This window comes from Cygnus atratus, chromosome Z (assembly GCF_013377495.2).
Source record: "Cygnus atratus isolate AKBS03 ecotype Queensland, Australia chromosome Z, CAtr_DNAZoo_HiC_assembly, whole genome shotgun sequence".
In the NCBI taxonomy this organism is placed as follows: Eukaryota; Metazoa; Chordata; class Aves; order Anseriformes; family Anatidae; genus Cygnus; species Cygnus atratus.
In genome coordinates, this window is record NC_066396.1 from 47,119,529 (window position 1) to 47,191,617 (window position 72,089).

General features: G+C 39.1%; 1 protein-coding gene across 1 annotated transcript; it reads right to left on the reverse strand.

The window, feature by feature from the left end:
* Window positions 1-9,784: 9,784 nt before the first annotated feature.
* On the reverse strand, window positions 9,785-48,080 carry MFSD14B (major facilitator superfamily domain containing 14B). The gene is made up of 12 exons (XM_035569214.2): window positions 47,811-48,080; window positions 35,760-35,855; window positions 32,371-32,433; window positions 29,836-29,963; window positions 28,843-28,957; window positions 26,889-27,107; window positions 25,327-25,440; window positions 24,703-24,774; window positions 22,554-22,666; window positions 20,564-20,661; window positions 11,681-11,838; window positions 9,785-11,389 (listed from the first exon to the last, which is right to left on the reverse strand). Exons 1-12 carry the CDS (start codon window positions 47,946-47,948, stop codon window positions 11,186-11,188), a joined length of 1,518 nt encoding a protein of 505 aa, XP_035425107.1. The 5' UTR covers window positions 47,949-48,080; the 3' UTR covers window positions 9,785-11,185.
* Between the last annotated feature and the right edge of the window lie 24,009 nt (window positions 48,081-72,089).

The following is a 72,089-nucleotide window of genomic DNA, read 5'->3' on the forward strand; positions in this document are numbered from 1 at the left end:
CTTGGGTCAGACGTGGTGGTCTCAGTCTTCCTGTGACCTATCTGTATGCCTCATGTTAAATTCTTTCCCCACTTTGACTTATACAAACTTGATGTTTTTCTTTGCTTGTTACGAGATGCTACTATTTTGTTTGTTTGTTTGTATTTCCATAACCCAAAAATCTAAAGACAAGTTTATGATATCAAAGTTGATCTCTTCAAGATTTATTTTGTCTTGGACTGCTTTAGTCCTTTGCTTTTCCAGCTTCAGAATTAGTACGAAAGTTTAGAATGCTTTTAGTACTTTTTACCCTGGCATGACTGATGTATGCCTTTTACTCCCATGCCTAATCTGTCCACTGGGAGTCACTGTAGGTCTCAAGTGTCTAATTTATCTAGCTACAAGCAGCTTTAGGAAGAGTGCTTACAGGCTGACAGTCACACCTTGCCAGACGCAATGCAGTCCACGACTTTGCAAATAGCAGCACATCTGTCACATCTTGAATCACATTGTGCTGTGCCAGCACTCGTCAATTTGTTAATGTTTTGTGTAATCCCCTCCAGTCCTCACTCTCTACAGCATAAAAACTTGTGTGACAGATGCACATTGATTTCAACTTCCAGTTTTCTCTGTCCCAAGTGCTTTAAAACCTGGTCAGAGACTTGCTTCTCTCCTTCCATCAGTAAGGATAATCAATACACAAATGTTTGTTTACCTTCTCTTTGTGCAATTAAAGCTTTCCTTGATGTAGGCTTTGCTTCAGCACAGAGAGCAGGATTCCTAAATTTTCTATAGATCAGTTGCACAGTTAGCTCATTTGACTGAGATAATGGAAAGGCACTAAAACCAAATAGAAACCGTAGAAACCACCATAGAAATTATCCTCTGACAGTCTACCTACTTGGTGGCACCACTTGCGTTTATGGACATGCAGCAAAGCACTCTCCAGTCACCACCCACTCTACTAAAATGTTGTCAGACACAGGAGAGCTTTGAACTCATTCCTCAATTTGTGGGAAGTTAGAGTAGCAAAATTCAATGCAAGATATTACAGAAGATGAAGGTGATTTTATTTATCAAAATTATCTCAGATACAACGCATATGCAGTTGCATGCTAACAAGTACATCACTGCAACTGAGCAGTCTAGCCAGCATCATTTGGGCAGAACGTGAAGGAAAAACAGCACTGTCTACCCAGCTCTCACCCACCCTGATTTGGTTTTGGTGATTGTAACATACTGGCTAGGGGACGTTCTTTTTATAATCCTTCAGTGTGTGCAGTGCTTGGGATCCTTAACCACTGTGACTTGTCTAACCCCTTGTAAATCTTATGCAAAATGCCTGAGTCATGGTTCTTTGGTTTTCCTATGTGGACACTTCATGGCTGCAGGCTTTGACATCTTATCACGAAGATTTCAATTTTTATTATTATTTTTAATTTTTGCTATCATGTCATCAGAATGAAAATATCTGCAATGTTCTGCAGCAGTTAACACATACCATACCCTTGTCTAACTGTTTTTAAGTCTTTAGCACACTGTTCTAATGACATTTCAAAAATATAAAACTTGATGGTTTGCATACAAATATCTGAATATTCTTTCAGATGAATTCTTAGTTGGTTCCAATTGTTGCTCAGTAACATTTTTCTCTCAGTAACCATATTCAGCCAGAGAGGTGCAGCTCCTCCTGTGTCTGACTGTTTTCAATCACAAGTTCATTGAACACAACAGCTGACTCTTGTCAAAGGTATCCTATTGTTTCCTATGTTTATGCTTTCTATTTTCCATCATCTGCTCTGGCAAATGCATTCATACCACAGAGACATTAATAATTTTCAAGAGTTGTGTGTTTTTTTTTTCACCTCCAGTTTGGTGAAATCCAGACTAGTATATATGCAAATAGGCAGCAGATAAATGACTCCAACTTACGAAAACTTCATACCAAAATTTGCATGGTTGATAGTGAAGCGAATATTGCAAAGGCTCATTTGTTTCATGCATTTTGGTTTTCAGGGTGATGTACCTTTTACTTACAAATGTGAGTGTATTTGCAGCGTACATCAGAAGATGGGAACATGTCCATCAACAAATTCCTTTGTAGTTTACTTATGGTTAATATATTACAGCAAATTAAAATTAAATACACTCCTGTCTGATAAGAGGTATGAACAACAGTGACTATACTGCATTGTGCATCAGTGAGGACTTTTATTCCAGCCTCAGAATGTGTTAGTGAAACTGATCTCAATTTTCACAACCAAAATTTTCAAAGAGATCAAGATGAGAAGAATTCTTCATCCTCTCACTCTATATGTTATTGGGAACTGTCTTACACAAGATTAGAAAATATGCTTACAACCAGTTAGTTGGTAAAGCTCTTTACGGTCCTTTGGGTTGAAGGATGATACCCAGTATAATTTCTTAAACAGTTCAGTAGCTTTTTTGCAGATATCTTATGTTCTGAAAGAGGTAAAAAGAAGGTATCAGACTAACATCCAAAAAAGTATGTGTGACGTTTTTTACTCTAACGTATGAAGGTCAATGCCTCACTTTAAATCAAACAAAATGAATATATCACTCCTCCAGCTAAGATTTTCTTCTATGACTAATTCCACTCAGTAATAAAGCTGTAATCTCCTTACAAAGATACCTACACCTTAAAGATTTCCTGAGACCATGACATAAAGGCTAACACCATGGTAAAAAAACAAGTCAAGATTTTCTGATATTTTTACTGCTAACACTAGATTTTCTAGACAGCTACAACAAGCAGTGTCAGACACTTCAAGTCACTGCTGTCAAGGGGACTAATCATCTAAATCATGGCTAAGAAGAAAATAATGCAGTCAAGGCTTAAATTACCAGCACATACAGTACTCTAAATAGCACTGCTGTATGACCTTTCCTTAAATTATTATTTTTATTTTTTTTAAATCCAGGAGGAAAAAAAAAAAAAAGACATAAGAAAACATTAAACTTACATTTCCTTGTTAACAAGCATCTGAACTCTCTGATTCAAGTATGGTTATTTGCTGCTATGTACATTTATGTATATAACTACCAGAAATATTCTCAAAAGTCACATGGAGAGAAATAAGGCAAGAATTGCCATGTCATTGGAAAAAAACATACTGGAATATGAACAAATAAATGAAGGAAAAAAAAAAAAGAAAAAAAAAACAGGTGTGTGTTAAGCAGAAATATATGCTACTGGCATCAGCCACAGAATGACTTGACTGCAGCAGATGGACTCTCACAGCTTTAAAGTAAAAAGTACCTGAAGCCATGCATGTTCCTCTATGAGGATGAATGAATATTAGAAAAGTTGCAGCACGTGGGCTATCAAAGGAAAATTAATCTGTGAGATTAGGTTGAGTGTTTTTCTTTGCAAGCAAATTTTTTTGTTTGTTTTCAGAGACCAAGCTTGGTGTACAGGTTTTCCTATAAGCTTTTAATTCATATAACTTATTAAAAAAAAAAAAAAGAGAGAGGTTTCAGATATAACCTTGGCTAAAGTGGTTTATCAGAGGGTTGTCAAAATATTCCATTTCATAGTTAGCTCTTACTAGAAGGAAAACACTTCTTAATTAAGCAATTTTAAGAAAGCTTTCTTGCAACCTGTACTAGTCTTCATTGTCTCATTTTCCAGATAAAGCTTGCTCACTTCACGAGATCTTTATCAGATATGAAAACTCAGATGCTTACAAAAGACAACTAGTTGAAAGTCAAGCTGTTTTCTTTCCTTCTCTCTCTTCAGTAGCCCCCATTCTATTTCAAATGCACTTCTTCTACACTCACCCTACACTTTAGGTGGGTCAGAATTTCTGGTAATTGTGCTAGAAATATAACAACACAAGTGGAAAATCTTAAGTTGAGTTTGAAGTCTTTGTAATAAATGAAAGAGAAACATCTTTTTTAAAAAATAAAAATACTGATTTTGTAGTCTCTTTTACAAACACAACCTCATTCAACATTGAATAAAAGCAAAGAAATTCTGAGATCTTTGCCCTGGGCTTCTTCCACCAAGGTAGAGATAAGCTTTTACCTTTGTGTATTTCCTAACAAAATAAAAGACCCAGGTCTTAACCACCTTCTTGAGTTGCCTGTGCAGTACTTTTTAATATTATTGCTACATTGTAGCTTGATGTTTTTTACCCAGTAGAGATGGAAGAAATAGGGCAAATTAGTTGTTTTTACTACCCTTGCTTATTGCCTAGAGTTGTTTTTCCTTTTGACAGATGCTGTGATGACAAAGTGGCACCAGCCCACTCTTGTTGAGACAGTACCCTAGGAAAATATTTTGTTCATAATATGCTGCCTGACAGTCTGCCCTTTATCACATTTTTCTTTTCTTTCACCTCCAGGAAAGGTAGGAGTGTTGCTGCTACTAAATTTCATGTATGGATAAATAATTTTCAGAATTATTCTGAAACCCTAAAAATCAGTCTTCTATTTATCTTGACACATCTTCTGTTTTTATATGATTTGTAGTAAAATGATTAAAGAAAATAGTTTCGTTTTGACTATCTAGTTCCATAATTATTAGAAGTTTTCAGTATTCCATATTTTCCAAGATATTTTCTACAACATACCTTCACATCTGAAAAATGAAAGCTAACTCATTGGTAGGGAAAACTTGCTTGTTGTTGAGAAAGGGAAACATTTTCTAAACACATTAAATCCTTAACCACTCAAGCTCAGATCTTAAATTAGCAGCCCTGAAAACAGCTTTTGCCTCTTAAGGACCACCCAGAGGCTATCAACCTATTTCAGAGGTCAAAATGTGTTCCTGACAAGGAACTGCAGAACAGAATTGACTTTATACAGCGCAGTCTAGAGAATATTTATATTCCTCATGCTCTTTTTTGGTTTTATTTCTCTTTGTGTTAGAAAAAAACAATATGTAAATGGATGTACAAACTGTCCTATTAGCACTCAAAAGTTTAAAACTTGCTAGGATCACTGTTTGTGCTGAATTAAAACCTCCCAGTGCATTTAAGCATGAGCAAACAGCACAGGTTGGAAGCCCAGCTGGGCAAGCCTATAGAAGCTTAATGTTGCAATTATGTATAAACCAGTTACAGATGCAGCCCATGATTACAAAATACACTTCAGTGCTTATGTAAGCATAAAAAAGACAGTCTTAAAAAATTGGAGTGTTAAGCAACATGCAAGGATGCTTATAATTGTATGTTTCATTTGTATGTTTTGTCTCAGCATTTAACACTTCAGTCTATTGCTAGAAGATTCAGTCATGTTTGTTTTCCTTCACTATTTTTTCACAGAGGTGTTTGAGTCATTGCTCTGAGAAAAGGCATTGGGTTGAAAAAAGTTGCAGCTGCATACCCTAGAGCAGACACCTCCACATATGATTACGTTTCTTTAGTGACAAAGAACTCATCACTTCCAAAAAATGCAATATGTTTCTTCAAAGCTTAAAAATGTGATTATATATTTTAAGCATAACTTAAGCTCAAAACTGGATAGAGAAGGGAAAGAAAAATACTTACCCTTAAAAAGATATTCTGGAGAAAATAATACTATTACAGCTAGGTCTCAAGAGTATCAACATTTTCCATACATGTAGGAAAATCATCTGACATTGCTGATGTTTCTTGCCCATTGCTCACTGTCAGTTTTTGTTGCACCCTGTCTAAACAATGTCCTTCTGATCAAATTTTTGCTTTCAGAGTAGAGCTAACAGCACACTTTCCATTGACGTTTGTTTCTTACACAATTATATTGCTACTTAAGAATTACAACCTACTGTAATTACAATTTATTACAGCAAGGGACACTTGAGATACAAACAACTTTCTGAAATCTATAAGCCTAAATTCTCATTTTTATATGCAATCATAAGCTGCCAACAGAACCAAGTATTATAAAAAATATCCTGGAATTAAAATAGTTAGGACTTAATTTAGTTGACTGAATTTACATTACCTGGTTCTATACTCCCCAGGGATTCAGCAAGTGATCCTGCAACTTTTTTCAATTCAAGGAAGGATTTTAATGTTCCTGCTTTTAGGAACTAATGCTGCATATACAATACATAAGGTAAAGTTACCTTTACACCAACACAATATATATGACAGTCTATAAGGGCCAGGGAGTAAGAATCTCAGGCCTAAAATTGTATTTTGAACCCAGCCCAACATCCTCCTTCCCCTTATTGCAAAGTATATTATTTTGGAGAGCAGAGCAAGACTACTCCTTTGCACCATGAGAGAAGACATACTGTCGTTTTTTTCTGCTACACTTTTTCAAGAGAAGTTGTCCAGAACACAGAAACCTGGTTTCATGTATTTCTTTAAACACGTGGGATTTAAGCCTTTGTCTATATTCACCAATCACCATGGAGCTCCCAAGACACAATACATTCTACTGAAGATGATGGGGGTGGTGGGGAGGGGAAGATGCACAGAAGCAGAATAATTAAAATGTCTTTTCTCTGTATCAGTGAAGCCTAACTCAGTACAAGGAGAAAAGAGCAGCTGCCCTAAAGCACACCTATTCCCTCCCTGACAAAGTGAGGCATTTGCTGTTATTGCACACTGTTACACAACAAAAATGCATGCTCTGGAACAGTGGTCTCCAAAGTGGGATGCACACACTCCACAGGGTGTGCAAGAGAACCCACTGTGATGCAGGAAGAAAATACTAGAACTTCTGTTTAAATTTCTTTTCATCTAAAATAAATAAAAAATAAATAAATAAAAATAAAAAAGGAAATGAAGCTTTACTAACATTTAATACATATATTGACATTGACTCCACTGCTTGGTCTGTATGTCAGTCACACATTATAAAGTATCCCATGGGAAGAGTGGGTGCTTCACAGTTTGGAGTGGCTTACAGGGGCACCCTCACTCATTCACTCACTTTCAGGATATTGAGAAGTATTGCAGTTCACATATGCCTAATTAAGTAGCTCTGTGGATTGTATTTTCTCATTTTAAAGTAACTCTTAGAAGTAGCTTAAAATGATTCCTTCAAAGGAACTATTGATTGAAGAGTCTAAAATGTACTAATAATACAAGCAGATGTAAACAAAATTGCAAAGCTGATTCTTCTACTCCTAGTAAAACCTCTTTGTTATTACCTTGTAATGTGGCTGACAATGACAACCTAATCAGATTCAACAAACATTGGACAAAAAGAACTCAAATCATCAACAAGACTACTTGAAATACTGATTTACATCCACTCCTGTTAACAATGATCCTGTTTAAGTTTATGTTGTGCCTTGAGATGTTAGCTAATGGCAGTATGAAACCATCAGGATTAGCAATACAATTAAAACAAAAAATCCAGAGCATGAAGACAAACCTACTCCACGCCCCCCCCCCCACCCCCCCACCCCCCACCCCCCAGTGATGCTGGAAATCATGCAATATTCAATTCAGTACTTTACAAAATTTCATTAAACATAATGATAAATTTTAAGAAACTTCAGAAGAGGCTTCTAATGTGAATACAAAAAGCCACATACCACTGGGAACACATTTGTTCTTCATGCTTGAGTAAAAATGGCTGAAACATTGCCCATAAAACAATATGGGACAAAATAAAATACATTCCTTTTCAGAAAATACTGTTGGGAAATACACAGAAAATACTGCTGAATATTTGAAGAAATATGTATTAGAACAAATCACACAGTATGAGAGGTTTGCTATGAAAGAACAGGTCTCAGCTTATGGTATTTGCTAGATTGCTTAAATGATGCAATGCATGAGCTACTACTTTTTAGTGAGCCAGTAAAGGAAAGATGTACTGGAAAAGATGCATTCTCAACAGCTTCATTAATAAAAATAATGTTTTATAGAAAAACTGTGCAAGCCCCTCCATCAGTGAAGGAGCTATTTCAACTGCACTTAAAGTTCTGTGTTTTTTTCAGAAAGTTTACAGTGAAATCCTTTCACTGCATCATTCACAGACAAGCAAGTGCAGCAAATAAGTCTGAACTGGAAGCACACAAATTGCTACCAGATATTGTCAATGTGGTTAATTTTATAAAAACAAAGCCTTCAAATATTAGAATAGTTACAATACATTGGAACAAGAGGGGCACAGTACTTAAAACAGCTGTCAGACTTAAGGATGAGTACACATCTTCACAAGACGACAAGCAAGCATTCCAAATTTGCTGACCTTTTCAGTGATGACAAGTGCTTGTCAGGGCTATGGCACCTAGCAGATACCTTAAAACATAAACAAAACATACAAACCAAAAAAAACCTGTTCCTTCAAGATTAAGTTTTAACAATAACTATTTTTTTTTAATAAAATAAAACTGTTTTATGGCAAGAGCATTTAGGAAACATTTGGAAATGCTTAGAGCATCACTTGACTTTGCTGCCAAAACCTGTGCAAGTACCACCTATAAGAACTCTCATATCTGTACAACTGAACTTCGAAAGAGAATTTTTCTAACCTGTTTAAAAGTTTTCCAAATGAAGAATCTGAAGTGGGTTTTGAACCCATTTGTTAAAAACAAAAATCCAACACCTTAGCTGGCTTGCAAGAACAAACGACTGACACCTGGAAAGACAAACTTGCTAGCAGAATTTTAACAAAAATTTCAACATAATTGGTAGATGGGATTTAAAAAAACAGTATTGATTTAGTAAGAGCAACCAACCATGTAATTTTTTTCCATTTGTCTCTACGTACTTTTTTGAGGTATCTTTTTCAGCAATTACAGCCATTAAAACCAAGTATTGAAATAAACTGACCATAGAACAGCACCTCTGCATTGCTGTATCAACATTAAAACAAGATTTTCAAAACTTATGAACCATATTCCATCACATTATTCACTAGTGAGTAGTGGTCTCTAGTGAGACCAAAGAGGTTTTTGAACTATTAAAACACTTACATTTTTTACTTCATCTGTATCTCATCCTTCTTTCATTTCCATTTTTAGGTTTTACGATGTATATTAGTACAACAGTACAGGTATATAGTTTGTTATTATGAAAGAAATTAAGAAGTAACAAGAATTTTCTTGTTATTAAAAAAGGAATGCTTTTTTTTTTTTTCTTTTTAACGTCCTGAAAATTCTTTTCCCTGGGTTTATAAAACATTTGTAATATAATATTGAACAAATATATGCTGTAAGTGTGCATACTCAGAAAAAAAAACGTTGACTGATATAGATGCATAATCAAAAGTTAAGATGACTGTTCTAGAAGACCACAGCATGTGGAAGATGCACTTGCATTAGCTAGTCAATCTATCCAAAGCTGTTCTTTATTAACAGTAAGTTGTTCTTTAAAAATTCAAATGTGATCCATTCCTATTTATTCCTATTTATTACTATTAGTAATAAATTTGACCAATTTTAATATTAACATACCATATTATCTCTTCAATTTCTTGTCAGGTTTAAGACATTCTACACTGGGACACAGCAAAACTTACTTGACTGCAGTCTGGCATGCAGCAAAACTGAAATACCCATCATAAAAGCTTAGGTTTGAATTCCAAATAATTCAAAACAAAAAATACCTAAGCCTCATCAGAAAAAGCATCTAAAGGCTGTAGTACTGTTCAGATCAGAACTGCCTTTTTTACTCTTTTTTTTTTTTTTTTCTAAGCTTACTTCCTTTCCACTCTTTCCACTTCTCTACCCCAGTGGACACCATGTCAGACACCATATGGACTTTTGCTCAAAGTATGCATTGCACCATGTTTGATGACAGATTCAGTGCCACAGCACTGGGATCAAATCTTTTCCATTCTGAACCAAGGAAGACACAATAGTGAAACTAGAAGAACATGCACAGACAAAATCTAGAAAGCCCAAGATTTATTATGCATTAGGAAGCTTATTAACTTAACCAAACCGTATAGTACAAAAGGTTTGATATCATTGCTTAACGTGGAACAAGTTTCAAAATATATATTTTTAAAATTTGTTCAGTCAATACACAATCCTTTTAAAAAACTGTATATCTGTCAGTATCGTCATTACATTTATAATACATGATTTACACAGCACCCATCTGGAAAAATTAGAACTCCTTACAAATATCTACATATATTGCATACATATAAAACATTCATAGGAGTACTTCAATAAAGTTGGGTTTAATGGTCCATTTACACTGCAGCAAAATACATATATAAATCTGTATATTTTTCATAAAATGTCTCTAAAAATTAGTATATTTGTAGCCATATCTCCTTTAAAGCATCTTTTAGAAAGGAAAATTTGATATGAATATATCCATGAGATTCAGCAGGTAAGACACTGATAAAAAGGCTAAATATGATTAATAACTAAACATTAAGTAGCAGTTAAGGCAGGCGTGAAAAGAATTAATAGTAAAGATTATTTCATACGGCAGATAAAGTGACAAAATGCAATAAATATACATACTTATTGTTGTAAACTACTCTCACACCCACTGCTTTTCCTGCTTCTGAAGTCAGGAGTGTACATATTTCTGATGCTGCTCATTTTATAAGCAAAATTCTATTTATTTATTTTAAAATCGGCAAAACATTAATGCAACCAGTGCTTTCAGATGCCACCTGGATTTGCTTGAACTGTGCAGAACTGATTTCTCTGGAAAGTGGGTTTAAGACTTCAATACGACCTTCATTCATGGGTAGTGGCTGCCACATGTGATCATGCACCCTCAGAAGTTATCTCAGTTTTATCAGTGCCTTCTGGTAACTACTGGACTTCTTGTTACTAAAAAATGTTTGAGAATGTCTTTGAGAAATAAAGACTTTTTCTGATAGACAGTATTTCAGATATCAGAAATATATAGATCAGTCCTTCTCATACCATGAGGACTACATGGGCCATACGTGCAGACAAAAGGCATAAAAAATGCAAAACAACCTCGGAAGTGACGGTAGAAACTGTTCTGCCTCAAGTCTGATCATTTCACATACGACTTTGGGAACTGAACATTCAATCTTTGAAAAATATTCACATTTCTGCCCAATGTAAGGATTTGACATAGCATTTGCAGTCACATTGAATAGAATCACACATAGCTGTGACCTCAAAAACTAAACAAGCCCTCCAGCAAGTGTGGTATCAACCTGAAGTATCATAATAATGTGGTCTTCCCTTGCACATGGCTACATTCCTTTTGGAGGTCCACACACATCCTACCAAGCTTGCCGACCTGCAATTCAGTGCATTAATTTGTTCCATAGTCTCCTCAGAAGTCAGCCTTCATACACTGCTATCTTGCAGCAATGGTTCAATGTCTTCTTCACTACTTCGGTCTAGGTTGTTGCTCAGAGTACTGCTGATGCTGTTGCTGTGTTTTCTGGTGCTGCTGGTTTTGCTGTGCTCAGGAATAAATAAGGCGACTAGAAAAGCCAGAAGAACAATACATGCTCCTACCAGGAACGGTGGACCAGGAATGATTGCTCTCTGCAGGGAAATAAGCAAAACAAAGAATTCATGAAGTTTAAAGTACACTGACTTCTGTCTTAAGAACTATACCATTAAGACTAGAGATACTGAGAGACATTTACACTGACTATAAACTGTATGCAAACCAGTTCATATGTGATCTGCAATATGACTTTTGTGCATCTACAACTCCTCACCTGATCTGCACACTGATCAGACAACCAGAAACATGCACAAAACAATTGACACGTGGCAGACTTTTACCCCACAAAATTTTATACTGCAAACTTCACATAATTTTAAACTTACCTCATCCCTGGGATCTAGCATTGTGTTTTTTTCAGAAGTCTGATCTGGTGGTAATTCATTGAGCTCCACATGAAAGAGAAAGAAAATAAAGCCATACAGTGCTGGTCCCAGGCCATTGCACAGACCTCTTATTCCAGTTATTATTCCTTGGACAACACCTAATGAAGAAAAAAAAAAGTGTTTTGTTGTTGTTGTTGTTTTTACAATCAAGAATGTAATACTCAAAGCAAACAGCTCAAAGTGTATTCTTATGGCTGTTTCAAAATAGCACATCCTACAATTATTTCTACATGCTAACTTCTTAAAGGAGTTGGACTTGATGATCCTTATGGGTCCCTTCCAACTTGGAATATTCTATGATTCTATGGTTCTAAATACTTTTAAAATAACTTTTAAAATAACTTTCTGGATCAAAGTATCATCTGTATGACCATAGCTATGTTATTGTACTTTAACTCCACTGGAATCCATTTGAGTTCTTAATTTATGTGCAAGTCTAATTTTCTGCACTGCAGTTATCCTACCCTCAACCAATGAAGGTGGCAAAGGTTAAGCATGGTACTTGCCCAGTTTATTTTCAAGTGAAAATTAGAGTAATTTATCTACATATTAAGGAACATTATTAGCAAGATATGAACAAACTGTAATAAATGGCTTCACTTCTTCAGTCTAAAACCAGGATTTCAGTACCAGGTGTGGTACTGAAATTACTTGTTGTGTTAAATTCAACAGTACTACAATAAATTCATAATACTATATTGCCTGCAATTTTAGCCTGAAGTATTTTGAAATGCTGATTAGAAAGCTTCATTAATCAAACTCCTATGGTTATATTTTTGTTCCAAGCTCAAAAAGTGATAACAGATGACAATGTAAAAGGTGCAGTATTTTGACAGTCCTAAAGACCAATATGCTACATGGCAGTATTTTTATGATGTTAGTTGTCTGCATAATGCTTTCCTTCTTGCAGCAGTAACTTGCAGAACCACAGGAAAGCAAATAGGCCAAAAAGAAAGTTGTCTGAGTTCTTTCACCATAGGTTGACATGTAAGTTGAAAAATCTTTGTTGCCACTAGGTGGCAAAACTTCACTCTGTACAGCATTATATGATCAAGCTATTAGCAGTAGTTTTCACAATGTAAAATGAAAGATCAACACCTTTTAATTAAACTATTAATTTCACGACTTCAGTAGAAAACTGGTCTTCTAAATCTTTTAAATGTCTTTATTAGAAACAAAAATTGGAGCAGAGGAGGGGGCAGAATGATCAAAAAGCCATGTAAAATACTGCCTTATACACCCTTCTAACCGTAGAAATCTACCTCCTAGAACTGTACCTCCTTAGTGCTTCCTATATTAACTGCACTTACCTAATTTCAACTTGTATAGTGTTAAAGCAAGAATGATACTGTTGTGGTTTAGCCTGGCTGGCAGCCAAACACCACACAGCCGTTCGCTCACCCTCCCCCCTCCCTCTCCGGGATGGGGGAGAGAAACAGGAAAGTGAAGTCTGTGAGTTGAGATAAAGACAGTTTATTAAGACAGGGAAAAGAATAACAATAACAATAATAATAATAATAATAATAATAATAGTATTAATAGTAATAATGTGTACGAAATAAGTGATGCACAATGCAATTGCTCACCACCCGTTGACCGATGCCCAGCCTATCCCCGAGCAGCCGGCCCCCCCTCCACCCCGGCTAGCCACCCCTCTATATTGTTCAGCATGACGTCAGATGGTATGGAATACCCCTTTGGCCAGTTTGGGTCAGCTGTCCTGGGTCTGTCCCCTCCCAGCTCCTGCTGCATCCCTAGCCTGCTCGCTAGCAGGACAGAGCGAGAAGCTGAAAAGTCCTTGGCTTGGTGTAAGCACTGCTCTACAACAATTAAAACATCAGCATGTTATCAGCGCTCTTCTCATTCTAATCCAAAACAGAGCACCCTGCCAGCTACTAGGAGGAAAATTAACTCTGTCCTAACTGAAACCAGGACAGATATCCACCCCTTATTCCATACCATTTATGTCATGCTCAGGTTACACTCCAATACCTTCTAATTAATCACCATTTTCATCTATGATATATAGCAACCATGGTAGTGATGACATACAGTGTTATATGATAATTAACATACTACAATTCAACTCATGGGCTATTCTCACCCAGTATTAGGTCCCCTTGAGGTACACACCGAACCTCCCCATTCTTTTGCATTACCCACCAAGTGCATCCAGGTCCCTGGGCAAAAGCAATCCCACGAATGGGCTTGCCTTTTCCTGAGGCAGGAGTAGTCCAGACTGTCTTACCCAGCATGTTTCTTACGTGCGCTACAGGAACTTTATCCCCTTCTACAGTGCGTAACAGGTTTGATTGGGCAGGTCCAGCTCGGTTGGCAGATCCTCTAGTATTGACTAACCAGGTGGCCTTTGCCAAATGTGTTTCCCAATTTTTGAATGTCCCAGCACCCATTGCTTTCAGTGTAGTCTTTAACAGTCCATTGTATCGTTCAACTTTCCCGGAGGCTGGTGCATGATAAGGGATGTGATACACCCACTCAATACCATGTTCTTTGGCCCAAGTGTCTATGAGGTTGTTTCGGAAATGAGTCCCATTGTCTGACTCAATTCTTTCTGGGGTGCCATGTCGCCATAGGACTTGCTTTTCAAGGCCCAGGATAGTGTTCCGGGCGGTGGCATGGGGCACAGGATATGTTTCCAGCCATCCGGTGGTTGCTTCCACCATTGTAAGTACGTGGCGCTTGCCATTGCGGGTTTGAGGGAGTGTGATGTAATCAATCTGCCAGGCCTCTCCATATTTGTATTTCAGCCATTGTCCTCCATACCAAAGAGGCTTTGACCGTTTGGCTTGCTTAATTGCAGCACATGTTTCACAATCATGAATAACCTGTGCTATAGTGTCCATGGTCAGGTCCACCCCTCGGTCACGAGCCCATCTGTATGTTGCATCTCTACCTTGATGGCCTGAGGTGTCATGGGCCCATCGGGCTATAAATAATTCACCTTTATGTTGCCAGTCCAGGTCCACCTGAGCCACTTCAATCTTAGCAGCCTGATCCACCTGCTGGTTGTTTTGATGTTCTTCAGTAGCCCGATTCTTGGGCACATGAGCATCTACATGGCGTACCTTTACAACCAGGTTCTCTACGCGGGCAGCAATATCTTGCCACAATGCAGCAGCCCAGATGGGTTTGCCCCGGCGTTCCCAGTTATTCTGCTTCCATTGCTGTAGCCACCCCCACAGGGCATTTGCTACCATCCATGAATCAGTATAGAGATAGAGAACTGGCCACTTTTCTCGTTCAGCAATATCTAAGGCCAGCTGAACGGCTTTCACTTCTGCAAACTGACTCGATTCACCTTCTCCCTCAGCAGCTTCTGCAACTCGTCGTGTAGGACTCCATACAGCAGCTTTCCATCTCCGATGCTTTCCCACAATACGACAGGACCCATCAGTGAACAGGGCATATTTCTTCTCATTTTCTGGTAGCTTGTTGTACAGTGGGGCTTCTTCAGCACGGACCACCTCCTCCTCTGATGATATCCCAAAGTACTTGCCTTCTGGCCAATCCATAATCACTTCCAGGATTCCTGGGCGACTGGGGTTTCCTATTCGAGCCCACTGAGTAATCAGTGCAACCCACTTGCTCCATGTAGCATCAGTTGCATGATGTGTAGAGGGGACCCTTCCTTTGAACATCCAACCCAGTACCGGCAGTCGGGGTGCCAGGAGGAGCTGCGCTTTAGTACCGACCACTTCCGAAGCAGATCGAACTCCCTCATATGCTGCCAATACCTCCTTTTCGGTTGGAGTATAGCGGGCCTCAGATCCTCTGTATCCCTGACTCCAAAACCCCAGGGGTCGACCTCGAGTTTCCCCAGGTTCTTTCTGCCAGAGGCTCCAGGTGGGACCATTCTCCCCGGCTGCGGTGTAGAGCACATTCTTGACATCTGCTCCTGTTCGGACTGGCCCAAGGGCTACTGCATGAACTATTTCCTGCTTAATTTGTTCAAAGGCTTGTCGTTGCTCAGGGCCCCATTCAAAAGCATTCTTCCTACGAGTTACTTGGTAGAGCGGGTTTACAATCAGACTGTAATTTGGAATATGCATTCTCCAAAACCCCACGACACCTAGGAAAGTTTGTGTTTCCTTTTTGCTAGTTGGTGGAGACATAGCTGTTATTTTGTTGATCACATCCATTGGGATTTGACGACGTCCATCTTGCCATTTTATTCCTAAAAACTGGATCTCTCGTGCAGGTCCTTTAACTTTATTTTGTTTTATGGCAAAACCGGCCTTCAGAAGGATTTGGACTATTTTCTTCCCTTTCTCGAAAACTTCCTCTGCAGTGTCACCCCACATAAGGATGTCATCGATGTACTGCAGGTGTTCAGGAGCCTCCCCCTGCTCCAGCGCAGACTGGATCAGTCCATGGCAAATGGTAGGGCTATGTTTCCACCCCTGGGGCAGCCGATTCCAAGTATATTGGACTCCCCTCCAAGTGAAAGCAAACGGTGGCCTGCACTCTGCTGCTAGAGGGATGGAGAAAAATGCATTAGCGATATCAATTGTGGCATACCACTTGGCTGCCTTTGATTCCAGTCCGTACTGGAGTTCTAGCATGTCCGGCACTGCAGCACTCAGTGGTGGCGTGACTTCGTTCAGGCCACGATAGTCCACTGTTAGTCTCCACTCACCATTAGACTTTCGCACTGGCCATATGGGACTATTAAAAGGTGAATGGGTCTTGCTGATCACTCCTTGGCTCTCCAGTTGACGAATTAGCTCGTGGATGGGAATCAGGGAGTCTCGGTTGGTGCGATATCGCCGCCGGTGCACAGTTGTGGTAGCGATTGGCACTTGCTGTTCTTCAACCCTCAGCAACCCCACAACAGAAGGGTCCTCTGAGAGACCGGGCAAGGTAGACAACTGTTTAATGTCCTCTGTCTCTAAGGCAGCTATGCCAAAAGCCCAGCGGAACCCTTTTGGGTCCTTGAAATATCCTCTTCTAAGATAGTCTATGCCAAGGATGCACGGAGCATCCGGGCCAGTCACAATACGGTGCTTTTGCCACTCATTTCCGGTTAGACTCACTTCAGCTTCCAATACAGTTAACTGCTGGGGTCCCCCTGTCACGCCATAAATACAGATGGGCTCTGGCCCTTTACAGCTTGATGGCATTAGAGTACATTGTGCACCGGTGTCTACTAGAGCCTTATACTTCTGTGCGTCAGACGTGCCAGGCCATCGAATCCACACAGTCCAATAAACTCGGTTGTCCCTTTCCTCCCCCTGGCTGGAGGCAGGGCCCCTCTAGTCCTGGTCAGAATCTTCGTTTCTGTGTTTAAAAGACTGCCTGCTAGAAGTTGGAGCAGCAAACTTTTCAGAGAACCCCTTTCTCCCGATTGTTTTCTTTTGCAACTCACGTACCCGTGCCTCTAGGGTCTCCGTAGATTTTCCATCCCATTTTCTCATGTCCTCTCCATGGTCATGTAGGTGAAACCACAGGGTGGCGCGGGGTGTGTACCCACCATATTGTCTTCTTTGCACGGATGCACGTTTACCCCTAATAGCCGAGACGCTGGTTTGTACAGGTGGGGAAGAAAATACACTCTCTTTAAGTTGGTGGACCTCTTCAAAAAGTTTCTCCAAAGTATTCTCTTTTAGTTGGTGGCCACTGGTTTGTTCAGGTGGGGGGGAAGATAAATTCTCTTTAAGTTGGTGGAACTCTTCAGAGAGTTTCTCCACAGCCGAGACGCAGGCCTGTAGGGAAGAGGAGAAATTTCCTTCGTACTCCCGGAGTTGTTTAGCCATGTCACCCACTGTGGGGTCTTCACCATCTTTCCAGGTTATTATTGTCAATGAGCTGGCCCATGTTGATGGTGCATTCCGTACAAACTTCCGCCACATGGGTCGAGTACACTGGACTTCATCTGGATCTGTGGATGTTTGTGCGTCGTCTAGGTCCTTATAAATTACTTCCATTACGGCTAATTCCCTCAGGTACTGAATTCCCTTCTCCATGGTGGTCCACTTGACTGGTAGACATACAAGTTCTTCCTTGTAGGGGTACCTTCCCTTCACAGCTAACAGGAGACGCGTCCAGAGGCTGTGAGATCGTGCTCCATCTCCAATTGCTTTGTCAATGCTTGCATCTCTAGCAAGGGATCCCAACCGCCTGGCTTCCCTGCCCTCTAATTCCACACCATTGGCTCCAGTGTCCCAGCACCGGAGCAGCCAGGTGACAAGCTGTTCACCTATACAGCGACCAAAATCTTTTCGCACATCTCGTAGCTCACGCTGGTATAGGGTTCGGGTAGTTACTGTTGATTTTCTGACATCCTCATCCTCATCTTCACCCTCCTGCACACTTGATGGCCCAGCCTCGTCTTCTCCACACCCAGACTTAGCAGAAGACTTTCTGCGTTCTAAACGACCTGAGTCTCTATACCATTTTTCCACCTTTTCTACAGGGGCAATTTGCACTGCTACAGCTCGCCTCTCCGACCAAGCCACAGGGTCTGCCACAGGGGTTGGAGTACCCTCTGCAGGGGCAACTTGCACTGCTACAGTTCGTTTCTCTGACCCAGCCACAGGAGTGGGAGTGGCTGCAGGAGCTGGAGCAGCTGCAGGGGCTGGAACGGCTGCGAGAGCTGGAGCTGGAACGGCTGCAGGAGCTGGAACGGCTGCGGGAGCTGGAGCTGGGAGCTGGAACGGCCGCAGGGTCTGTCACTAGGTTGATAGTAGCATCAATTGCAGCTCGATAGGCACAAGCCAGACCCCAGCACGCCACAGTGATTTGTGTCACTTTGGAACTGCCGGAGTCATGACACCTTTTTTTCAAGCATTCTACCAGTTTTTTAGGATTTTGCAGTTGTTCAGGGGTGAATGTCCAAAACACTGGAGGTGCCCACTGCTCTAGAAACCTGCCCATATCCTCCCACACTCCCTGCCACTCGCCAATATCCCGCCTCAAGACAGATCTCTGGATGAGATTCCTAAGTAGTTGTTTAACCTTAAACAAAACCTGAAGCGCATTCAGGAGACATAACAACAAGAACATGCTGGTCTGAGTATCCCTAGGATATTCAACATCTTGGAGAGCTACCGTAACTAGCTCGGGGGATAAGAGGGTGGTGAAGGAGGAAGGGAGAGTGAACGGGTAGGAAAAAATATCTTCCCCTGTCCCCTTCACAGATTGACTCCCTGATGAAAAAAGGCAATAGGTGTAATTGCTAATAGTTTCTGAGATATGGTTTCCGAAGTATAGAGTCGACGACAGTGCTGAGTACAAATACCAGGTTAGAGTCATGACCAGATATCTCATCATTTCATAAGCCATCGTTACACCACACAGTACCATAACAATCTTAAACCAGGGCCCGGAGAGGACAAACAGCACGACAGGGAGCACATACAGAAAGTAACTTGCTATAAAACTCAATTTGGGAAACAGGTACAGCAGACTTGAGATTAAGGCAATCAACATTGTGACTAGCAACTATTAAGCAGGTCGAATACTTATACCAATTTTAGTTTAACACACTCTGGTCAAATCTGTCGATATCTCAACCCTTCGAGCCCCACGTTGGGCGCCAAATGGACTGTTGTTGTTTAGCCCGGCTGGCAGCCAAACACCACACAGCCGTTCGCTCACCCTCCCCCCTCCCTCTCCGGGATGGGGGAGAGAAACAGGAAAGTGAAGTCTGTGAGTTGAGATAAAGACAGTTTATTAAGACAGGGAAAAGAATAACAATAATAATAATAATAATAATAATAATAATAATAGTATTAATAGTAATAATGTGTACGAAATAAGTGATGCACAATGCAATTGCTCACCACCCGTTGACCGATGCCCAGCCTATCCCCGAGCAGCCAGCCCCCCCCTCCACCCCGGCTAGCCACCCCTCTATATTGTTCAGCATGACGTCAGATGGTATGGAATACCCCTTTGGCCACTTTGGGTCAGCTGTCCTGGGTCTGTCCCCTCCCAGCTCCTGCTGCACCCCCAGCCTGCTCGCTGGCAGGACAGAGCGAGAAGCTGAAAAGTCCTTGGCTTGGTGTAAGCACTGCTCTACAACAATTAAAACATCAGCATGTTATCAGCGCTCTTCTCATTCTAATCCAAAACATAGCACCCTGCCAGCTACTAGGAGGAAAATTAACTCTGTCCTAACTGAAACCAGGACAGATACTTATCATTTATATGTATGGGATTTTTTAAAAGAGAACACTAAATTCAATTACTATGTGGCAGCATTATTCTATGTGACAACTCACTTAAGAGGATTCTTTCTGGTTTTTATTCTCCTTCCCATCATCAATCACAATCACATATCTTTCTCATGTTTCTGTTTTCTCAGACCAGCTATTTAGTCAAGTGCCCTTTTCTATTTCCTGAAAATCTGAAGTATTATAGGAAAAAAGACAAGCTTTCCCACACAAAATTGAAAATTTTCTTGTATAGGTTTATTCTAATTTGGTTTTAATATATGTTTTAGTTTCTGTTAAAAAGGTAGTACTATTAAATTTGTACTCACTATCACTATCTGAAGGTTACTTTTAACAAAAAAAAGGAAGGGAAAAACATTGAAGTTTTTTTTTGTTGTTGCTTTTGCGGTAATTTTAGAGGAAGCTAGAAGAGAACTAACTGGTTAGATGCAAACTATGCATTTTGCACTGCAAATTTGATAAATGCGTGCACCTGCTTCCTCTCTACATGGGTTGGTAGTCTTCTACAGCTACTACCAGCAAAACTCATTACTCACCAACGTATTTAAAAAGTACACCTAGGTGAATATTCTGCTTTCTGGACAGGACAGTCATTCAAAATGCTCAAACAAATTCATTCAATGCTCACCTTGTTGATCTGATTCTGAATTTCGTGAAACCAGAGCACTGATTGCTGGGAATGTAATGCTTGACATGGCTGCTACAGCTCCAGCTGCCCACATCATCCTGTGTTAAGCACACAATCTGAATTAAAAGTGAGAATACCCATGTAATTACTTCCCTGTCACTTTTCTTTCCTCCCTGCTATATCCACCCTGCAAGAATGGCCACAAGGGCATGCACATTTAAGGCTTAATGAATTTTCAAAAATGCTCTTATTATAATACCTAAAGAGTAGTAATTATCTGGTCAGGGCCTTCTGCTTGTTCCCCCTCCCATAAATTACCCTGAGCTTGCCGAAATAAAAGTGCATGTAAATCTCTGCTAGCTATTAAAATGGAGATGATAAAGGGAGTAAAAATGAAATGCTATACTGGCTTGTTGCCTCCATAGGCTGTAAAAAGATGATTTTCATTGAGTTTTCCAGTGAAACAGTGTAACTTGTGGCATTGGGTTTACATGGCAAGGTTTTGGTAGCAGGGGGGCTGCAGGTGTGGCCTTGTGAGAAGAGACTAAGAGCTGAGCCACATCAGATAAGCACCAGTTCCAGCCGGCTCCAAAAGGGACCTGCTGCTGGCTAAAGGTGAGCCCATAATCAAACCTGTTGTGCCTCTATAACAGCATATTTAAGAAAGAGGGAGAAAAAAAAAAGAAAAAGAAAACAAAAAAGTTGTGTTGCAGCAGCTGTGAAAAAGTAGTGAGAAAATGTGAGAGGAAACAGCACTGCAGACCCCAAGGTCTCCTTGCAGGAGGGCAGGAGGTGCTCCAGGCACCAGAGCAGAAGTTCCTCTGTGGCAAGGCCCATGGTAGAGCAGACTGTACCCCTGCAATCCACAAGTCCCACAGCAGAGCTGATCTCTAATCTCCACACTGCAGACCACAGAGAAGCCCATAACAAGAGTAGGTAGATCTGACCTGCCAGAAGCTGCAGCCCATTGACAGCCCATGCAAGAGCTGATTCCTAGCCAGGACTGCATCTCATGGGAGGGACCTCATGCTGGAGCTGGGGGAAGAGCATGAGTGGCAGAGATGAAGCATTATGGACAGACTGCAACACCCATTCCCCTGCGCTGCTTAGTGGGGAGGAAACAGAAGAAGGTGCATGGATTGGGAGGGGAGAAGGCGGGGAGGGGGGAGAGATGGGGAAAATGTGTTTTCAGTTTGCTTTTAGTTCTCAATGTCCTAATCTGTTATTGACAATAAATTACATTTATCTTCCCTGTGCTGAGTACATTTTGTCCACGATAGTAACTGGTAAGTGATCTCCCTCTCTTTATCTCACCCAGGAGCTTTTTCATTGCATTTTTCCCCCTATTCTACTGAAGAGGGGGAATGACAGGGCACCCTGGTGGTGTTTAACTACCTATTGTTGTTACACAGTATACAACACTTGCATAATAACTCTCTAGGAAGTGCTCTGATACATTCATAGCTCTGTTAGTAGGACAAACTTCGTAAGGAAAGAGCTGTTGCAGCTCATCATTTCAATTCACATTACTTATTTACTTATTAGTTTTTCTAATAAAAGCAGCTCTAGATAGTTTCTATGATCAAAAACAGTTACAGCAGAAGAACAAAAGGGTAGAAAAAGGTAGAGGCCCAGAAACTGTTTGACAGAATTAATCTAAAGGAATTATTGGAAAGAACATGCTACTTATTAGTTTGTGAGTTTAAGAAGTTTCATCTATTTGTAGACATAAAACTCAACATAGTAAAATATTATAAAGATTAATTTTTCAAAAGGGCTGTTACTCTCCAATTTACAGTACATACATGGAAAACTCTATCATTACTATACATGCAAAATACAAACTGAACTTTGGCAGTGTAATGCAAATAATCATGTTTAATTCAGAAAACATTTAAATATCCATTATGACAGAATTAACTGCAAGGATTTCTTGGAGAGATACTCTTAGTTCTGTATCAGAAATGCATATATGAAAACACGCACTTACCAAGACTGAGATCCAAAACCATACCAAGCCAACTGAAGAATTTGAAAGGCAAGACCCAGGAGAACTGTATTTTTGTTCCCTATTGACCTCATCGAGATACTGAGAAACACAGTCTGCAAGAGAAATTGTTCATCCGAAAGTTTAAAAAAACATCTGATTGCTAAAATGACCTTCCAACTGCTGAGTTCATTCACACTATTCATGCACGTACTTTCCATTTATGCAAGTCTAAAATGCAGACTACCTTAATATCAAAAGTTGATGCTACTATTCTTAACTATTACTGTGTTTCTACTTCAGAACATCCAGAAGTATATGTTTTGCCTTGTCTATGTACATAGAAACAGACACTAAAATGCTACTATAAACAGGCTTCTGTTTCTACTCCTAAAATACTATTTCCTTACAGGCTAGAGAGTTGCACAAAAAATACTGGTACCAAGTTAAGATACAGGATGAATTTACCAGGATCAACTTATACTCAAAGAATAAAAGACTGTTGGCTTAGGGAAAAAAAAAAAAAAGTCTTTAGGCCAGGTGAATTACTACCTGGCCTTACAGTCAAAACCATTATGTAAATCCTGTTGATCTTCTAAGTTCACTACATGCACTAAAATTTGGCCAAGCCCTTTTACCACACATTTAATTTCATATTGTGCTTACTCTTTACACCATTCTTACAGCCTTTTTATTTGCACATAGAAACTAATATTTAAAGTGGACCGCAGTTTTTCATCTGTTTTAAGAGGCATTAGTGCTAAGGGTGAAGGAAAGCCAAATTCATATACAACAGCAATAGACCCATGGCAAGAAGATGAAGGTCTCAGAAAGGCAAAATCCATTTGGACTGCCTCACTCAGTTAAAAGTGCACTTTTCTTTAACATGAGAAATTCAGCAATGCGTCATTGAAAAGCCACAAAACAGGAACCAGAAGGATTGCAGAGCACAGCATGCTTCCTCTTTCATATACGTCTTACTGACACTAGTTTTCTTAATTGTTCCCATTCTTAGACACAAATACTTTGAAAGTTAAATAACAGAAGAATACAATAGTTCTATAGCTACGTTATCAGTTCTTTCTGAGGACAACCAGCATGCCAGTGCAAATCGGTATTTATGGAGCAAAGCTTATTTCAATAATCTGCATTCTTCGAAGAGTTAAAAAAAAAGAAAAAAGAACAGTGGAGTTTCCTCCTTCTACTATTGAAAATTATGAAGCCAAACAGCAGCCATTTTTAGCAAAATACTAAAGTATACTAAAGTATTAGTAAAGTTTTAGTAAAAATGCCGGTCTAAATAAAGTATGATTAGCAAATATGAGTGCACATAAAAGCATCAGAACAAAGCAAGGATTAAAATAATGACTTGTATTTATAATCCAGGACAACTGACATCAGTAGAACCAATAAACACTGAGGAATGTGTTGTTTACAGCAAAATAAGAGGTCCACTCTGCAGAGGATGACAACAAGGTTACAGCATATTACATGTGCCATTCCCCTTTCTGTAGTCACAACAGGAAGGCAAACTATAGCCATAAAGACACACAAATGAGGAAATACACCTTTGGCAGCAAGATTTACATGGATAAAGGAAAGAGACAACATATCTCACTGAAACACTTGTTTGCTTACTATAAGGTATAAAAGACCTCCAAAAAACAGCTCACTGTTGCCAGTTAAGAGGTATGAAAGAAATATACCAAAGTCTCATAATTCCTCAACCTCCACATTGAGCCTAAATAGCCATGTACACATCTCAATACATGCATTTTCTTGTATGAGTTTGATAGCATGAGCCAATTGAACAGGTACAAGTAGGATGACTTGCTTAAAACAAATACCTTATTTTCCTTTCAGGTCTTGCATTAATTATTGTTAATGCAATTTCCTCCATCATTTTGATCATTTCAAGCCAGCGTTTCAGTACATTTACTGATTCACTTTTAGTTTCATTTCCAGTATTTCTGAAGAAAGCGTATTTAAAGAGATATTTACACAATCTACATGAATGTAACCTTTACTGACTGTAAGATATATTGATGTTTTAGAGTATTTAAGTATATAGACAAACTTAATAGTCAGAAGAGTGTTCCCCAGCATCAAGTTTTGCACTACTCAACAAAACACTAAAAAGAATAAAGCTTACCTGAGCTATTATTGACAGGATGCCTACCACAGCTATAAATGCTGCAATGCTAGCAGATCCAAAACCAATAATCTAAAGAGAAGCAGAAAATGCATAAAAGAAATGCCGAACAATCCAGAACTATCAGTAGTAAAAACGTAACTTCTCAAAAGAAAATATTGATCCCTGCTTGTAATGTGAATTCATACAGGAAGCATTCGTGTTAAAGAATAACTGCTTGCAAAGAAATGCAAACAGGAAAAAAAATGGGCCTTAGAAAAAGGAGTCAGAGAAAGTCAGAAAGTCATACATCTAGAGAAAGAAGTTCTCTATGACCTCCCACAGACACAATAGTTCTTCAACAGGCAGGACCCCACCTCAAGACATACAAAGTGATACATTCAGTGGGAACAAAGGTCCGCTTGACTGTATTAACACATGCTTAAACTATGGCTGGGATTACACATCAGGAGTCAAGCTTCCAGTATCATTCAATTCTTGATTTAGCAAAGTACCCCACCTTTACTCCTTAAAGCTGTATTTTGACAAAAAGCAGTTTCCTAAGCAAAGCCTTTGATAAGAAACAGGTCTTAGGCAATCCCTATTTAAACATACTTAGTAAGATGTGAAGTGACTAATATTTACCTGTCGCAAATACAGAAAAAAACTAGAATACTGGCCAGCCTCAGGCAGATAGGAGAGAAACACTGTAATGCAGATCGGGAGAACAGCAGAATCTTTTCTAACCTTCTTCAGAGACTGGAAGAAAAAGCAAAGTAAACAAGTATTAGAACATTAAGTCTAATGAAAGCATAAGCAAAGCAGATGTCAGATTCATTTTCTGCAATCCATTTCTGCTCATATATACTAGTCCAAAAATCATACAAGGAAATAATTAAGCTGAAGTTTGAGTTTGAAATTGCCCCCTCTTATATAAGGTGCTTTGCACCAGAGTGTTTTTTTTTGCAAAGTTTCCTATTTGATTTTTGAAGCTACAGTTCCATGTCAAATTGCAAGTACTCACTGAAAACATGATATAACACTTAGGGAAATGCATTGCATCTAACTTTTTGGTCTCTTCTCCCAGGATCTAAGTGATAAAACAAGAGGAAGTGGTCTTAAGTAATGCCAGGGGAGCTTTATAGGATATCCAGGGCTGGATATTAGGAAAAATTTCTTCACTGAAGGGGTTGTGAAATATTGGAACAGGCTGCCCAGGGAAGTAGTTTAATCACTATCCCTGGAGGTCTTCAAAGAACTTGTAGTGCTTCACGACACAGTTTAATGGTGGACTTGGCAGTGCTAGGTTAAAGGTTGGACTAAATGATCTAAGAAGTCTTTTCCAACCTAAATGATTCAATGATTCATCTCCATAATAAACTGTTCTGAAAGATGTTAGCAAATATCACAACCTCATTACAACTGTTTCTCTTGCCAAATTATGGGAATATTTTTCCTTCTGCATTTCTTACACCTATTTACACACATGATTCATATTGAGTAACAAATACATTGTAGAAAAACTATTCTTTAACTGCATTATTTCAAGCAAGTCACTCATCTTTCAACATTCACAAGTTCCCAGCAAGATAATTTCATTAAGATCATTCTCTCCTCCCTTAGATATCAAGGCATAACACAAACTCATATTAGCTCAGTAAGTGTGAATAGATGAACAAGTCAGTAGAAAGACTAAAAAATTATGTGTTTTAACCCTTTTGTATATGGCTATAGGAAAAAAAATATTTATAAATTCATTCTATGCTAAAAAATTACAATATAACCAAAACTGCAAATCAATGGTGAGGAGATATTGCAAAAACAAGCACAAAAAAAAAAAAAAAGCACAAAGCATAAAATGAATATGAAAAAATCTTACAATATCAGGTTTCGTTACCTGTAGCAGCATAAGAGTTTAGCATTTCTCTTACCATAGAACAGAGTGAGCTGGTAAGAGAGGTAAAGCATTTTCCCTTTGAAGTTCATCCCAAACATTTTCAATTCAAGAAGCATTTAATCCACAGTGTTTGATTTATTTGGTTGTTGTTGTTGTTTTTTTAATGTAGCTATATCTTTTCGTGCATGAGCAGAGAACAGAGACTACCACGTTGAGACACGTGACTAACAGTCAAGTTACCAGTAAGATTAAAGATTCCTGAAGCCTACAAAAAATAATTCATTAAATTATTTATTGAAATGCATCTTACCGCAAAAGGGTCTGCTTGTTCCCATGATATAGCAGCTCCCCATGAAGCAGGTCTCATTTTTTCTGGCAGGGATTCTGGTACAACTAGCAGGATGAAACAGATGTCCATAACAGCCACCAGTGTGGCCACTATTACAACAAGGTTATCTCCATAGCTGGCAGAGAGGTATGCTCCGATGGCAGGACTAGTTACCAAACTTGCCGCAAAGGTGGCAGATACCTATGCACAAGAACAGTTTACAAACTTGTTAAAGTAGTTATTCTGCCACTGCAGAATAATACCCAAATTTGAACCAACATCCCTCACCCCAGAGTGCAGTTCTAAGGAAAAAAAGTCAAAATTTAAGTCAAAAATTACATATGACAGTGAATATAGGCCCAAAAATTCTCCATCCTCCTCCACAGCCCACCATACAAAACATATGCATTCAAAGTCCAACTTTGACTGAAGCAAAGGAACTCTTACTTTGAGTTTGAATAAATGGACTTTATTTTCTAAATATGAGAATTTTGATGAGCTTTCACTAAAAAGTTATCAGCACGTTTAACGCCTGTCTAACTGAACTTGAGCCTCACCAATCTGGGTGAAAGAGAAATATGTAGTGCTTTTGTTAAAAGTATATAGCTACAACTGTACCACTGGATAGCACAGCAACCTAGCAAATCATTAGTTCTAACAACGATTTCAACAGCTGTATTACTTCAAATTACATTGTAAAGACATGCAGCTACTAACAAATCATTCTAGATTCATATACAGTGGAGCACAATAAAAAAACCACAAGCACTGTAGTTAAATTTCACTACAAAGATCATCAGAAAAGTATATTTAAAAGCTAGATTTAATTACCACTGTTTTCCAGCCTCCAAACCAAAACCACACTGCATGTCTATTCTATAGAATAGGTAACATCAGAAGCTAGTTTAGGTTTATGCCAAGCTAAAAAAAGTCCTAAGAAAAAGCTACAACAAACTGATTAGAAGGAGACGTTTCCTCATGGAAACGATTGCACTTCAGTCTAATACTTTATAGAATTTTAGATTTTCTTTCTCTTTACAGGCGGGCAAATACACATATGGCCCCTTATAGATAGGAAAAAACAGGTGATAATCGATTCCAGAACTTTTAATCTTGTTTTGGGTTCTGCTACAAAAAATATACACAAGTTCAAGAGAACTAAATCATTTATCTTCTGATAATTATACCTTTTTAAGTACAAAAATAAAGGGAAACCTTAAACAGCTCAATGTACAGTACTGCCAAGAATCAATGTATTAGCATCTGTATGGTGAAAACAGATGCACATACGATGAAGGGATAAGTGAAGTTGAAAGGCTAAGGATATCCACCTAAATGGTGGAGTGGGCCTCCAGATGAACAAAACCTAAACCAATACAGATATTCAGAAAAGCAAACTAATCAGGAATTATATTATTTCTGAAAAGGCTAGTTTGTACGAAGTGAACTATTTTCCTCTTTCCTTGCTAACTGAAAAAGTTTATCAGTAAGTTACTAAATAGTCTGCATTATGCATTTTCACCCTCCCTCACTATTTTGACTGTTAAAAAAAGCCCTTATATATTACAAAGAAATCACATACAAGTGAGGGAGAGATATTTTAAAACTAGCATTAAATGATTTGCACTGGCATCAGCATTTCTTATCCTGCCTGCAAAACCTAAAAGATATTTTGTTGCACATGTCCTATATGCAAGTAAAGTTGTTAAATTCTTATTCTGTTCTTATGAGCACAGAACAGCCTGTGAAGCAGTAAAAAAAAGTCTAAATTAGACTCCCAACATTCTAACAATACGTCTTGATGCACGGTTCATTCCTTTCTGTATCAACTTTATTACTTAAAGTCAAAAGACATTCTGTGCACCAAAACACAAGTTCAATACAAAGGTTATAATCTGACCTTTTTCTTTTTTCTCCCAAGTTTAGTGTGTCTTACCAGTCCATAAGCTGTAATTCTTTCATGTTCTTGTGTTACATCAGCTACATAGGCAAATATTACAGAAAAGGTAACAGAAAAGATTCCAGATACCGAAATCATAGCGAAGTACCACCTAATGATTTAAAAGCAACAATTAGAAAATTTAAGCTTTAGCTTTTCTCTTCAAGTGAGATTGTATCTAGTCTATGAAAAGCAATCATCCAAAACTAACTACTTACAGCTTTACAGGAGATGAATAAAAACAGGACTGTGAAGTTTGACTTAAATATTGGAAAACAGCGTTTTAATTTTTGATATCCTAATATTTACTTTACAGCAAATAAAAGAAACAGCCTTTTCCAGTCATGATACCTATACATTTTCACATTCTCAAAATTGAAGAAAGCTTAAATTATGAAAAATGAATTATCTTAGAACTCAGTTTCTCAATCAGTTAAAGAACAAACTACCATATGTAAAGATTTGAAAGCAAAACTCTGAACACATTACATACAAAGTTCTTTCACCATGCTAAATTTCACAAGAAGTACAAATTAAACTGAAACCAAGTCATTTCTACTCAGTTAGGACTTCCAAATTTCCTAACCAGAGTTAAGGGATCTGGTTTGTGGCAATTAGAATTTACTGACCACAGAAAAGTGTAAGTTTCACTTAGCTTTAGAAATGTTTATTACAGCATTTTGAGCGTCCTCAGGGTAAAAAATTACAGTTGAATTTAAAAATGAATTACGGTTAACAAACTGTTTCAATTACTGTTTTAGTTATGCAAATACAGTAACCTAAATCACTTCCCATAACTTCTACATTTAAGATCCACAGTTTTAACACCCTTTAAATAAAAAAAGCTCCACAATAATGTAATCGCGTCTTGAAAGGGAAGTGGCTTCACTCTTGCCTTACTGTCCTCATCCCACTTTCCCAAACTACTCCTGTGATTGAATTTCTACTATATTACTATATAAGATCACTATTACTGTATGTACCACTTACCATGGACTTATTCTCATTAATGGAATTGGGGCACAGGTGAAGAAAACAGTAAGGAGAAGAAAAGACTTTCTTCCCCATGCATCTGATAGAGCACCTATTAGTGGAGCACTGAGAAAGGACAAAAAACCCTGTGATAGAAGAAAAATAATTGATGATTACATTTACATTTCACTTTAACCAAAATATATTTTAAAAAAAAATGAGCCTAATTGGCAATATGATTTGAAATTAAATGCAAAAGGTAATTGAAATTCTATACAATTTCTTCTGCAGTCTACTTTTCTGTGATTTAGATGTTTTATGTTTCAAATTCATTGAACTTAAATGGATTGGAAAAAGAGAGGCATAACATTTCTCATGCTCAATTTGATTCAATATAGTGGTAACACAGATTGCAAAAGCTTCTTAAAAATGTCCGAAACCTACAGTCAAGCTTCACAAAGGGGGCCTTCTTAGCTTCTATCACAAGACTTCTTAGTGCTAGATGCCAAACACAAATTTCGCTCTAACTTGGACATGAACATCCTAAGGGACACCTTCAGGTAATTTAACTATTCTCTGAAACAAACCAACCTGAGCTGTGAAAATGGAGTGATGTTTATGGCTTCATACAATTTATCATGCATGGGATATTGGTACTTTGCAACAACTATGAGGCTCATTTAAGCAACGCTGACAACTTGAGACAATGGAACGCCATAATGATGGTCCAGTGACATACGACAGATTACAAATACCAGTTGTCATGGAAAAAAATAAGGATCAAATACTGGGTATTTTAAAATCTTGAATATCTAACTACGTGCAACTGGAGATCAGACAATAAGCAAAATGGGATATACAAAATGCTTGTATATAACCCCGTTTTCTCTATTGCGTTAATCAAGAGTTACCACATTTGGACAACAAAACATTTCATAAAGTCCTAGAATCAAGGCCTCAGATCTGTTCTGTATTACACAGAAGAATTATAATGACCAAAGCTTTTTATGTATTTGACTCAGCAGAACCCCCAGAAGTGACACCTTCCTCCTAATTGGTCAATCCAACTCTGCTATATATCCAAACATTAGTAAATACATGGTTTTGTAAACACCTCATTACTCTGAAAGTCTATTCCAGTTAACTTTATACTTAAATTCCAGAGTTAAACTAATGATGTTCCATTTCAACATGTGCATGTAGGCTACTGTTTTAACAAAGCATTATGCCCAGTCCTCATAAACTGTTCAGATTCCAATGATTTCAGTAAGTAAATTGCTACAAAAGTTACAAAGCCAGACCACCAAAACCTAGGAAATTTAGATGCCTTACTCAGTTAAAATTAATGTTTTTGCTCCCTGCAGATTTTGGTAAAATGCAAATATGTTTTGCCAAGTACCATCCAGAACACTTCTAATGTTTCACAAACATTTTGAAGAAAATTATCAGACACTGAAGTCCAAGTTCACTCTAGTCTATCTTCCCATTTATTATACCTGTTACAGAAATACATACATTTACACCTAGAGATTTATGCACTTTTCTACAGATATGCTCTGTAAAAAACAATAGGAATCCTCAGCTGGCTGCTTTTAAATGATGCTCCTCATTACATTGCACTTTGTACAATGTAAGAGCTGAAAGAAAACATTAGGAGTAACAAGAACTTTGTTTTGCTAAGAAGTAACTTTAACAAAGTTACTTTTTTTCAGTTTGAGACATCCCTACATTCCATATAGTGCATGGTTTTCTGCCATTCACCATGTAAGATAGCAAGATAGCAAGTTCTTCCTAAAGATATCATGTTGTTACAATTTGTTACAGAATACAAAGCTAAATAGTTTTTATCTATCATAAATCATCTTAATGATAAGTGCTTTGAAGTCTCTTTTTAAGATGGTTAGCAAAGAAGAGCCTTTAGAGTTTCAGTTATGCTAGAGAACTTTTTACAATTTTTTTTTTTTTTTTTGTGGCAACAATCTAGCACAACCACCACTGGAATGCAATGGTCTCAGACATATGCTGTGAGCTACCCTGTATCTCTTGACCATCACAGAACACTCAAAATTTAACTCATAAAAGAAAGACAAGCTGGGGGGGGCAGGGGGTAACAGAAACAAAACAAAACAAAAAAAATAGCTTTTATACCACATCTTAAACAAAATCTCAGTGGTTTAAGTACTTCATTTTTTTGAATCTCAATGTCATCATCAGAGCTACATTGACCCACTTTTGATATACGTCATTTAACATTAAGAAGCAGACATTAAAAACCTGACTGCATTCTTAGAAGGATCCTTAACAAGATTACAATACTACAACTAGTACATTCAAATAAGGCATCTAAACTTTGAGATGTATTCTACTTGTTTCAAGATATTAACATTTAGCTGTAAATCTTGAATCAAGATAGGAAAACAACTACAACAATGGAAAATCTGTTTAAGAACTAATTATATCCTCAGTCTGCAAGACGTTCTTATGTACAATGCAGGGAAGACTCATTACAATAGAGAAACATAAAGATTTAAATGAGTTTTTAAACAATCCTACCTTAACACCTTGAACAAGACCATTCATTAAAAACGTATGATGGGTAAATGTTTCATGTAAAACCTAAAGGAAAAAAAAAAAAAAGCATTATTTGAATTATGAGAGAAAGGAGAAAATTGCTTCAAGGTTTAATCTGGATTTGTAAAACAGAATAGCTACAGTGAGACTTGTTAAAAAAATGTAGCTTACCCCAGAACTATACTCCTACCTATCTTCATGAGAAAATATTGACAAGTTTTTCCAAGAATACACTGGCATCAATTTTTCTCTTGAAACAGACTGTATAGTACAGCATAAGTGTTTTGATTTGGGGAACTCGGCTTAGAAGAGGGGTTAATATAAGAGAAAAAACATCTCCATGTGGCACCCATCATAGAATTCTGACAGATAACTTCTTCAAAAAGTTATTTCTATCATTGTTACTAATTAGGAGTAAAAATGAGATTTGGGTAACACATTCTGTCAAGAAAAATAGAGCTATTTGCATAGTGCCTTTTGGGGCAATTGTGAATATTGTTTCCCAATTGCATGTACCCTTTGACGCCACCTCTCCCTGTCCCCCTGCAATTACATATGATGCAGTCCATGCAAAGTAATTACCACAGCCCTGAGGGTGATTTCGTGACAGAAAAAAGAAAGGAAGAAAGTACAGAACCCAACTTACTGTCATGAGCACAAAATGCAGATACTGAATAGTCATACAGCTAGAAACACGACGAACAAATAGATGCATACAAATACTAGCAACAGATCTGAGTGCTTTATGCATTCTTTAACTATGGTTGTGAATTCATTTGAAGTGCTTTAACAGTAGCTTCAATTCAAGGGCAAGCATGTTAATCTACACTAAACAGATTTGCCATAATTATGGAAGAGTTAAAAAGCCTCATATGTGCTACTGTTTGAATTTGAAAAGTTACTGCAATAACCATAGTGTATACACACATGCACATTTCAAATTCATTTGCTGTTTTTATCTATAAGTGATTTTTTTTTTTAATTTATAGGCCAAAGCGCCAATAACTACAATTTTTATATGTATATCAAGAAAATCACTAGCCTGAAAAAAACACAACACTTCAGTGTCACTGAAAAACACCAACATTATTTTTCAAGGATAACCAACTTTCTCAACCATAGGTTTCACAGATTTAACAAAGGCAGTTGTTACCACATTAACCAGTGGTCAGATAATTCTGTTCATATATACCCCTTCTTCTTTCTGTTATCATCTTCTGTTTAGGTATTCAAAACATTTTTTAACCTGTTTTCCTGTTGATGCAAATGGAGAAAAAACAATCATGGTTCAAGGTAGAGATCTAGAAAGCCACTCTGGAAACCAGACGCCTTCTTTAAAAAAAAAAAAAAAATGGGGGAGGCCACAAGAGAGGAAAGAAGAGAGAGGAAAAGGAGAGAGTGGGAGAGGAAAAGAGAAAAAGCCAGGAAACTCATTGAGTCGAATCTACTTTTCTGTAAAGTACTTCCCAGTATTTTTGCTAGGGGGTAACCACTGGTGTTATTGCTTCTAGCTTTTGAAATTAATTTCTGTTATTTTATAGAAAAGAGAAATACAATCCTACAAACTGGAAGGGAGGAGTTCCTTACTCAAGTTCTACTGCTACTAATACCAGTATACGAAATAAAAGATTATACTGAAGATAGTGTATGGCATTAAGAGATTAATGTGATTATGGTGATTTACTAACATAAGACTACAAGTCCAAATACAAGAGTACTGAGCATAAGCTTTGAGCATTCAGTGAGCAGAATATTCTTTGCGTGTTTTATAAATAACAAAAGATCTAAAGCGTTTAAGTATAGTATCATGTAACAAACACTACAGCTTCACTGAAAACAGATGTCAAAGTGAAAATGCAATCTGAAACACAAAGTTTAAGTAATCTCAGCTAAAGTGCAGCAGTTTATTTTAATAAAGTATAAGACGTCATTTTAATCTGACTAAACGATGAGAATGTGGTTGCATCCTGATTCTCCAGGTCAATAAAAAATAAAAGAATAAGAGTGATCATGAGATTTGATCACCAGGCCAGACATTTCCATTTCTGCCCTTTTCTTCCTTCCAGACAAACCTGCTTGAGCAAAACCAGCAAGCTGCCCATTCAAAAGTTGGATCTTGCTTACAAGAAGGTTCTACATGGCCTCCAGTACTGTTCAGAGTACTACTGATCAGCAGGCTAAGGTAAGTTACACTCCTCTGTATCATACGTGCATAACATATCAAATGAGATTTGAAATTGTTTTAATCAAACAGCAGCCTATCAGTGAGTGGTATGCTGATTAAAAAATAAAAAGATCAGCAAGAATATAGAACTGTGGTTCTGAACACAGAGGAAAAGTTACTATTTGCACATTATCCCTTTAAACGAGAAGTGCCACGGTAGAGCAACTTGAAGTTAAGCACTTTTGGTTAAAAGCAGAGGAAAAAAATAAAAGAAGGACCACCAAGTAAATTTCCTCCATATTTTCATGCTGGCAAGACAGGACAGCAATTTAGTGAGACACCTGCTTTACGAAAATCTGTTTATATGGACATTTTTATCAATAAACTATATTTTAAAAATCAGTGCATTATTTTAGGAAGGTTACAGAAACACCTTTTAAAAGTGATATAATCAACATCGTTTGGAGATTGGGGAAGTAGAAAACAGTTCATAACAAGGTCTTCAAATCCAACAAAACCCTCATGGTCATGTATTCAAATTGTTCTCTGGTATTATCTGATTTAAAAAAAATGGACTAAGAGACTTTTGATGATTTCTCTTAGGCAGGCCTGATTTCAATGAATAAATAAGATCCACATCTTCAGATAAAAGGCTTCATATCCTATGACTGCTTTAGTAAAACACTCAAATTATCCATTCAATCTAGAAAATGTATCTATTCAGCTGCATTCCAGAACAGATTAAATATTTTTTAAATCTACTTATTACATAAAAGCCTTTATGTTTTTACTCCAAGTTACATACTGGTACAACAACCAACCACAATAGAATACAAAGATAACTATGAGATGTATAGTTTATTCAATTGTTATTACCGGCAGATCAATTGAACTATGAAGTCATTAAAAAAGCCAAAATCTCCACAGAGAGCCTTCGTCAGTACACTGAGTTACTCCAAAAGGCAAACAAAAGCTACTTAGTAGTAACTACAGTTACTACGATTTACACAAAGAGTGTAGTACTGTATTTTACTAATATATTTTGACTGTCTTTTAATCTTGCTACATCTCAACTGTAGTATAATATTGTTCTATGGTGAAGAATGTTCAGACTCCTGAAATTCAGTTAACAAGGTAAGCTGGAAGTGTAAAACAAATTAAAACCATGACCCCTAGGAATTAACAAATTAAATTTTGTGATACTTACTGTTAACATTGGAGTTGTCAAGAGGCCCCAGGCAAAGAATTCTAGAAATATGACTACCACAGCATGGTATACACTTGGCCGACCAATACCTTGTTGCTAAAAAAAAAAGAAAAAAATACAGAGTTTGTATACATCTGGTTCATTACGTATGCAAAGATATCTTGCAAACATATTTTGAGTATAACCAGCTTTCAGGATGACCTACTACGAAACCCTTGGGAACAACAGTAAGCTGAAGAAGGGTGGAGAGAAATTATTATGAAATGACTAAGATGTCCAAGGAAGTTCAGAAAGTTTGCTCTGTCAAACTGTTGCTGACAAAAGAAAATTATTTTCCCATTCTGACATTGTCTTGAGCCACTCTCACTTCCAGTGTGCCTTTAGGACTCCTTCCTCCACATCAATATTCCCAACCCTTCCACAACAGTGCAACAAACTAACTCCCCCTATATCTACACAAGCAGCAAACAAACAAAGAAGTTTTACGAAGATTGCATCACTGTTAGACCTAAACTATGACAACATGCATAACCAGAAGAGCACCTGTTTTTGCACTCTAAACTGTCATAGTATCAGAGAAAGAACAGATAACTCTTGTAGTCTATAAAACTACTTTCTGATGACAAATGATCGATTAATTTCATGCTTTGGAGTGCCCGCAGACTAGACATCCAGGAGCTGGTTAATACGTAGCCCGGGCTGAACCATCAGCACCTGCCATGGCAGTTTAAACAGCAAACTGTGAAGACCCCAGGACTGGATCCCCACGCAAGAGATCCAGAAGCTTTTTCTTTGGACAAACTGGACAGAACCCTTGGCTAAAGCAGAATTATCGAGAATTGTTCCTGTCTTTCATTTCTATGTCCCTTGTCATAATAACTGTTTCACTCAGTTTCTGGGTTCTAAAATTACTTTTTCCTTTTACCCTAACACTTGTCATGTATTAGATTGTTTTTCAGTGCTTCTAGCCAGTCCAAAGCCACAAAACTCCCTTGGGACTGGTATTTCTTAGAACAGAGCAGTACAGCGCTCTCATCTAATACTAAAGTTACTGACGAAATCCCTACTGCCAGGACAGGCTAATTGTTTGTATCTCTAATAATTTTTAAATCTATCAGATTTTATCAAGCTCTGTAGTCACAAAGTAAAACAGATAGTATTCTTTCTACCTGGTAAGATTCAAAGTATATTTCTACACTACAGCATGTTTCACAGCTTGAAGTTTTGAAGAAAACCGTTGTCTTTCATCTGTGATATGATCATATTATTTCCTATTAGAAAGATTATCTTCAGGAAGCTTATAACTTTCAAGTATTATTAACATTTCTCTATAGATTACCATGCAGTTTTCAATTTCTAAATTGCAATGATTTAGTGGATTATGATGAAAAAAAATCTCATGCAAGAAGTCTGCGAGTACTTCTATATAACCTAATAGGTTAATAATTTTAAGAACATGCTTAATATGTGTGGTTTTTTTTTTTTGGCCAAGATGTGTATCAGTAAGACTAGGGCTTGTTTAAAACAGATCACACTGAAGTCTGAAGAACCCTTCCAACAGCAGTTTCCTCTGCAAAAGACAAGCACTTTTCTTCTAGAGTAGGTAAGGGACTCCCCAGCTGTTCCCTTGACTTTATTTTACTCCCTCTCACTCCTACAACACTAAAGATGACATTGCACCAAAAAGCTGTGGTTTGCATTCAGCAAACTGTTCCAATGCAACTGTTCCAATACTTTCAATAAAGGTTTTGTTTGTTTGTTTGTTTGTTTTTTACTAATGAGTATGCTTTTATTACATACAATTTTGATCTGAGATTTACATGGTTGACCAAAAGATGTTTTACATACATATACAAAAAACATGCCCTTTTTTTCCCCCTCAGAAATCTTTTAAAAACTTTTGTGAAAATGTATTTTTATTCTATTGATACTAAAAGAGTATTTCTTGGATATTAAAATAATCAGCAAATCATTTTTGGCGATACCATGCAGCTTACAGTTAGTTGCATTGAACTACTAAAAAAATTTCCATAGCCTTTTGGATTCAAGGCATAGCCTGGAAAAGTAGAATTTAAATCCTGAAAGGAACATGCCCTGCCAGAATGAAGTCAAGCATTCCAAATCAGATATACTGTTACCAATCTGTGAGCCACACAGACTGTAATTTATGATTTTTAGTTTTCTTTACAAAACCTTGAATGTATAGACTAATTCAAAAACACTAGTGCAAATGACTGCAGCTAACTGCAATTGATCATGCAAACAGGAAAATTCACTGACAGTGTCAAATGGACCAATGCAGATACCAATTCTGAAGCCCATCTTTTCTGTAGGTCCTAAAAATTCTCATTAAAAAGCTTTTGGTTAAAAAGCACGCATCAAGTTATTTACAATAGAAGAGTTTGATTGATAAGCCTGGACCATTGGAAGGAAAAAAAAAAAAAAACACGAACTCTTTACTGGTTTCAGAAACAAAGAGCTCCCTAAAAACACTTCATTCTTCATTTCAAGATGAAGCTACTGCTAAAGTAATAGGTGTGGTTGATTTCTATACCAGCAAATATTTTGTAACAGGATGCAACTGCATGCAATTTACATAAAGAAAGAACTTGAAACATACACACACAAAAAGTGGTTATAAACTTGAAGTACAAAGACCTTTAGGATTCTTGAACTAGGGGATGCACAGATAACATACTGAATTCTTCACAAATAAAAAGATTTAAATATTTTCAGAAATAGTGCGTGGTCTATCTACAAATTGTTTTTGTCACTACCACCACCAACTCCTCTCACCCCCTCCCTGCCAAATGTTAAAGCTCTAATGATAAAAATTAAGCGCCCCCAAGCAAGTTTTAAAATCTGTTATGAGATTATTTTCTCCCCACACAAATTTTCATATGACAGCCCAGTGTGTGGGCTGAGGAACTATGTATGAACACTATCATTGTTTTGAAATGCAGCTGCTGGTCAAGCTATTGCACTTGCATAATCAATAATGAGCAAAATATTACATAATCTCAAATGCTTTTAACTATAAGAGTTTGTTAAAGTTACATTCAAAGTCATTATAAAAATCAGGAGTGACAGAATTTCTGACAAAACATCTACTATTTCTGATTTTACACTTTGCTTTTTCTATAATTCTTTACCTTATAACAAATTTTGGAAAACATTTTATTTCTTCTTCGTCTACTAGTGGCAGAAGAATCCCAAACATTAATTTGAAGCCAAGAGGGAGAACTATTAGGAAACAATACCTTTTTTTTTTTTAAAAAAAAAAAAAAAAAAAAGCAGACCACAGCTGTTGAACACACATAAAGCCATGAGAAGATATCAAGATCATAAATCCAGACGGTGAGGATCTGGTCATGGAAAGATGGAAAGTAGGGAAAAAATGCAATACAGCACCAACAAGAATACTTTATCTTAGTCATTTTGAAGGATAACTAGTACAGCTCACCCTAAAATAGTCCACCATATGAATTCTTATAGCCAGCTCCAGATCTTCAAGAGCACAGGTAGAGTTTGTAGCATTTATTTATTCACACTATTTTTACGTAAATATTTGTCTATTAATTCTAAACAGTAATTAAACAATTAACATTGCTTGAATGGCTGCAAAAGCACTTCAGCATGGAATCTCAAACATTGTTCACTACTTCACTTCTTGTATGTAATTTATTTCAGAATAAAACCACTTCTAACTCCTCAAGTGCTCAAGTCTTCCACAGCTCTTTTTCAAGCTTTTCAAATTTGTACAACGATGATGGACACAATACCCTGCTAGCTGGATTAAGAAAAAGAATAGGTTCAATGAATACAGCGTACTTTTTCTCCTCACAGGGGCAGTCAAGCATCAGAACCCATTGCCCACTGAGCCAGGCTTGACTTCTGCATTCTCAGTCATCAGATGGTTTCAATATATACCTGGAAGAGCCCTAGGCAACCTGCTCTAGCTTCACAGCAACTGCCATGAGGAAGAAGTTGGCCTATAGACCTGAAGTCCTTTTCCAGACTGAATTTTCTTTTTACCTCTCAGGAAGAAAACAACCAAATTCAGGTTGAACTTCTGAACTGACAATTAAAGGAACTTTCCTCCACTCTCCTCTCCCCCTTCTCCCAAAAACTCTTCACCACCAGACAGTAAGGTATCTCAAGAGACTATGTTAGTAGGTTGTTCTACACCCAGGAAGGAGACTTGGCAAGCAGTATTCTCTGTCGTTCCACAGTATTTAAACCAACATTCAAGTGCATTAGTATGAAGAGTTTTGTTATTTTTTTATCTATAGAGGCATTCTTCCCTACAAAAATTAACTGCTACAAGTAAATTTTTAACAAAACCACCCTCACTGAACTCTAAGATGTCAACTCTCATGTTTGCAAGATGCCAAAGAAGTGAACTAACAAAATCAGTAAGCCATTTTCAGAAACATGCTTTCCTGTTTGAATCATTCGAACCTTGACATTCATGCTAAACTATAAAGCACACTCCCTTTCTACATTTACCTTCACTGCTATTTATTCCATTTCCCCAGGAACTTCAACAGTTTCAAGATCCATTATAAAATGCAAACATTTCCTAGTATGCTTACTGCATCATTATTTAATCATTTTAGCTTTTTCTAGCACAAATATAGAATCATAAAATAACTTGGGCTGAAAGGGGACCTCAAAATACCATCCAGTCACACCTTTGGTGGGAAAAGAGAGCTTACATGAGATTATCTAGCACTATGTCATCTCAGATCTTAAAAACCTCCAGTGATGGGGATTCTACCACAGCCCTGGGGAGGTTGTTCTAGTGACTGATCGTTCTCAGTGTGTAGAATTTATTATATCAAGACAAACCCTCTCCTGGTGCAGCTTGTACCACTGCCCCTTGTCTGCTCCATGTGGCTTCTTGTGATGAGAGAGCCTCCGTCCTATTTGTAGCCACCTTTTAAGTACTGGGATATTGTTCCCCCAAGCTTTCTCTTCTTCATTGGCAGGGACACCTATCACTTTGAGCAACCTGGTCTAGTGGAAGGTGTCCCTGATCACGGCAGGGGTTTGGAATTAGATGATCTTTAAGGTCCTTTCCAATGCAAACCATTCTATGACTCTCTTCCCCAGGGTGAAAAGACCTACCTCATTCAGTCTCTCCAGGGCAGGCTCTCCAGCCCTTTGATCGTCTCCATGGCCCTCCCTTGAACCCTCTCCAATTGGCCTTTTTGAATTATGGGGACCAGAACTGGACACAGTGCTCCGAGTGCGGCCTGACAAGTGCTAAGCAGACTGGGATGATCTCCGTTTGTAGCATCCCCTGCAGATGCAGCGCAGGATTGAATTTGCCTTCATTGCTGCAGCATCCCACCTCCGGCTCTTGTTCAGCTGGTTGTCCGCCAGGACCCTGGGTCCCTTTCGGCAAGGCTGCTCCCCCAGCCACACAGATCTCATAAATCTGTACTGGGCACTTTGGTGGTGGTGTCCCAGGTGCAGGGCCTTGCACTTGTCTCTGTTAAACATCATACAGTTCTTGCTCGCCCACCCTTCCAGCCTGTCCAGAGCCCATAAATGGCTCTCCCTTATGAGGTATGCAACTCACCACACGGTTTGTGAGGGTGCTTTTGATCCCATCATCCAGAGGATTTATGAAGACATTGAACAGCATGTGGCCCAATACTGATCCCTAAGGAACAGTGACAGGCTACCAGCGTGAGCAAAAACAATTGACCACCACAGTCTGAATGCAGCCTGTTAAGACAATTTCATACCCATCCTGCAGGCCACCACATCCAGCCTGTACCTTGCCGTCTTGTCTAGTAGAAGGCTGTGGGAAATATTATGTCACCACTCCGTCCCACTAAAACATGGATGCTCTTTCCTCTGTACATTTTACCTAGGTAGCTCTTTAGGCACATTAGATGTTTACCTTGCTCTCCTCATCTTCCTAGTGTTTATTGTCTAGCAATCAGACAGAATTATTTAGGAACCATCTTAGTTCTAACCTGTTCGCTACAAAAGCCCCTTTCATTAGAACTTGCAAAAATTCACTTAAGTTCAGAAAAAACACCCTGAAGACCTTGGCTGCCCCTGTCACTGAAGCAATCACCTAGTGATTATGTGCATACATACCCGTCTATGATATGTAAAGTGTACAACAGTGCACAATATACCAGAGAAGGCACTTTTCAATCCAGTACAGCCTTTGGCATTTTAGATATGCCATGTGAGGTGGAATACAAATCACAACTAATTTGGCTTATACCTTGCCCAAACTTGTATTTCAATTGCAAACTACGAGAAATACCTTAAGCAGATCTGTTCTGGACAGCAAGATCATGATTTAGTCTCTCAGACGAAAGCTAGAAACAATCGTAGTCCACAGCTTTAGAGCGTCAGAAACACAACTCTGTCAAAATAGAAGAACTCATTCAGATTTTGTAAAAGGAAATCATGCCTTGACTTTCAGGAGTTCTCAGAAGCAGTATGTATGGATAAGGACATATATATTAACAAGCCTTCTGAAAGTTTAAGTAAACACTGAAAGGCCCTCACCAAAAGCTCTCAAAATAAAAAGAATGTGATGCAAACTCTTAGCTGGAATATTAAAAAGGTAAAAATTTTAAAATTAAATGGAAAAAGAAAAACAGTTTCCACAATAAAAAGAAGTTACCAGTAGAGTCCCAGCACTGTCCCATGACCTATGTAGTTCAACATATTCATAAGTGAGCTGTAAAAAGGGTGAAAGCAAAAGTGACAAAGTTCACTGATAACACAATGCAATTCAGGTTAGAAAAGCTAGATGTCAATTGTGAAGAGTAGAAATTGATGTAGTCAGGAAAACAAATTAAATGGCAGATTAATTTATCCACCACAAACATGAAAAAAAATGTAATTCCACATCCAGAATGACTACTTAGGAATGTGATCCTGGATAGGACAGTTCCATGAAAGGCACCAATTTAGTGTTCAGCCATGGTTTAAAAAAATGTATTCAAAGACACGCTGTTAGGAAAAAGATTATCATCATACTACTACATAAGCATGTGATGTGCATGCCTGATTGTTCTTACTAACTAACGCTCTGCTTCTGGTGTTTTAACCATTTTTATTATATCTATGTGAAGATCATTCTCCTTATCCCATGACTGCTTGTTTTGTTCAGAAGCTTTATGCAATACATATTGCTGAACAGTGCACAGGTGGAAGAGGCCCACAGTAGGCGAAGAGAATGCTGCAGTATGTTTTGCCAAATTGCAGCTGAAACATCTGATGAAAGGTACAGCTGGAATTTATTAAACTGAGAGTGACACGAAGGGTGTGAAGAGAAAACAATCATCGCTGCCTTCAGTGACAATTGATACCTTAAAAAATACAAGAAATTATGTAAAGCAGGACCCAAGACATCAGGTTTAAATTGTGTGGAACTTCACACAATTTACTGTCAGAGTGTAAAATCCCTTACCACACTATTTTCCCTGCTGGGAAAACATTTTTGTTTAAGTTTAGTCTGGACAAGCTAATGAAACAGGAGTCTTCTGAGGAGTGTAAGGCATGAAAACACCATTTCTGGTTCAGCGTTTGAGCCTTACGACATTGAAAGTAGAAAGAGCATCCAAGAGAAGGACTGTCATATGCCCTGCCACATTTTAAAAGCTAGGCTTTAGACAGCAATGCATTGTCGTAATTTAATATTTCTCATAGAATTAATACATAGACAGGATTTTACAAAATACCAAACCACAAGCTGATTTTTCTATTGTTGAGAAATTTTCTTCCTAAAGTGAAGAAAAATGTAAGACACAGAGATTTCTCTTAAAAGCACATATTGTCAGTTGGTTAATTCACATGCTTTCCTATTGAATAGACAATTACCCAAGCTCACTACCCGTTGGTTAAGTCTGGATCCTCAATAATAAAATACCAAGTCTCATTTATACAATTACCATCATTCTGTTTCTATTCTAGAGTAATAGAAACTCTAAACCAGAGTTTGGTGAGCATATTTATTCTTACAGGCTAGCAAACTTTTCTCCAGACACAAAACTTTCCAAATTGCCAGAGCCTAAAGCCTTAATAATGGCAAACTCAGAACAGCAAAGTGACCTCTGAGCAGGAATATAAGCAAGAATGATTTGTTTTTGTTAAGACAGCAGCTAGTCATGCCTGATAATGGTTCAGAATCCCTGTTACTTTCATTTAATTTGATGTGAAAATTTAGCATTAATAACCTTGCTTGAGAAAGCAACACAGTGTAACCTTAATTATTCATTTTTAAACAGTTTCTTCTGTGGGAAAAGAAGTGTTCCGTAAAGGACTACATGTCCAAACTGCCACTTTGAGTATTAGGTCTACTACAAGCAAGAAATTTAAGGAACCAGCTTAGTGGACTGGGAGCTGTTTTGGTGAAGTCTCAGAACATTTCATGCTGCATCGGTTTCATTACACTGCACTTTTTACGAAATAGTAGAAAGAAAAATGCTATCACTAATGCTAAAAACCTGTAACTCTTTGGGTATATACCAGCCCATATATTTGAGACATCCCATCCTGAAACTCCTTCCATAATATCACTTTATTTAGACAGCATCGTACTGTATTTTGCCAAAACGCTTCCTTAGTGGGACATTATTTTACTGACAACAGGTTATATAAAAATGAAATACTAATTCTTATACTATTCATACAGAAATGTATGGGATGGAGAATATCAGTGTCCACAATGCAGATAGAACAAGATTGCTTAACCAGTAACAAAATGTTCTCAGCATCATTTACTTCAACTTCTGAATCCCACTAAAATCAAGGTAGTGCAGCCAGCAGAAACTGATTTAATTCCAATGGAATTTACTTAAACATACTATTGTTCTTATTATTTAGAGCCAGTAACTCAATTCAAAACAAGTCATTTGCTCAGTATTTAGATTTTAGTTCTTCATCTGAAGAAAGCCAGTGCTTTCAACAGTGAGAAGTTGGCTACAGATAATAGAAAAAAACAGAATCTTGTTATTCTGCCTGGAGGGGTAGAGCTTGGGCCTTGTGCCGCCCAATGGACTTGCTCATATTTTTCACGTCTGTTGCATCACATTGGTAGGACAAAAGAATCAGAACGGAAATTAAAATAAAAACATCCTTCACAGACCAAAGCAGCAACTCAAAGTTTCATTTCTGTAACTACTTCTCATCAGCAAGCCGAAAGACAAGCTTTCACTTTCAAATGCCAGAGCTGCACTCCAACTGGTATCAAAGATATCTCTGCAGTTACATCTAAAACCATGGCTTGGACCCTCATATACAAGTCTGAATAAGCCCTTTCACTAATGTGTCGGCAGAATTCATATTCTAGCAATATGACAGCCACGTGAGAATCACTGGGAGGTGCAGGAAGCACAGTAACAAAAGGAAACAGACTATTTGTCAGAAATTGCAAAGCAGACTTTACACTGATACAAGTATAATTGTGTTACTGCTATTCAGAAGTACAGAAGATAAAGCTAGAGCCCCACATCTTCCTGTCTGGTAGGAGATGCACTGCAGGAACACAAATTCCCTTAAAGGTACTACGGGGCAAGGGGAAAGGCAAGCAATCAAAACCTATGATCATTTTATAAGTTAAGAATTAAGAAGATAAATTTGCAAACTGAAAAGAAAAAAAAAGTATATTTTGGTACTCAAAGGTATTTTAATCCTCTAGCTTTAACAAGCATTCAATCCCTTAATATGGAATACAGGGTAGCACCTTTGTCAGCTATAGATTTACTTCCCATTTGTTTTACTCCTGTTCAGATTTGGAGTAAGAAAACAAAGCTTTTTTTTCTTTTTTCTCATTTTTCTATCTCTACCTTCCATACCTTTATCTTCTGTTCAAAGTTAAGTAAATTCATTTTTTTCTTCTATTTACTGACATAATCCTTTGTTTTCTTTCACTACATCATCCATGCTGATAAAACCCAAACCGAAAGCAGTACTGAAAGACTACGTTTTTTAACTAAGAATCTAATAGCCCTCTGCAAGCATTTTGCTCCAATTGCAGCTTTAGGCTGTGTTATTGAATCATATACACATCTAGACTCCTGAATAGAAGACCAGAACAGCAAATATATCATGCAAGACACCAGTTGCACTTCTTGAATGACACCAAACTGTCATTTGGAAAATGTAATTATTTCTAAAAGTGACACCAAAAACTCAAATACAGAAGTGATCTGTTACAAGAAATGTGAAACAGTCACTTTGGAATTAACTTACATAAAACAACTTATTTACATGACTAGTGAATTCCATTTAATAGGAATATTTTGTTTAACATCCTCACTGGGTTTAATTAAACATTAAAAGTACTTCCACATCTTCATCAGATAACCTCGATGAGTAAGAGACAAAGAATATATTGATATAAAACAGATGACTTCAGGAATTAAAAAAAATCTCCAGCCAAGGTACCACATTAATACTACAACATGAATGGTCAGCTAAAGATATTACAAATTACAGCTAAAGATACTACAAATATTACTGCATGAAAAGAGGTGTGACCAGCAGGTCAAGGGAGGTGATTGTTCCCCTCTGCTCTGCACTTATGAGGCCCCACTTGGAGTACTGCATACAGGTCTGGGGCCCCCAGCAAAAGAAAGACGTGGAACTGTTAGAAAGAGTCCAGAGGAGGGCTACAAAGATGATGAGAGGTCTATGAAGAAAGGCTGAGAGAGCTGGGCATGTTCAGCCTGGAGAAGAGAAGTTTCTGGGGATGCCTCATTGCAACCTTTCAGTACTTAAAGGGGTCTTATAAAAAAAAGATGGAGGACTCTTTACTCAGGTAGATAATAACAGGACAAGGGGGAATGGTCTTAAACTAAAAGAGGATAGATTTGGATTAGATATTAGTAGGAAATTCTTCACTCAGAGGATGGTGAGGCACTGACACAGGTTGCCCAGAGAATCTGTGGATACCCCATCCCTGAAGGTGTTCAAGGCCAGGCTGGATGGGGCTTTGGGCAACCTGGTCTAGTGGATGGCATCCCTGCCCATGGCAGAGGGTTTGGAGTTAGATGATCTTTAAGGTCCCTTCCAACCTGAGCCATTCTATGTTTTTGTGATTTTATGAAATGCATGCACTTCACATTAACACAAAACAGAAAGCTACCCTCTCTCCATTGCTAGAGATTCTTATTTGTGGGGGAGAGGAGGGCAGGATACACATGTAGCAGACACTGGCTCCCCAACATGAACTTAATATTGTTTATAAACTCGTGGCATCAACAATGCTTTCAGATAATATTTTATGATTAAACAAATATTAAATATACTACTCAGGAACAAATGAACATGGATTTAGTCTCAAAACACTAATAACAAGCAAGCCAGGCTGCAAATAAAATTTCAGTGATTCCAACTTATCGAAACAGATCTATCACAGGTCTTTGCCTAGTTTTGTATTTGTACCCCTTCAAAAACAACATAACGTCCATCTGTTTTCTTACTGTCTGCATCCCCCCGGGCTCCCCTACTCCCATCCTCTGCTACAGGCACACAGTCAACAGCAGAGAAGGGGTTAGATCTGCTGGCCTTGGAGCACCCTGCCTGAAAAAGAGTCACCTGTCCCCACTTGTTGCAGAATGCTCTGGAGGTGTCACCTGCAATCTGCTTTTAAGGCATGTTAAGGCTTGCATGTGTGGTGAGGATCAAGCCGCCTGAAAGACGTTTTCGCGCGAAGGCACCTCAACGCAATGGGAGGAGGCGGCTCAAGAAGAGCCCGAAGTTGTTAAAAACGCAGGAGAACTCCGGTTTCGGCCGGCCAGCAAGCTCCTGACACCAGCACCTCCTATAGCTCCAAAACACAACTCTCCGACACGCCAACTTTCCGTACCCGCACCACCACCTGCCCGCTGGTTGCAGGAGCCGCAGGACGGGCAGGGACCTGCGGGAGGCCCTGCCTGACGCCCGATCCCGCCGCGACGCGCCCCCAGCCGCAGAGCAGCCAGGGCCGAGCACCCGGGTGGGCAGGGGGCCGCCCGCTGCCACCGCCCCCCGCCGGCCTCCCCTCGGCCGCCGCGGCCCCGCACTCACCGCGCCGCAGCCGCCCGCCTTCAGGCCGGCCCGCGTCAGCAGCATGGCGCAGACACCGCCTTCCCTCACCGCCGCCGCCGCCTCCTCCTCCGGCTCCCCGTCCTCTCCGGCCGGGGCTAGCGGCGGCTCGGGGCTCATCTCGCTCGCACCATCCTCCGGGAGGGGCCGGGCCGGGCCGGGACAGGACAGGACAGGACAGGGGATGGGGGGGGGGGGGGGATTGGAGGGCGCCCCCCCTGCCGCCTCCGCCGCGCCGCCTGGGCGGGGCGCTGCCGCGGGCCTCGCGTGACGCCGGGTCCCGAGGCTGGCCGGCCCAACCGCCCGGGCGGGGCTGCAGGGGCGGCGGGGCCGCTAACGGAGGAGGGGAGGCTTGGGGTGATGGCTCGACCACCTCGCTGGGCAGCCTGTTCCGAAAGCGGGTGGCGTCCAGTCTTCTTCCTTGTTTAGTCTGGAGAAGAGGAGGCTCAGGGGAGACCTTATTGCCCTCTACAACTGCCTGAAAGGAAGTTGTGGGGAGCTGGGGGTTGGTCTCTCCTCAAAGATAACCAGTGATAGGACTAGAGAGAATGGTCTCAAGTTGCACCAGGATAGGTTTATGTTGGAAATTTGGAGACATTTCTTCTCAGAAAGAGTAGTCGGGCATTGGAATGGGTTGCCCAGGGAGGTGGTGGAGTCACTGTCCCTGGGGGTGTTCAAAGAAAGGTTGGATATGGTGCTTAGGGACATGTTTTAGTGGGTGACATTGATAGTAGGGTGATGGTTGGACCAGATGATCTTGAAGGTCTTTTCCAACCTTAATAATTCTATAATTCTTGCACTGTGTTGGACTCCAAGCAGTGTCATCAGCACACCACTTTTTCATGAGGAATTGAGCTTCCTCTCATTTAGGTATCATGTGGCCAGCTGATCAAGAATTATTTTGACGCGTCTTACCTCATAGCTCACTGTGTGTGCACAAATGGAGATTCTGAGATAATGTAGTACTGGAAGTAAAGTTTGTTACTAGAAGTAGGCCATCAAAAATCAGCGCAGGAAGTGAATTGTCGGTCCAGGATGAGGTGTTGACCTGGGAGTTCAAAAAGACTGGGAGGCTTTCATCCTGCATTCCTTGCATCTCCATATACTGCTGTAGTCAAGTCATTATTTTCCGAAGTACTTCAGGTGTTCACAGCTGAATACGAAGGATTTTTTTTCCAAGAACACAACTGTTCTGTTTGCTGGAATAGTAAATGTTAATTTAAAAGGGCATTTGTGTTTGTTATATATATCTCTTTTCTCAGTATTTAGAAAGCACCGTATTTGCTAAATATAGCACATTTCAAAATTTGCCTTCAGTGTGTTGCACAATTCAACAAGCATTCTCTTTCAACACAGTAGCACGTGTTGACTTGAAAACATTCCTCAGTTTTTATGTGACCTTTCTTGAAGCTTTGTTTTTTTTAAATATCAGCATTTTAATAACACTGGATACCCTGAACAAAGTACCTATGCAAAATTATTTCTTTTTATTGTATAGGAATAAGTAAGTCAACACATATTCTTCAAAATGACTTTTCCCTGTGTAGGTTTTCATGCTTTCTTTCCACTTCCTTATTTTGTTAGCTGAGAAACTCTTATAAAACCTTCCATTTCTTCAAGAGTGGTCACCACTACAAAATATACATAAGTTGTGGGGTTTTTTTGCTGCTTTGAAGACCTGACAATTTTTGTATTTGGCATGAAAACCAAGGGGCTTCATCCCTTACAGATTTTTTTTTTAATTAACAGACTCCAAAACACTCAGAATTTTTTGAATTCAAAGCTATGAATTTAGAAGCTTAGTATATCAGCTTTTGTAAATTGATCACAGGTTTCTCTCTACCTAATCAGATTAATGTAAAATGTATTGCTTGAAGTTACCATTACCTCTGTATTTTGAAAATTTTTTAAATACATTTCATTTAGGTGGCTTAATCCAATTCAGATACAAATCAAAAGAACATCTTCCATCAACTTTTATGGCTCAATAAAGGCATCTATTTGTAATTTTGCCATGATGGTCCAATTTCATTCTGGTCCAATACAGAATTTGATGTCGAAAGGGTTTTGTTCACATCTTGAGCTAGATATATTTATTAAGAATTGGTTAAACAAGTAATTGGATACAAAAAGAAGGAATAAATTGTTTATTAAGAGAGATAATTAGTATAGTCCCCATTGACTATGTGCTCTATGATGTTTAGAATATTCTTAAGCAATTTTTTTAAATTATGTGGAAGAAACAATAACAAAGATATAAAGTTTATTACAGAATCCAATTCAGCATGATCAAAACCGTAAAGAGTTGTAAAAGAATATCATAAGCTTGAGTGAATGGTAAAATGTCAGCTGAAAGTAACCTCATGAATGGAGTTCAGTTATCTAGGGGAAAAGAATTCTAATTAGTTATTGGGTTTATAGATCTCTGAATTAGCTATTTCTTCTTAGGAAAGACACTAGAAACCTTGTAGATAGTTTTCTGAAAGCTCAGAATTGGTCCAAAAAAAAAAAAAAAAGTTTTGATATTATTAGGGAATAACTATATGAGAAAAAGTGGAGAATATTACATCAACATATCATGAATCCATTACATCTTTATGCTGTTCTCATCCCAATCTCAAAAACAATTTTTTTTTAATTTTTTTTTCTAGGTACACTGTGGCAATAATGAGTCATGGAAAGGCTTCAGTATTTGGGAGATAATTGAGGGAAGAGATTAATAGGATAGCAATTATAAAATCCTGACTGGTATGTAGAAAGTAACTGTTAGTATTACTAGATATTTTTGTATAACGAAGGAAGATGAGCAACTAAGTGGAATGATCAGGTAACAAGTTTAAAACAAACAGAAGCAAGTATTTTCCAGGCAAAATGCCCCATTCCCAAAAGTGTTGAAGGCCAGGCTGGGTGGGGCTTTGAGCAACCTGGTCTAGTGGGAGGTGTCCCAGCCCATGGCAGGGAGGGTTGGAACTTTCAGCTCCCTTCCAACCCAAACCATTCTAATATTCTATGATTCTAAATTGTCATTAGATTATGGAACACATTTCTAAATAATATTTTGATTCAAAAGTGTAAGTGGTCTAAAAGACGATTACAATATTGTGTTGAAGACATCTCCATTAAGGGCTTTTTAGCAATAGAAAGTTCCTAAGCTGCTGACTGCAAGAAGGTGGGGAAGTCTGTTAGAGGAAATATCAGTCTTCTTTTGCTCACTTTTTCTACTCTTTCATTCTGTAAACATAAACTAATGTCTCAGAACCAGGATAGGTGGAAATTTAGTGTAGCTTTGCAAATTTGTTCTTGTATTTTAAGGTATGAATCTTCACAGTGTTACACACTCAGTCTTTGAAACAGAAGCCACAGTAGCACCATCTAAATAAATTTGCAAGTATCCAGTAGCAGGTCTGGCAGAGGTATGATTGCCCTATTTGTGTCACTGGGTGTATACTGGAGATAATTGATGATAATTTGTATGACAATGCTGGTAACCATTGCCACTGATCAAATTAATATAAGAGATTTTACAATCATTTGAGCGTTATTCAGAAACTGACATTCATGGCTGGGTCCAGTGAGGCTAAGCTTGAGAAAATATTTTCTGGAAACTAAGAGAGCACTCTGCACAGCTGTCTTGGCATGATGCTGATGAAAATGCTCAGTGAGTCGTCAACAAAAACAACGTGAAAGCTCATCAGTGAAACAATGGTGTGTGCAAGAATTGGGCCAGGTTTTTGTGCAGAGTAGACTCTTAGCATGGTTTCTGCATTCATCGTGAGCTGTTTTACTGTGTTTTACAGACCTGTAGCACCCTCCAGCCTCTGCTTGCTCCATACATCGCAGTTCCTAGTGAGAAGTGTCTTGAATTGGCAAGCCAACTTTCATTTTCAGTTTCTTCATGTTATTAAAAGAAAGAGGAACCAAGCCGGTGGAATGTGTTTAAAGTGCAGTTCAGCTGTATACAGAGCCAAAATTCATTACTGGACTGCTCAAATTCATTATAATCTAATCCCCAACATTCACTACAGTAAGATTACTTTATTTTGCACTCTTGGATCTCCTTATAATTTATTAACGTCTTATGACCACAGACAGCTTGGAGGGAAATCCATGCAGTCTGAGAACTCTAGGGACCATTGACCAGCACTATGTCTTCATTGTACTTTTCTACTTAAAGCCACTTCTCATAAATTGGATGCTTATATTTTTTTCCAGTGTTACTCTAAGCTTTTTCAAACCTCATTCAGATAAAGCAGTAGATAGTATCCCTGCAAGCATCAGCCCTTTCTTACTGATAAAGTATTCATAATGGTAGCAAAGATAGAATACTTTAAGCAGAAATGTGCTTAAAAGGCAAAACCTGGAAATTAACAGCTTTTATTTGTTGGTCTTTACACTGTTCTCAAAATCAGACTAAGAAAGAGATAAAACCCTATCAGCTGTTAAAAAGGAATCCCACTAGATGGGGATATAGTTTCAAATGAAAAGCATTTTGTCTTGAGGACATTTTTTTTTACATGTTATTTTAACTTACATAATTCTGTGCAGTTAGGATAAGTTCTCTTTAGAATTTTTTGAGCATTCTTACTTGTTTCATACCCTTTCTGCACCAGCTATTATGGGTTTATTTGAGTAAATTATTGGTGTGTTTGGGACACTGCAGTCCCCATTCATAGATTTCAGTGTCTGAATGTCAGTTACATTTTTGCTTAGCATGATTTTTCTTTTCCACGTGTAGCATTGTTGTAATACTGTTTTATACCCTACCCATATAGAATTTACAGAAAATAATATCTGGCACAAATCATCTTCATTTGTAATTAGTAGCATAGGTGGTGTCGTAATCTAGAAACAGTTTGGAAGAGAGGTTTATTTATTTATTCATTTTTATAAGTGAGGACTGCGTAGACAGGGGTGCCCTATAGCTGATTGCAAAGGCTTCTGAAGGCAAATACAGAAAAATAATATTGAATGTAAATAATAACTGCATTCTTAGGTCCTTTTTTTTATAGTTTTAAAAGATGGTTCCCAGAACAGACTGAATCAAATGTAGTAATACTGAAAAGAAGAATGCATATCCACAAATCCAGAGAAGACAAACTGAGGTCATTAAGCAAAGTTAATTTTTGACATTGCCTAGTTTGTGATTATTTTAAATTCCATGCTAATGTTATGGTACTGTATTTGATGTTTTTATACTTGCACAGTTTCATTCCTACATCAATTTAATTATTATAATGATGCCTATAACTGAATGCCTATATAGTAATGCCTACCCATTAAGAATGGTAATAGAAATCTCAAGGGTCTTCCGCACTCTAATGAAGTTAATTGAATGTACTGCTAAACCATCTGTATTTGATTTTTAATACAAATGATACCACATGAAATTTAGTTTTTAAAATCACTGGGAAAAAAAAAAATTGTGTGGACAAGAAAGGGAACACAGGGAAATTAAAAGCAATCTAGTGATAATAACAAATGTAATGAGTTCCAGTAAGAGGTACTAGAAAATTAATCAACTTTTTAAAAATTACCTAAAATGTATCAAAACCTAGTTTTTGAAACATCCTTTAACATCTCCCTTCTCCATCTGCAGTATGAGAATAATTCAGATTCTAAGAATGGAATCTTTGACAATAGAACCTGTAGCTAGTCACTACACTATGAATGAAAACAACAGATACAGCAAGTGAGTAGGATTTGGGATAAAGGAAAAGAGAATAATAAAATAGGGGTTATTTTTGACCTCACTTCCAACTCACTGATTCCTGATATCTAAGCTGTTTTTTTGTTTGTTTGTTTTTTGTTTTTTCCTCAACAGAAGAGTTTTGTGGCTTGGAAGCTGTCAGAAATCCTGTCCTTTAGTACATGAAACAATAATAGTCATAACAATCAGTTGGTATTTGTTTTGTCCTAAATTCTTTTGATAAAATAATTCAGTTCATTAATGCATTTCCAAATGTTCTTACTAAACTTTTTACAATATTTTTCTTCCATGTAGTTGAAACATTAGCAAGTGGACATGGGACTAAAAAGAAGTTATTGGAGACCATCCGAGCGCCATATATGTTATATTAATTTACCTGTTACTTGTCAGGTGTCTTCCAATTGCATTTCTGATTGTATATAATATATACAATGTATATATAATGTATAACTATATGTATATAATGAATATATGTATATATAATGTATATATGTATATATATTGTATCTACATATTTACATATACATATATACATATATATACATATATGTACTTATCTATTATATTATGTATGTATGTATATAATTATATATATATGTATATAATTATATGTATATAATGTATATATGTATATAATCCATCTTTGATGAGATTTTTGTGTTGCTACACTTGTTTGTAATATTGAATAAATTCAGCTTTTGCTTATACTTAATAGTTTTATTTCTTCTCTGTTTAAACATTAGTTAAAAATCATGTGGCCCTCAAATACTTTAATAAGTTGAGATTTTGAACACTTATAGTTATTTTTTGTTATTGCACAACTAAGGTGTATAACATCATGGCTTGATCAGACTGTGGTTTTGGTTTTGTTTCCAAAAATGTTCATACTTTTAACTGTACTCAGCAGTACATACATAGTGAAATAATGTATATGCATGTACCTATAATAGTCTTGAATATATAAACAGTTTGCAGAGTGGTTTGGGGCCCTTATGGTTTAAGAATCCAGTAAGTGCATATTATTTTACTTTATTGGTTGCAACAGAATAGCTTTACTAGCCTTGAAAATTCTAGAGTTTTTTATCTGTTTTTATATCTGTTTTTCTTAAAATAAATAGAGTACCTAGGAGATGCTTAGGATAAGTGAAGATCAGTACATTTTAGTAATAAAAATATCCAGGAACACCTTTCTCAGTAGGAATTTTCACCATTCTTTTTAGCCTAGCCAATTTGAGTGTATAGGTTTTATTGGTTTAAAATTATTCTATTGACTATAGTACAAATAAAAAGCTAATGACTGATCAAAAATTTACTATCTGAAGTTTTATTCCTTGAATAAAGAATTTATGCACATGCTTAGATGAGGTCTCTGGATAGTCCAACTGTATTCACTCTAACTAGGCTTATGCCTAAATCCTTTGTTGTATGGGTACATAGAGGTCCATATTCCACCAGAGGATGCTTACAGCCAAACTGAAATTAAGGGGACATCTCAGAGCAGAAATGAAATGTGTGTTCATATATATTCACTGGGTCAGGCTGTGAGCTTTCAAAAATGCATGTGCTAGAAATCCAAAAGAATTTAGGGTGAGAACCTAAATATTAGGAATCTATTTCCATAGAAGAGATTCCAAGTGATTTGTACAAGGAGGTTTTATGTACTGTCAGGAGGGGAAGTTACACAGCCAAATGACAATTCAAACCTTCTCATGTTCTGAACAAAGGTGTGTAAATGCAATTCAGGCATTCACTGAAAACATAGAGAGGCAAATCCTTTCTAGGGGTAGGCATCTAACGTCCCGGGACTCCCCTTCTTTAATGTAGTGGTGGTTGCCAGACATCCCCATTTTATCCAACACCTGCCAGAGACCTTAGCAAGAAGTGACCAGTTTGAGATCATTTCTGTACTCAGCCTATGCAGATTCAAATCCATTTCTTCTGCTATGTAGGCATGTTAAGTTGTGCAACCAAATTAAGGGCAAAAAAAGTATAAATAATTTCAGCAATCCATATGATTATTTATCTTTCCATTTCATGGAAAGTGATGGATGTGACTTTGTAGTAGCAAATAACATAACATTACACACATAACATTACACACATAACATTGGATCTGTTCCATTTATAACATCTTTGTAGATATAGCTGGATTAGATTTGTTTTATTATTATTTGAATTAAATTTGCTATAATGCTGTGTTCATTGATGTTGTTTAGAGCCTTTTTTTCACTTTTTCAGTACTAATGGATATTATTTCTCTTATCTGAGTACAGAAATATTTACTTAGTCATTGTAGAATCATTCCATGCATTGCATGCTGCCGTATATTTCTATTCTTCATGGACTGCTTCTTCAGTAACAATTTATGTGTTATTTCTTATCCTAGTCACTTGTAGTCACTTGTGATATCTTAAATACCTCTTTAACTAAAAAAAAAGTGGCATTATTAATTTCTTGTAAATAAAAATATTAAATTCAATTTCTCTCTCTGTCTTTCTCTCCTGGGATGTTCAGCCAGCATATTTCAATGATTTCTACATGTCGACAAGGGAGATATTATTAATCCTTTCTAGCTGGCAAAGTATTCATAGATTAGTTTCTTGCTTTGGATTTATGCATATTTCACAATAATTTGACAGATGTTCAGGATGTAGATAGACTGTTATCACCACAGAAATGGTGAAATGTTGCTGAGACCAAGATTCAGACCGTTTAAAAAGCATTTTTAAGTTACATTATTTTTATATTCTGCTATTTCACCATCACTGTGAAGTAGAAATCCTGCTAACAGAGAAAATAACAGTTGGGACAATATAAAATAGATGGCTTCTCTGCTGGTCTGTGCAGCTGTAGCACCCAGCCCTGGTGCCTTCTGCCCACCTGTGTCTCTGTGCAGGTCCCTGAGTTATACACTGATACCCTATGTATGCATATTTAAATATATGTGTATCTCACTCATATGTATATACACTCATATACAAATGTACATAAATTAAATATTGGAAAATAACTATAATAAGGAAAAGTCTTGAAAGGTTTCCCAAAAAAGACAGCACAACCCACTACACTCCACTGTCTCCCTCCACACTCTTCCCTCCCTGCCTTTGCTTATCTGCGCAGGCAGCGTCACCAGCTCCCCACGGCACAGCCAATGCCAACATTCTGCTGGCTGTGACCACCAGGGCTGATGCCCAGTTAGTGCTGCACCACTGTGACATGGTTATTATCTTCCACTATTCAAGCAGAAGAAACGAATCGATCTATCACTACCAACTCCACTACTATAACATGTTCCTGAATATCAGATCCAACGTGTCTCTTCAACACCTGCAGGGATGGCAACTCCACCACTTCACTAGGCAGCCCGGTCCAATATTAGATCACCCTTTCTGTGAAGAATTTCTTCCTCATATACAATCTAGACCTCACCTGGCACAACTATAAGCTATTTCTTCACATACTATCACTTGTCACCTGAGAAAATAGACCAACACCCTCCTCATTGCAGCTTCCATTCAGGTAGTTGCGGAGAGTGATGAGGTCTCCCCTCAGCCTCCTCTTCTCCAGATTAAACAGCCCCAGTTCCCTCAGCCTCTCTAAGGGATGTGTCTTGTTTTCTAGCCCTTTCACCAGCTTTGTTGCTCCTCTCTGAGCACGTTCCAGCAACTCAATACTTTTCTCGTAGTGAGGAGCCCAAAACTGAACACTGTACTCAAGGTATGGTCTCACTAGTGATGAGTATAGAAGGACAATTACTCCCCTAATCATGCTGGCCAAACTATTTCTGATGCAGGCCAGGATACTCTTGGTTTTCTTGGCCACCGGGGCACACTGCTGCCCCATATTCATCTGGCTGTCAGACAGTATTCCCAGATATTTCTCTGCTGGTCAACTTTCCAGCCACTCTTTTCCCTGACTGTATTGCTGCATGGGGTTGTTATGACCAAAGGGCAGGACTGAGCGCTTACCCTTGTTGAATACAGTTGGACACAGCCCATTAATCCAGCCTATCCAGATCCCTCTGCAGAGTCTTCCTACCCGCAAGCAGGTCAACACTCCCACACAACTTAATGTCATCTGCAAACTTACTGAGGGTACACTCAATCCCCTCATCAGTATCACTGATAAAAATATTAAATGAAACTGATCCCAATACTGAGCTTTGGCGAACACCATCTGTGAACAGTCACTAAACGGATTTAACCCCATTCACAATGACCCTTTGTGCCCAACCATCCAACCAGATTTTACCCAGTGAACAGGACATCTGTCCAAGCCATGAGCAGCCAGTTTCTCCAGGAGAACGGTGTGGAAAAGATTATCAAATGCTCTGCTATCGTCTGAGTAAGCAACATCCACAGCCTTCCTCTGAGTGGGTTATTTTGTCATAGAAGGAGGTCAGGTTAACCAAGCAGGACCTGTCTTTCATGAACCCGTGCTAACTGGGTCTGATCACCTGGTTGTCCTGTATGTGCCATGTGATGGCACTCAAGACAGCTTGCTCCATGACCTTCCCTGTAACTGAGGTCAGACGGATGGGCCTGCAATTCCCTGGATCCTCCTTCCCGCCCTAGTTGTAGATGGGTGTCACATTCACCAACCTCCAGTCAACTGGGATATCTACAGTTAGCCAGGACTGCTGGTAAATTATTGAAAGTGTCTCCATGAGCACTTCCACCAGCTCCTTCAGCACCCTTGGGTGGGTCCCATCTGGCCCTATAGATCTGTATGCGTTCAAGTGGTGTAGTAGATGGCTAACCATTTCCCCTTGGATTACAATGGCTTCATTCTGCTACCTGTCTCTGTCTTCCTGCAATACAGGCTGGGCATTCTGAGGACAATTGGTTTTGCTAAGAAAGACTGAGGCAAATTCCATACTGTTAGAACAGTCTGCTGTTCCTGCCAGATATCTAGCATATAGAATGTTTTTTTTTGTTGTTTTCTTTTTTTTTATAATCCCTTTAAAAATATGTAATTGTGTTTTGGATTTTTCTGCAACAATGTTGCAGAGAAATCTGACATGTCTTGGAGAGGACAGGAAGGAAGGATGGTGAATTAGGAGCTCAAGGAAATTTTCTTCCCAGTCAACAGATAATCCATTCCTTCTAGAAGTATCCATGTCACCAGACATAACGTGTTATTTTCTAAACACAAAATAAATTATTGGAATAATACCAAGGTGAAACTACATGGAAAAATATAGAATCGTAGAATTATAGAATGATTTGGGTTGGAAGGGGCCTTAAAAGTCACCTTGTTCCACCTCTCCTCCCATGGGCAAGGACACCTCCCATTAGACCAGGTTGCTCAAAGCCCCATCCGACTTGTTCTTGAACACTTCCAGGGATGGGGCATCCACTACTTCTCTGGGCAACCTGTTCCAGTGCCTCACCACCTTCAGACTAAAGAACTTCTTCCCTATATTTAAACTAAATCTACCCTCTTTTAGTTTAAAGGCATTACTCCTTGTCCTATCACTACATTCCCTTCTAAAGAGTCCCTCCACAGCTTCCTGTAGGCCCCCTTTCTGTACTGGAAGGCCACTATAAGGTCTCCTCGGAGTCTTCACCAGGCTGAACAACCCCGAATCCCTCATCCTGTCTTCATAAGAGAGTTGCTCCAGCCCTCTGATCATCCTCATGGCCCTCCTCTGGACTTGCTCAAACAGGTCTGTGTACTTCTTATGTTTGGGACCCCAGAGCTGAATGTAGTACTCCAGGTGGGTGTTCTGGTCTGGCTGGGATGGAGTTAGCTTTCCCTGCAGTGGCCAATACAGTGCTGTGCTCTGCACTTGTAGCTATAACAGCACCGGTATCAAACCAGTGTTTTGTCTATTGCTGAGCAGTGATGGCACAGCAGCAAGACTCCCTCCAAGAGCCCCCAAAACCAGTACGCTGGAGGTGGGCAAGAGGTGGGGAGGGGACATCACCAGGGCAGCTGACCTAAACCAACCAAAGGGATATTCCATGCCATATGATGTCACACCCAGCAACAAAAGGTGGGGAAGGGAAAGGAGAGGGGGAGGTCTCGTTATGAAGATGTCTGTCCTCCCAAATGACTGATACACATATTGAAGCCCTGCTTCCCAATGTGTGGCCGAACATTGCTCATTGGAAGTAGAGATTTTTTTTGCTTCCCTCTGTGCTTCTGTATGGCCTTTGCTTGTCATTGTTCGTTTTTTTTTTTTTTTTGTTTTGTTTTGGTTTGGTTTAGTTTGGTTTGGTTTTTGTTTTTGTTTTGTTTTTGTTTTTGTTTTTGTTTTTCCACTCTTTCTTTTCCTTTCAATTAAATTACCCTTAGCTACCCATGTGCCTTTTTTTCTTTCTAGTATACTTTCTTCTTTTGAGGAGGGGGAGTGCAAGGGATAGTGGTGGAGTTTACCTGCTGTCCTGGTTTCAGTTAGGACAGAGTTAATTTTCCTCCTAGTAGCTGGCAGGGTGCTATGTTTTGGATTAGAATGAGAAGAGCGCTGATAACATGCTGATGTTTTAATTGTTGTAGAGCAGTGCTTACACCAAGCCAAGGACTTTTCAGCTTCTCGCTCTGTCCTGCTAGTGAGCAGGCTAGGGATGCAGCAGGAGCTGGGAGGGGACAGACCCAGGACAGCTGACCCAAACTGGCCAAAGGGGTATTCCATACCATCTGACGTCATGCTGAACAATATAGAGGGGTGGCTAGCCGGGGTGGGGGGCCGGCTGCTCGGGAATAGGCTGGGCATCAGTCAACGGGTGGTGAGCAATTGCATTGTGCATCACTTATTTCGTACACATTGTTACTATTAATACTATTATTATTATTATTATTATTATTATTGTTATTGTTATTGTTATTCTTTTCCCTGTCTTAATAAACTGTCTTTATCTCAACTCACAGACTTCACTTTCCTGTTTCTCTCCCCCATCCCGGAGAGGGAGGGGGGAGGGTGAGCGAACGGCTGTGTGGTGTTTGGCTGCCAGCCGGGCTAAACAACAACAGTCCATTTGGCGCCCAACGTGGGGCTCGAAGGGTTGAGATATCGACAGATTTGACCAGAGTGTGTTAAACTAAAATTGGTATAAGTATTCGACCTGCTTAATAGTTGCTAGTCACAATGTTGATTGCCTTAATCTCAAGTCTGCTGTACCTGTTTCCCAAATTGAGTTTTATAGCAAGTTACTTTCTGTATGTGCTCCCTGTCGTGCTGTTTGTCCTCTCCGGGCCCTGGTTTAAGATTGTTATGGTACTGTGTGGTGTAACGATGGCTTATGAAATGATGAGATATCTGGTCATGACTCTAACCTGGTATTTGTACTCAGCACTGTCGTCGACTCTATACTTCGGAAACCATATCTCAGAAACTATTAGCAATTACACCTATTGCCTTTTTTCATCAGGGAGTCAATCTGTGAAGGGGACAGGGGAAGATATTTTTTCCTACCCGTTCACTCTCCCTTCCTCCTTCACCACCCTCTTATTCCCCGAGCTAGTTACGGTAGCTCTCCAAGATGTTGAATATCCTAGGGATACTCAGACCAGCATGTTCTTGTTGTTATGTCTCCTGAATGCGCTTCAGGTTTTGCTTAAGGTTAAACAACTCCGGGAGTACGAAGGAAATCTCTCCTCTTCCCTACAGGCCTGCGTCTCGGCTGTGGAGAAACTTTTTGAAGAGGTCCACCAACTTAAAGAGAATTTATCTTCCACCCCCCCTGAACAAACCAGTGGCCACCAACTAAAAGAGAATACTTTGGAGAAACTTTTTGAAGAGGTCCACCAACTTAAAGAGAGTGTATTTTCTTCCCCACCTGTACAAACCAGCGTCTCGGCTATTAGGGGTAAACGTGCATCCGTGCAAAGAAGACAATATGGTGGGTACACACGCCGCGCCACCCTGTGGTTTTACCTACGTGACCATGGAGAGGACATGAGAAAATGGGATGGAAAATCTACGGAGACCCTAGAGGCACGGGTACGTGAGTTGCAAAAGAAAACAATCGGGAGAAAGGGGTTCTCTGAAAAGTTTGCTGCTCCAACGTCTAGCAGGCAGTCTTTTAAACACAGAAACGAAGATTCTGACCAGGACTAGAGGGGCCCTGCCTCCAGCCAGGGGGAGGAAAGGGACAACCGAGTTTATTGGACTGTGTGGATTCGATGGCCTGGCACGTCTGACGCACAGAAGTATAAGGCTCTAGTAGACACCGGTGCACAATGTACTCTAATGCCATCAAGCTGTAAAGGGCCAGAGCCCATCTGTATTTATGGCGTGACAGGGGGATCCCAGCAGTTAACTGTATTGGAAGCTGAAGTGAGTCTAACCGGAAATGAGTGGCAAAAGCACCGTATTGTGACTGGCCCGGATGCTCCGTGCATCCTTGGCATAGACTATCTTAGAAGAGGATATTTCAAGGACCCAAAAGGGTTCCGCTGGGCTTTTGGCATAGCTGCCTTAGAGACAGAGGACATTAAACAGTTGTCTACCTTGCCCGGTCTCTCAGAGGACCCTTCTGTTGTGGGGTTGCTGAGGGTTGAAGAACAGCAAGTGCCAATCGCTACCACAACTGTGCACCGGCGGCGATATCGCACCAACCGAGACTCCCTGATTCCCATCCACGAGCTAATTCGTCAACTGGAGAGCCAAGGAGTGATCAGCAAGACCCATTCACCTTTTAATAGTCCCATATGGCCAGTGCGAAAGTCTAATGGTGAGTGGAGACTAACAGTGGACTATCGTGGCCTGAACGAAGTCACGCCACCACTGAGTGCTGCAGTGCCGGACATGCTAGAACTCCAGTACGGACTGGAATCAAAGGCAGCCAAGTGGTATGCCACAATTGATATCGTTAATGCATTTTTCTCCATCCCTCTAGCAGCAGAGTGCAGGCCACCGTTTGCTTTCACTTGGAGGGGAGTCCAATATACTTGGAATCGGCTGCCCCAGGGGTGGAAACATAGCCCTACCATTTGCCATGGACTGATCCAGTCTGCGCTGGAGCAGGGGGAGGCTCCTGAACACCTGCAGTACATTGATGACATCCTTATGTGGGGTGACACTGCAGAGGAAGTTTTCAAGAAAGGGAAGAAAATAGTCCAAATCCTTCTGAAGGCCGGTTTTGCCATAAAACAAAATAAAGTTAAAGGACCTGCACGAGAGATCCAGTTTTTAGGAATAAAATGGCAAGATGGACGTCGTCAAATCCCAATGGATGTGATCAACAAAATAACAGCTATGTCTCCACCAACTAGCAAAAAGGAAACACAAACTTTCCTAGGTGTCGTGGGGTTTTGGAGAATGCATATTCCAAATTACAGTCTGATTGTAAACCCGCTCTACCAAGTAACTCGTAGGAAGAATGCTTTTGAATGGGGCCCTGAGCAACAACAAGCCTTTGAACAAATTAAGCAGGAAATAGTTCATGCAGTAGCCCTTGGGCCAGTCCGAACAGGAGCAGATGTCAAGAATGTGCTCTACACCGCAGCCGGGGAGAATGGTCCCACCTGGAGCCTCTGGCAGAAAGAACCTGGGGAAACTCGAGGTCGACCCCTGGGGTTTTGGAGTCGGGGATACAGAGGATCTGAGGCCCGCTATACTCCAACCGAAAAGGAGGTATTGGCAGCATATGAGGGAGTTCGATCTGCTTCGGAAGTGGTCGGTACTGAAGCGCAGCTCCTCCTGGCACCCCGACTGCCGGTACTGGGTTGGATGTTCAAAGGAAGGGTCCCCTCTACACATCATGCAACTGATGCTACATGGAGCAAGTGGGTTGCACTGATTACTCAGCGGGCTCGAATAGGAAACCCCAGTCGCCCAGGAATCCTGGAAGTGATTATGGACTGGCCAGAAGGCAAGTACTTTGGGATATCATCAGAGGAGGAGGTGGTCCATGCTGAAGAAGTCCCACTGTACAACAAGCTACCAGAAAATGAGAAGAAATATGCCCTGTTCACTGATGGGTCCTGTCGTATTGTGGGAAAGCATCGGAGATGGAAAGCTGCTGTGTGGAGTCCTACACGACGAGTTGCAGAAGCTGCTGAGGGAGAAGGTGAATCGAGTCAGTTTGCAGAAGTGAAAGCCGTTCAGCTGGCCTTAGATATTGCTGAACGAGAAAAGTGGCCAGTTCTCTATCTCTATACTGATTCATGGATGGTAGCAAATGCCCTGTGGGGGTGGCTACAGCAATGGAGCAGAACAACTGGGAACGCCGGGGCAAACCCATCTGGGCTGCTGCATTGTGGCAAGATATTGCTGCCCGCGTAGAGAACCTGGTTGTAAAGGTACGCCATGTAGATGCTCATGTGCCCAAGAATCGGGCTACTGAAGAACATCAAAACAACCAGCGGGTGGATCAGGCTGCTAAGATTGAAGTGGCTCAGGTGGACCTGGACTGGCAACATAAAGGTGAATTGTTTATAGCCCGATGGGCCCATGACACCTCAGGCCATCAAGGTAGAGATGCAACATACAGATGGGCTCGTGACTGAGGGGTGGACCTGACCATGGACACTATAGCACAGGTTATTCATGATTGTGAAACATGTGCTGCAATTAAACAAGCCAAACGGTCAAAGCCTCTTTGGTATGGAGGACGATGGTTGAAATACAAATATGGAGAGGCCTGGCAGATTGATTACATCACACTCCCCCAAACCCGCAACGGCAAGCGCCACGTACTTACAATGGTGGAAGCAACCACCGGATGGCTGGAAACATATCCTGTGCCCCATGCCACCGCCCGGAACACTATCCTGGGCCTTGAAAAGCAAGTCCTATGGCGACATGGCACCCCAGAAAGAATTGAGTCAGACAATGGGACTCATTTCCGAAACAACCTTATAGACACTTGGGCCAAAGAACATGGTATTGAGTGGGTGTATCACATCCCTTATCATGCACCAGCCTCCGGGAAAGTTGAACGATACAATGGACTGTTAAAGACTACACTGAAAGCAATGGGTGCTGGGACATTCAAAAATTGGGAAACACATTTGGCAAAGGCCACCTGGTTAGTCAATACTAGAGGATCTGCCAACCGAGCTGGACCTGCCCAATCAAACCTGTTACGCACTGTAGAAGGGGATAAAGTTCCTGTAGCGCACGTAAGAAACATGCTGGGTAAGACAGTCTGGGCTACTCCTGCCTCAGGAAAAGGCAAGCCCATTCATGGGATTGCTTTTGCCCAGGGACCTGGATGCACTTGGTGGGTAATGCAAAAGAATGGGGAGGTTCGGTGTGTACCTCAAGGGGACCTAATACTGGGTGAGAATAGCCCATGAGTTGAATTGTAGTATGTTAATTATCATATAACACTGTATGTCATCACTACCATGGTTGCTATATATCATAGATGAAAATGGTGACTAATTAGAAGGTATTGGAAAGAGTGTAACCTGAGCATGACATAAATGGTATGGAATAAGGGGTGGATATCTGTCCTGGTTTCAGTTAGGACAGAGTTAATTTTCCTCCTAGTAGCTGGCAGGGTGCTATGTTTTGGATTAGAATGAGAAGAGCGCTGATAACATGCTGATGTTTTAATTGTTGTAGAGCAGTGCTTACACCAAGCCAAGGACTTTTCAGCTTCTCGCTCTGTCCTGCTAGCGAGCAGGCTAGGGATGCAGCAGGAGCTGGGAGGGGACAGACCCAGGACAGCTGACCCAAACTGGCCAAAGGGGTATTCCATACCATCTGACGTCATGCTGAACAATATAGAGGGGTGGCTAGCCGGGGTGGGGGGCCGGCTGCTCGGGAATAGGCTGGGCATCAGTCAACGGGTGGTGAGCAATTGCATTGTGCATCACTTATTTCGTACAAATTATTACTATTATTATTATTATTATTATTATTATTATTGTTATTCTTTTCCCTGTCTTAATAAACTGTCTTTATCTCAACTCTCAGACTTCACTTTCCTGTTTCTCTCCCCCATCCTGGAGAGGGAGGGGGGAAGGTGAGCGAACGGCTGTGTGGTGTTTGGCTGCCAGCCAGGCTAAACCACAACACCTGCCTAGCAGGGTAAAGACATCACAGCGGGTTCTCAGAAGAGCAGAGTAGAGGGTAAGAATCACCTTCCTTGACCTGCTAGATATGCTTATTTTTGTGCAGTCCAAGATATGATTGGCTTTCTGGGCTGTGAATGCACATTGCCAGCTCCTCTTCAGTTTTTCATCAAGCAACACACACAAGCCCTCCTCCTCAGGGCTGCTCTCAACCTATTCTCCACCCACACAGTACATGTGCTTGGGACTGACCCGGCCCAGACGCAGGACCTTGCAATTAGCCTTGTTAAACTTCATGAGGTTTGCACAGGCCCATCTCTCTAGTTTGTCCAGGTCCCTCTGGATGGCATCCCTTCCCTCCAACGTGCCGACTGTACCACACAGCTCAGTGTCATCAGCAAACTTGTGGTGGGTGCACTCAATCCCACTGTCAGTGTCACTGACAATGATGTTAAACAGCACCAGTTCCAATACCAGACCCTGAGGAATGCCACTCATCAATGGTCTCTATTGAATATCAAGCTGTTGAATGCAGCTCTTTGAGTGCAACCATCCAGCCAGTTCCTCATCCACCAAGGGACTCATCCATCAAATTCTTGTCTCTCCAATTTAGAGACAAAGATGTTGTGTGGGACAATGTCAAATGCTTTGCACAAATCCAGGTAGGTGATGTTTGTTGCCCTTCCCTTATCCTCCAATGATGTAACCCCATCATAGAAGGCCACCAGATTTTTCAGGCATGATCTGCCCTTACTGAAGCCTTGTTGGTTGTCTCCAGTCACTTCCTTATTTTCCATGTGTCTTAATGGAAATTTACCATGTAAATTATTTATATAACATTCTTATTCATCAACAGTCACTCCCACTGCTATGACTTTGGAGAGTATACCACAGGTGGGGGCTTGTACCAGAGAAGGACATACACGTTGGTTAGACCATTTGCTTAATTCTTTAGACAAAAGTTGCAAACATCAGAATTAGTAATTGCATTAAGCAGCACAGGCTATTATTATGGATAGACTGTGTAACATATAAAAAACATAATGAAAAAATTAGTGATAAGAATAAAAACATTTGTTCATGAGACCTACAGTTGCCTGTGTTGTATTAATGTCTATGAGAGGTAAATTGCAACTGTTCAGGCCAAGATGCTTAAAGGAAAGTTTGTGTAATTCTGTGACCTGCAGCTGCAGAATATGGATAACTTCCCACTTTTGGCTAGCCATTGTGGAAACGAATTGCAGTTTGATTTGACTTTAATTTGTGTACAACCATAACAGTGATACGCATGAATACTCAAAAGCGTTTTTTTCATGGATTAGCTTCAGAGTTATCTGTACAGTGATAAAGACTTTGTTTCAGACATTTCTATTAATAGCCATGAAGTGGATTATATGCAAATATTATAGTTAATAATCAACAACACTTTGTTGCCTGTGAACTGAAGAAGGTGTTATGCATATTACCTTTGTATTCTATAGGAATACATTCAGGGGTAGACATTAAGTTAGGTTTTCTACTCAAAACTCTTTGAGGGTACTTCTTTGCTAGGTACTTTGCTACTAAGTATGTGAAAATATGATAACCAATTAAAACAAACTTAGGTAAATGTCCTTTTAAAAACTGTAAAGCATGTCATTGCTAATGAATAACAGGTCTTACTCATGAATTATTAGTGTAATCAGAGAAGACCTGGAAGATTAGCATGCAGGCATTTCAAAAGTTAGCTTCCAGATGAATTATAAAAACTAGTTGGATTGAACGTTTTTCTCTGCAGCTAGATGTAAAATTACCTCATAGCAGGGGAAGGGACTAGGGAAAAAGCAACTGAACATTATCACTTTCCCTTACTGTATTGATATTTCAGTTTCTATGGCAATTAGAAAAGAGTTGCTCAATATAACAACACTATATTGTAAAACGTAGGATGCATTATAGCTCCAGTTAATGTTGATTGGAGAGATGTCTGTCTGGTCATCAACTCAATAGAGTTACTAAAGTAATCTTTGTAATTCACTCAAAATGCAAGAACAGTAGAGAGCCTTGCAGGTGGAATCCAAGAGATGAATGTAGTTCAGAGAAACTTTTTATATCTGACTGAAGATGCACTTCTCTGTGGGAAAGAGATCATACCATGCTTTATCATCTACCCTTTCCATATAGATGTATCTCCACAAATGCTTAGTAGAGAGGAAATAAAAGCAGTCATGAGTACACTTCACAAAACACACAGACAGTAGGACCATGACATATATTTTTACATGCATATATTATACATATATATAATATACATCTATTTTTATACATGTATACATTGGCAATACCACATCTGCTGTTCAAAATATATACACCAGATCAGGGTGATCCATTCAAAGACATATTTTTAAATAGAAAATACTGCTTCCTACCTAGTCTACGTTTGTTTTACATTAAAATATAAATATGGCAATGAAAAGTGCTTACATTTTAGTGTAATCATACATTCACTCCAATTTGGAATACTAGGATCATGGGAAATCAACAATAAAAGACAAATGATACCTATTAAAACTGTGCCCACATAAAAATAATAATAATTACAACAATAAAAATCTAATTTATTATTTAGTTATTTAAATTTATTTAATTATTTTAACCATATCCAGGTCCAGAATCTGACAGTCTCTTGTACCACTTACTTCAGAAGGCTTGTAAAAGACTCATATTAGGCAGCAATTTGTCAGAATAACAAAGTAAGACAATTATGTTTCCTACCCACTGTAAGAGTTTCAAAAGCTTTATATCTGTCACTTAAAACTAATAGTTCCATGTTTATGTCCTTTTCAAAATAATTCTGTTTGTTTGTTTGTTTGTTTGTTTTCGGGGGGGGGGGGGGGGGGTGAGGCCACAGAATCACAGAACTGTAGAGGTTGGAAGGGACCACAAGAGATCATCGGGTCCAACCCCTCTGCCAAAGCAAGCTCCTTACAGCAGGTTGTCCAGGTAGGCGTCCAGACAGGCCTTGAATATCTCCAGAGAAGGAGATTCCACAATCCCCCTGGGCAGCCTGTTCCAGTGCTCTGTCACCCTCACCATGAAGAAGTTCTTTCTCATGTTGGTGCGGAACTTCCTGTGTTCTATTTTTTGGCAATTGCCGTTGGCCATTTGGCCATTGTCCTGTCCCCACAAACCACTGAAAAGAGGTTGGCCAAATCCCACTGTCTCCCACACTTAAGATATTTGTAAAAATTGATAAGATACCTTCTCAGTCTTCTCTTCTCAAGGCTGAACAGACCCAGGTCTCTCAGTCTTTCCTCATAGGGAAGATGCTCCAGGCCCTGTATCATCTTTGTGGCCCTCCGCTGGACTCTTTCCAGGAGTTCCCTGTCTTTTTTGTACCAGGGAGCCCAGAACTGGACTCCAAGTGAGGCCTGACCAGGGCAGAGTAGAGGGGGAGGATCACCTCCCTTGACCTGCTGGCCATGTTCCTTTTTATGCACGCCAGGATCCCATTGGCCCTCTTGGCCACGAGGGCACACTGCTGACTCATGGTCAACCTGTCGTCCACCAGGACCCCCAGGTCCTTCTCCGCAGAGCTCCTCTCCAGCAGGTCATCCCCCAGTCTGTACTGATCCATGCGGTTGTTCCTTCCCAGGTGCAGGACTCTACACTTGCTCTTATTCAACTTCATTTGGTTTCTTCCTGCCCAGCTCTCCAGCCTGTCCAGGTCTTGCTGAATGGCAGCACAGCCTTCTGGCATGTTGGCCATTCCTCCCAGCTCTGTAGCATTGGCATACTTGCTGAGGGCAGACACTATTCCCTCATCAAGGTCGTTGATGAAGATGTTGAACAAGACCGGACCCAGCACTGACCCCTGGAGAACACCACTAGTCACAGGTCTCCAGCCAGACTCTGCACCACTGATAACCACCCTCTGAGCTTGGCCAGTCAGCCAGTTCTCAACCTACCTTACTGTCCACTCATCTATCCGACACTTTCTCAGCTTTGCTAGCAAGATGTTGTGGGAGACAGTACCAAAAGCCTTTGTTTTGCTTTGTTTTGTTTTGTTTGTCTTTTTTTTTTTTTTTTTTTTTGCTTACGGGAGTACTGTATCAGTTCTACTGGTTAACTGATTCACTAAAAGAGCACATTGTATAACAAACACTACACTCTTACTTGAAAATTAATGAGATTTAACAACATCAGAGATCAAGATAATGATATGCCTAGCAAGACAGTAGTGTTGTGTAATGGAAATTGTGTAGTAGACCGTAGTGTTGTGTTTACACATTGTGTAATAAGACATGTATTAACTAGCATACTATCCAGAATTGTAAAGGCTGATTATCCAAAAGTGATCACCTTAAAGGAAATAGCCATAATTTTCAGATGTGCTGGGTGACCACAGCTTCCTTGGATATCACCAGAGAAAAAGGCAAATCAATGCCTTCCATCACATTCAATTCTAATAAGTACCATGCATACACAGGACCCCTTAAGACAATGCTATTGGTGGAAGATATAACCAATGCTATTGGTGGAAGCTCTCTTTAAATTAAAGGCCTAAAATTCTGAAAATAGTGTTATTGATTTAATTAAAATTCCTTTATATTCATGTATCATTTCATTAAGGACAAGACACAGGTGTTCAATGAATATCCTTATTATTAAGGAACATATTTATACAGATCATCATATACCAACTACCACGTCCATGGGCTGATAACAAAAATAAAGACCATTATTATGGTCTTGGAGTGATTAATTGGGAGGATTTACAGAAACAGGGCACCTATTTGTAAGTCATAATGTTGTATGCTTTCATTCTGAAGAAGGTATTAGTGTCAAGGAGAATGCATACACAGACCATGTGGGAAATCTTACTCACTCACAGCAGTGCTTAAAAAAATAAGAAATAAAAAAATGGACCACTGTTTAAGGTCTGAAAACTCATTTAGCTTATTTCCCTTGAGAGATCAGTTAGAAGACAGTTTCACTTGGTTCTTGTGTCTTCAGTAATTCCGTAAGGAAATAACATGTTCAACAATGCTTCAGATGTGCAGCAGTGTTGACACAGTTACTGTGTTTCCAATGCACTCACACTTCTATCCTTGTGCTAGAGCATTTGCATGTGTTTACATCTCAGAGCCAGTATGTAACCAACAGGAACAAAATAGTGTTGTGAAAATTGCTGCATTATCAAAATATGTCTCCATGTGGTTGAGATCTAGGTTTGGACAAATAAGGGACAATTTCAATTAGTATTGTTCTGTAATTTAAAACTGCCTCTGCTTTATATACATATATTCTGCATTGTCTGTTGGTTTTAGTAGAAATTAATGAGGAAAAACCACCTACATTAAAATGCTGAGTAATCCTTGTCAGCAGGAAGTGGAAGGTTAGTTGACTTAAAAAGTAAAATGCAAGAGTTCACGCTTAAGAAATAAAAAAGGAAAGATGGTATTTGACCTTTATAAAAAACAGATCTTACTTAACTTAAGCTGAATTTATGTGCTAGAGGGGAGTGATGGAAATCAAAACTCAGCCTTAACTGTAGTGGGGCTACTCACTCATGCTATATTATAAAAAACACTTCATCATCCAGCCCCATAAGGATACAGTTCAACAGTTTGCTGATGTTTATATAATTTAACGGATGATATAAAAAATATAGTCCATTAGAAATACTGACAAACTCCAAGAAGACAGGACTTTTTTACTTAAACCTAAAACTGCTCAACAGACAGAAAATCTGAATATAAAGAATTAAAATGTATACAGCTACAAACCAGATCTGTTTTCTACTGGAATTTCAGCTAGCATTTCCCTTATCCAGTTATGTCTATCTATCTGTTGCTTGTGCTACAGTTCCTCTGCTTCTCTGGTGTGAAAGTGAAGGTTACTGAGACATATCCTGGCTTCAAACTTCATACCAAGGCAGCAAAACCAACATCTTTTTTGTGTATATCCCTGACCTTATGTATCACATATGTCACCAAGTAAGGAAAAAATCAGTTATCTTTTGTTGTTGTTGTTGTTGTGTTTTTTGTTGTCGTTGTTGTTTTGTTTTTTATATACTCTTACTTAAATAAAAGAATATGAACTATAGCAGTCATTTAAGCTGTTTATAGGATCCTAGAGGCTGAAGCATTCACAGCACTTTTCTTTGAATGACAGATTCATATACTGTCAAACATTGTAGAGCAGTGTTCAATGGCTTACTGCAACTGGGATGGTCATAGCTATTACCACAGCTTGCCCCTTAATGGAGATTTCCCAAGGGGGTGTTCCATTGTGAAAGTAACTAGTTCCAGTTTTCAGTTCGTAATGCATAATAATACAAATATCTTGCTAAGGTATATCTTCAAGTTTTTAATGGAACATTAAGATTAATACCATTCTGTAAACTGCTTGTTATTTAGAATTCCCCTTTCAGTTTGAAGAAAAAGGTCCTAAAAAATGTACACCAGACAAAAGCTCTCAATAATAGACAGCGATTAACAAAGTAGCTCTTTAAAGAGCCAACTTAATTAATGAAAATTAATGTGTATGCTCACAGCATATGGTATAGATATATCTATATAAGTTACAGGTAAAGAGAAATT

Coding starts and splice junctions, on each gene's coding strand:
- MFSD14B (XM_035569214.2), bottom strand. CDS start 47,948: ATGAGCCCCGAGCCGCCGCTAGCCCCGGCCGGAGAGGACGGGGAGCCG. Junction 28,958..29,835: donor TTAATGAGAATAAGTCCATG/GTAAGTGGTACA, acceptor TTAAATCATTAG/GTGGTACTTCGCTATGATTT. Junction 24,775..25,326: donor TTTTTCTGTATTTGCGACAG/GTAAATATTAGT, acceptor GCTTCTCTTTAG/ATTATTGGTTTTGGATCTGC.